This window comes from Solanum tuberosum, unplaced genomic scaffold (genome assembly GCF_000226075.1).
Source record: "Solanum tuberosum cultivar DM 1-3 516 R44 unplaced genomic scaffold, SolTub_3.0 scf00039, whole genome shotgun sequence".
NCBI lineage: Eukaryota > Viridiplantae > Streptophyta > Magnoliopsida > Solanales > Solanaceae > Solanum > Solanum tuberosum.
Genome location: NW_006238968.1, coordinates 1,066,445 through 1,138,533, shown reverse-complemented (window position 1 = coordinate 1,138,533; position 72,089 = coordinate 1,066,445). Strand labels below are relative to the sequence as shown.

The following is a 72,089-nucleotide window of genomic DNA, read 5'->3' as shown; positions in this document are numbered from 1 at the left end:
ACTTGGCGTCCTTGGGGCTCTGCAAGGCGCGGGGCGCCAGCCCTCGGAGCTCAGAAGGACTGCTGGGGCTCACTGCTAGGCGCGGCGCCCCATGGGGGAAACTTCAGAACCCCTGCTGGGGCGCCCTGGCTGGCGCGACGCCCCAGCCCCTTTTTCCCGAAATTTCGACTTTCCTTTCTTGTTTCTCCAACTCTAAACCTTCCAAACTTCAAAGGTTCCAACACCAAACACTTAGAACCATAAACCCCTCAACATACAATAGGTTACAACTCAAAAACACAACCGGAAAACATGTCCCAAATCAACAAGGGACTTCAACAACACAATCAACAACACAACCCAACAACTTCAACAACATAACCAATCTTTTCTCGAAAAAATAAAACGAGCTTGACGTGTGGGGGAAAGGATCAACCCAACACTATAAACTCACATACCTAGTAGGGATCAGCCCCGACGATATCCACGACGGAAACTTGTTTGATCTCCTCTTTCTCCTCTTCTTCTCCTCTTCTTCTCTTCTTCTTCTTCTCTTCTTCACTCAAAACCCTCACTCTCACTCTTTTAAAATGGGACAAACTGATCTAAAAATAAGTCCAACACTTTAATATAACCAAAATAATTGGTTAGGGAAAAGACCAAAATACCCTTAACTTTCCGGACGGATTCCCCTGCCAACTGCCCAACTTCCAAAGGGGATAACTCACTCATACGAACTCAGAATCGAGCAAACTCGGTGGCGTTGGAAAGATCAATCCACGAGCTTCGCAAACATAACTGGAACTACTCCTAACTCATCCTGATCTAGGAGTTATGGCTGATCAAAGTTGGCCAAAAACTCATTTTTTTCCCATAGCCAAATTCCAGATTTTTGAATTCCTTCCAAAAATGATTAATTCCAATTCTAAGCCTCTTTATAGTTATTTCAAATTGTCGGATGTTACAGTAACAATAACACATACTTAGTACCATTGGATTTAATGACTCCTGATTTTTTCGACAAGTTTTATTACGAGGATTTAATTCGAAATCAAGGACTTCTTTTCTCAGACCAAGTATTGATAGGATCTACCGCGACTAGTGATGTTGTTTGGACCTATAATAGTAACCCTGCTCTATTCTTACGCGAATTCAACGATGCCATGATAAAGATGGGGAACTTGCCCCCATCTCGTGGTGTTCAGTTGGAAATTCGCGATGTTTGTAGCAAGGTGAACCGTAATTCTATGGCGGACATGTGAAATAAGAAGAAAACATATTTTAAATTTTGAATTTCGTGTTCCAAAATAAACAAATGTATGGTTTATTGACCATGTAGCTTGTTGTTTTATGTAAGTTTTTTGGCTTTCTATATATGTAGTATAAGTGTATGTAACCTTTGTTTGTGCACACATGTAATACAAAATAATGGAATTGTATCTTTCCATAATCCCACTATAGTCGTGTGTATATATATTGGATAATATAATATCTTAAGTTGATTTGAAATTTACGAGTTTCTAGGGGAATCGTAAAAACCCCTAAAGCATTTGTATTGCTCATATGACAACCTTAGATATGACCAAATTGGTGAGTAAAAACAAACAATAATTTGGTGAATAAACATCAAACATAATGTTATCCCTTCACTAATTAAGGATCGAATGATGGGGAATTCAACTACAAGATAATGCACTCCTTGAATAGTATATATATACTGATTTAGTATCAGTTAAGCGAAATTATCAACTTTAATGATATCAATACAATGTATGATACTAATTTAGTATCAGTTAAGCGAAAATTATCAGCCTTAATGAATGGGGTATGGGATGTAAATTTTTTTTTGAGAGAATGAGTACTTCTTAAATTACTTTGGATTGGGATATGAACATGTAACTATTTTGAGTTTTGTAACATTTATGTAGTTTCCTTTATTTTTTATTGTAAATTGGGAAGTTGCGTATGGTTACTCTTATTTTTTAATTCCTATTTTATTTTTATTTTTACAAAAAAAGGCACGTCCAGTTACTTTAGGAATCAACTTTCCTCAAATAATTAAAAAACATGGTTTTTTTTTAAAAAAAATTAATCATGGTTTACATATTCTTATCTATATAAATTATTACTGACCGTATTTGAAAAATAATTTGGACCTTTTTTTTAGCTATTTTTATATACTAATTAAAGAGTCCTAAACCTAAAAGAGTTTTATTCTAAAAGAGTCCTAAACCTAAAACTAAACAAAGAAAAAACGTACTTAAAAAAAGGGACAAGTCAAAGATTGTAACCCATAAAAAAATATGTCAATTCCTCAAGATATTACCATCCAAATTTTGTCATATCTTCCTGTTAAGTCTTTAATACGTTTTAAATGTGTTTCAAAATTTTATAGTATAATTGTATCGGAATCATATTTCGTGGATCTCCATTCATCCAATTATACTAAGATTAATCGCGTGATTGGATTCGTAGACGGCGTTTTTTACTCTACACAAGAGGAGGAAGATGGAAAGGCCACCAAGTCTTATCATCAACTTGATAATTTTGATAAGTTGTGTCCTCACATTGACCATATTTCTAATTGTTGGGGTTACGATAATGGTTTGTTTTGCATGTGGAATAAGCAATATATTGCAATTTTCAATCCCGCTACAGGAGAAGTAAGATATCTTCCCTACTTGAAATGTTTTGAAGGTCCGTATTGTGTATGTTTAATAGGTTTTGAGCCTGAAGAAAACAAGTATAAAGTTCTTTTGACTATGAATAAAGAAAATCCTTTTGAATTATCACGAGCATGGGCTTTTACTTTAGGTATAGATAATTCATGGAGGGAGATGATTAAATATGACGAATTTAATTATCTAACTTCTATGTACGGATCTGGACGTTGCATAATTAGTGGGATCATCTATCAATTTAGCTATTCTCCTGAGTTTTGTATAGTTGCGTTTGATACTAAATCAGAAATTTTCACAACTATCAGGTTTGATGACAGTATAGATATTTATGATTTTGACTATATGCTAATAGATGTGAATGGAAAATTAGGAATTATGATTATTTCAGAGTTCGAGCTAACTACTCAAGACATCCATTTATGGATTTTTGAAAAAGAATGGGAACATCAAATATTTCAATTTCCATTAGAATGGAAACATGAGGTTATGGACTTGAGTACCTATCTTATTTGCAAGTATGGTGATGAAGAAATTGTATTTGCAATAAACATAATATCAAGTGATGTTTTGGCTTATATTTTTTATCATGTGAAGAATAAGAGTTGGAGATATTTTAAAGTTGAAGAATTTTCTGGTCTTCATGGCATGTTTACTTATAGTGAAAGTCTCTTTTCTTTGGAAAATAGTGTCTTACCAACCACAATTCCGGAGAAATGCGAAATGTTGGTATAGATGATGATTTTGTAAGTTAAAGGGTTGGACGGAAGATAAGTTGAAATTAGAAGTGCTATGTCAAGTCATCTCTTATTTGCAAAAGAATATGAAAGGACACTTGACAACAAATAGAGCTTATATTGTTTTTCCTTTTTAGCAATATAATTCATTAATGTAAAATTTGTTTGATTAAATTTTTCTCGTCATATACATTTTTCTTTACTTTGTGCCTTATAAATTAGGCATAATACATATATTGGACCTTAAACTTGGTTTCAAATTTTAACTTTGACCTCCAACTTTTAAAGTGCACAAATAGACACTTTAACTATCCAACCTTTTAATAAATAAACACGCGTGTCTTACCTGACAAAACGCGTGATGTGCACGCATTTTGCGCGAGTGAGAAGTAATTTTTGAGGCACACAACAGTGAAAAAAATGCTGAAATGACAACTCTACCTTAATTAATTTAATTTTTTTTTTAGTTCTAAAATGGACGTGTAAAGTGGTTTAATTAGTTGGCAGCCATTGAGTGGCTCACTAATACACGTGGCAGCGTTTGCATTTCACGCTCTTGGCTCCAAAAATCGCGTGTTTATTTATTAAAAGATTGGATAGTTAAAGTGCTTGTTTGTGCACTATGAAAGTTGGAGGTCAAAGTTAAAATTTAAAACCAAGTTTAAGGTCAAATATATGTATTATCCCTATAAATTAAGCATAATTGCCTTAATTTCTTGACTAGTTAATATATTCTCAAGAAAAGAATGATTATTAGTTGAGATACTCTAACTCCAATAATACTAAAAACCAATCAAACAAATTAATACTCTATGATTTTCTGGATTTTTCGTGTGTTTTAACTATTGTTCGATAACTTGGTGTCAGCTGGTAACTATGACTTTTAACTTTGGATGTGCACAAGTAGGCACTTAAATTTGTATAAAATTAAGCAAATGGACACATTCCTCCTACACGACATCATACGTGGTAATTTTGTATCCTACGTGGCATCCTACATGTATTATGTCATCTAGGACACATGTGTCGACTTGTTTAATTTTAGACAAATTTAAGTGTTTACTTGTGCACATTTAAAGTTGGAGGACATAGTTGTCCGTTGTAACCAAGTCAAGGGTTATCCCTAAAATAAAAGTAAGTTGAGCATATGGATAATAATTGGTTCAATTTGTTAGCAAATCAATATCTTCTTCAGATAGGTAACTCATCAACACTATCTGCAAATCATAAATATTCGAATCAAATCAACACTAAATTAATATGATATTTAAATTTTAAACAAATTTATGTTAAAACTATATTTATTTTGCTCCAAATAGTTTATTTTATTAATTATCATCTAGTTTAAGCAAAATCTATGGACTATTTACACATGAAAAATAAAAGAAGTCATATTTTTTATTCTGAACCTCGTTTGAACTCTTCAAAACCTACGTTTGTCCCTCTGAATCAATACACGCCATTAAGTATGTCGTCACGGACGCCCACATAAAATTTCAGCCAAAAAATCCACGGACGCACATATCTCACATATAACATACGAAAAATGTAAGAATTTCTATTTTTCGGTTCGGGCCTCGTTTGAAATTGAAAATACATATGTTTGTCCCTCTAAACCAGCGCGTGCTATTAAGAAGGTCGTCACGGACGCCCAACAAAAATTTTGGCCAAAGAATTATCGAGTGCATGTATCACACAAAATTCATGGACTATAACACATGAAAAATGACAACAATCATATTTTCGATCCGGACCTCGTTTTAACTTGTTTGTCGTCACGAACGCCCACAGAATTTTTTGATCAAACAATTGTCGGACGCACATATCACAAAAAATACATGGACTATAACACATGAAAAAAAATAGAAAAATCACTATTTTCCGTTCTGGACCTTGTTTGAGCTTGAAAACCCCTACATTTTCCCCTTCGAATCAACACCCGTCATTAAGTATGTCATCATGGTCTCCCACAAAAAATCACTTGGTGCACATATCACACAAAATTTATGGACTATATAACACATGATAAACAAAAAAATCGCTATTTCCTGTTTTGGGACTCATTTGAACTAGAAAAAATCTATGTTTTTTTGCCTCCAAACCAACATGCACCATAAGTATGTCGTCACGGACGCCCACGAGAAATTTCAGCCAAGAAATCATCGGGGACACATATTACACAAATTCATGGATGATAGCACAAGAAAATGTAAAAATCCATATTTTCCAATTCGGGCCTCATTTGAACTTGAAAATACCTACATTTGCCCTTTCTGAACCAACACACACCATTTAGTAGGTCATCACGAACGGCCACAAAAAATTTTGATCAAACAACCGTCGGACGCACAAATCTTGGACTGTAACACTTAAAAAATCACTATTTTTCGTTCTGGATCTTGTTTGGACTTGAAAAGGCCTACCTTTGCCTCTCCGAACCAACATGTGTCATTTAATAGCTCATCATGGAAGCCCAAAAAGTTCGGCCAAAAAACAACGAACGCACATATCACACAAAGTTCATGGACTATAACGCACGAAAATTGGAAAAATTCATATTCCTGGTTTGGGCATTGTTTGAACTTGAAAAAACCTACGCTTGACCCTCTAAACCAACACACACCATTAAGTAGGTCTTCACGGATGCTCACAAAATATTTTGGCTAAAAATTCGTCGAGCGCACATATCACACAAAATTCATGGACTATAACAAACGAAAAATGTAAAATTCACTATTTTCCGTTCCGAACCTCATTTGAACCCGAGAAAACCTATGTTTTCCCATCTGAACCAACACGCGCCACTAAGTATGTCGTCACAAATGCCCACAAAAAATTTCGATGAAAAAATCGTCAGGTGCACATATCCTATAAAATTCATGGACTATAACACACGAAAAAATTTTAAAAAATCTATTTCATGGTCCTAGCCTCGTTTGAACTTGATAAAACCTATGTTTGCCCCTCCCAACCAACACATGATATTTAATAGGTCTTCACGGACGACCACAAAAAATTTCGACCAAAAAAACCGATTGCACATATCATAAAAAATTCAGGGACTATAGCACATGAAAAATAGAAAAGTTCTTATTTCCCGTTTCGGCCTCGTTTGAACTCTAAAAACCCTACATTTGCACCTCTAAACCAAACCGCGCCATTTAGTCAGTCGTTACACTCCCACATAATTTTGGCAAAAAAATCGCCGGACGCACATATCACACAAAATTATAGACTAACACACAAAAGATGGAAAAATTCCTATTTACCAATTCGGGCATGTTTAAACTTGAAAATCCTATGTTTGTCCTCCAAACCAACGCACATGTGGAATATAATTAAAAGGAATAAAGTATATCCTAATAAAGACAAATGGCATCCGAAGAGAAGAACTGTGGCAGTTTATGACAAGAATTAGTTAGTAAATAATATTTAATTTGAATTTTTAAAAAATCAAATATCTATATTTTTTTATGGTAAATTGGGAAGTTACCTACTCCTATTCTTATTTTTTAATTCCTACTTTATTTTTAACAAAATAGGCACGTGCAATTACTTTAGGACTCAACTTCCCTCAAATGATAAAAAAAATCATGGTTTACATATTTTCATCTATATAATTATTACTGTATTAGAAAAAAAAAATTGGACTTTTTTTAAAGCTATTTTTATATACTAATTAAAGAGTCCTAAACCTAAAAGAGTTTTATTCTAAAAGAAGAGTCCTAAACCTAAAACTAAACAAAGAAAAAACGTACTTAATAAAACGGGCAAGTCAAAGATTGTAACCCATAAAATAAAAAATATGTCAATTCCTCAAGATATTACCATCCAAATTTTCTCGTGCCTTCCTGCTAAGTCTTTAATGCGTTTTAAGTGTGTTTCAAAATTTTATAATACAATTGTGTTGGAACCATATTTTGGGGATATCCGTTCATCCAATTATTCTAAGATTAATCGCGTGATTGGATGCCTAGGCGATGGTATTTACTCAATAGAAGAAGATGGAAACGCCACCAAGTCTTATCAACTTGATAATTTTGATAAGTTGTGTCATCACTTTGATCGTGTTTCTAATTGTTTTGGTTACGATAATGGTTTGTTTTGCACGTGGGATGAGAAATATATTTCAATTTTCAATCCCGCTACAGGAGAAGTAAGATATCTTCCCTACTTGAAATGTTATGATGGTTCGTACGGGATATGTTCAATAGGTTTTGAACCTGAAGAAAATGAGTATAAAGTTCTTTTGACTATTTATAAACTAAATCATCTAGAATTATCAAGAGCATGGGTTTTTACTTTAGGTATAGATAATTCATGGAGGGAGATAATTACATATGACGAACATAATTATTATATTGGATATGGAGATTGCATAATTAGTGGGATCATATATAGATTTAGCGTTTCTCGTGAATTTTGTATAGTTGCGTTTGATATTAAATCTGAAATTTTCACAACTATCATAATGTCGATTGAATTTCATAACAGTATAGATATGTATAACTTTGACGAATTTGGACATAAGGACTATATCCTAATAGATGTGAATGGAAAATTAGGAATTATGTATATTCCAGAGGTCTTTCTTACTAAAGACATCCATTTATGGATTTTAAAAGAAGAATGGGAACATCAAATATTTGAATTTCCTTTAGAATGGAAACATGAGGATGATATAGAGTTGAATCCCTCTTGTATTTGCAAGTATGGTGATGAAGAAATTGTATTTGCTTTATGGATAAAATCAAGTGATGTTTGGGCTTATTTTTTTTATCATGTGAAGAATAAGAGTTGGAGATATTTTAAAGCAGCTGAGGTTGGTAGCATTTTTAGTTATAGGGAAAGCCTCTTCCCTTTGAAAAATATTGGCTTACCAACCACAATTGTGGAGGAACGCAGAATGGAGAAAAGTTGAGGCGTGCGTATTCAAAGTTGAAGTGCTGATGTCATTATTAGTTGCAAGATGAGTAAATAGTTTTTCCAAGTTATCCATAGTTTCAACACCAATACTTCTCATATAGCCATTTTCGTAACAAATGATATTATCAACTCTAAACTGTAAAATTGAAGAGTATTTTAGGCCTTTTTTTCCCTTTTATATTTATAATAAATATAGATTACACTATGTGAATTTTTTTAACTTTACACTGCTAAAGTTACAAAAAAAATAAAATTCTGAGCTTTGACTATGTCTTAGCAAGTAATTTAAAAAACAACAAAAAGCCTAATTTCAAATCATATGGAAGTGCATGTGTCCGTGTTGTTATTGATCCAAAAACGCCCCCATTGTTATTTTTGGGTTTAAAAGGCACTTTTTCTAATAATCATATTATTCTTTTTAACTTATTTTTTTTCGTAATAAAAATATTTTAACCTATCATTATTTTTTATATGTATAAAATCACAGTAATCCATCATTAATTATCACAATAATCCATCATTATACTCCTTGTATTCATTCAATTACATGATTTTGAGCTTATGGATGATGTCTTATGCGTTGTAGATAAAAGTGTTGTTACATGTTTGCCTAATCCATAACAATGTAAATAGCCCCATATATCCTATTCATGAAATTGTTCTTTTTGTCTTTTAAATAGATTGATCATTAGTTTTTATCCTTTAAATGAGCTGGATTTTAATTTTGCCCTTGAACAATTGAACTTATGTGTAGTAATGCATAAGCAATTTAGAAAATGAAGTCATTTCTGGGTAAAACTTGTGGATATTCGATAGGAACATATAAACTTAACAGTCATAGCATGCTCCAACGGCCCAAATAAAAGAATGTCAATTTTATATATATGTAGGACTTGTACCTACATGTCAATTTTCCGTGACGAGAAAAAAATACATTATAAGCTCAATTGTCATGCAAGATCCATGTCCAAAGCCCAAGTCTTCTTTCAAAAAGAATACAATAATTTCTAAAATTTCCTACCATTTTAAAAAAGATTATAAAAATTATTTCTCAGATACATTCTTATCCTCTCTAGAATACATTTCCCTCCTCTCAGATATATCTACATCCCCTCTCACATACATCCCTCCTATTACGTAATGTATCATTCACAATTCGTGAGCTATGTATCCGCAGGTTTCCTAACAAGACCTAAACACCTCCATGAACATGCACATAAGGAAATCATGGCAACACCTAAAGCACACAATAACCTTACTAGATAGGCACACTATCCCCCACTTGGGTTTCCGGTATGTGTTTTATGCTTTAGTGCCACATAAAATGAACGAAGGGAGTACTGATCAAGATCAGATGCTAGTATTGCCTAAATGGCTAGACGAGAATCGACCATTGTTTTTCAGTTGTAGAAAGCATTTTGTGTTTCTTGCATAATCACTCATGTTATATAATTGAAGGCGGATTTAGAATGAGTATGATCTTAATATCTGTATACATTTGAACTTTTTTCGTATGTATACATTTTCAAAGTCTTGTACAATGGAAGGCATCAAGTTTGTATTGAGGAAATCTAATGCAGTTCTATCTTTCTCTATTCTCATTTAACATATATTGATTTGAAACAAATATTCATTTTGAAAATGTCACGCCCCGAGGCAATCCCCTTGACATAAACACGGGACCTGGGATCACGAGTGACCCCAAGCTAACCCTGAGTTGGCATATCATAAACATACAAACATTTTTCTAAGATAGGAGATACTATGCGGAGGCTAAAATCATAAGCTAAACTGAATTATGGGGAATACCCAATAATAGTCTGAATATATGAAATGTACTAAGAGTTCATTAACAACTGAAAGATCAAACTCAAATCTAAAGTTGAATCTAATACTATGTCTAAAATAAGCCTCTAACTGACTAGAGATGCTGGGACATGCCCCCAGCTAACTCTAGCAAAACTGAAACTAAAATGAAAGACTGAATGTAAAAGAAACATGTTTGTTGTCCTCGAAGAATGAGGACTCACCACTGATACTGTTGAATACAGATAAGGAACCGATCTACACGTGATCTAAATGTTGAGGACCTGAACCTACATCACGAAAAGATGTAGCGCAGAGTATGCGTCATTACTTGAAAGGTAATGAGCATGCAGGATAGGATAAAGCTGAACAAAGCATACTGCAAAATGATATAATATGAACATGATAAAGATACTGAAATATACTGAATATGAACTAAACTGAATGCAATGACCAAGTGCAAACATGTTGAAACTGAATACTGAAATATATCTGAAACTTGGTCAAATGCACTAGAGTATGACTATAGGAGCTACTATTACCGCATAAAACCACGTGAGCTAAACGTGGAGTCCGATGTATACGCCCCATCGAGAGGACCCAATATAACTTTTCAGGGGTATAAAGACATGACTGACGTGATCACTAAACTGGAAATGTGTACAATACAACATAACTGAAATATAATGAATAACTCACTATTTTGACATGCTAACTGAAAATGCAACATTAAAGTATTGATAATGAAACATTTGTAAACTGAGGCATGTATATCTATATAAATTGACCTAGCAAGTGTATTTCATGAACTAAATGAATCTCCACAACTAGGGTTCTAAATTTCATGCAAGGATTAAGCAACATGGTTACGAAAATATAATAATCTGATTAGGAATAGTCTAACAGCTAAATCACAACACTTTTCTAAAGTTCAAGAAACCCTAGGTCTAAACAATATATCTGAATTCTAGGGACCTAATGGGTGAAAGGAACCCACTAGTGAAATCTCACATACCTGGTGACAAATTCAATGGAGAAATCTTTCGATTTCAGGGTTGGAACTGAGGAAAACTAGTTGCATTATTCGAAGTGTTTTGGTTGACTGTTTCTTCTCCTTTTTCTCTGGTTTGATCGATTTTTGGAGAAAGAATTGACTAGGGTAAGTTCTGATTTAGTTACTAGGCTTATACTGACAAAAACGACGTAGTTTAGGTGTCTAACGCATAGGAGAAAAGACAAACGGCCCCTGACTTAAAAATTAACGGGCCTTACCGACGAACCGTCAACTGACCTACGGTCCGTCCTGATCAGTCATCGATTGGCTTCAGAGACTGGGATCTGGGGTCTTGAACCACGGACCGTGGTCCCACCTATGGTCCGTAGGTCCTGCCGTTGGTCGACCCTTAGCTGGAATTCCTGGGGAGGGAGTCGTAGGTGGCCCCCCGTTGGTGGCACCTGCAACTTCTGAAAATCTGCATTTGATCTATTTTAGAATCTGGGGTGTTACAGAAGAATTCGTCTTCTCTAGTTCGTTTGTGATTTGCTAAGTTATTAATCTTTTTTCCAAAATGTGCAAGGTTATGGAGATTCCTGAGACATTCTTATCGATTGATCATTACATGAAGTCGTTCATTACTCCACTTATTGAAGAAACACATGTTGATTTGCTCTCAAACATCACCACAGTTTCACGAGCCCCTGCACTCGAGGTTCTTGATGTCAGAGAATCAAAATATTTTAAACCTCCTAAAGGTTTATATTATGATATTTTGGTAAATAGAGCTATGGAGGGGAAGAAAGTTGAACGGAAGTATAAACCAGTGAACGGAGATTTGATTGCACTATCAGATGTGTTACCAAAAAGAATTGATGATTTGAACAGACAAAAGATATCTTATCTGATTGGCATAGTAAATGGCATAGAAGATGAAGATTCATATCGGATACACATTCAGTCTTCATATCGGTTTATTCCGGTTCCGTTCCGGTAATCCGGTTAATTATTTTTTATTAATTAATTTATATGTAGGCATATTTTTAAAAAAAATTTGAATTGGATTGATATTTTTTAAATTTATTTGTGTCATTGTTTTATCCTTATTTTTATTTAGTTTTTTTAAATTACAAACTTAAGTTATTTAAATTACAATTTATAAGTATAACTTATAACATATTAATAAGTAATAGCTTATAAACTTCAAAAGATTCAAAATTTCAAAGCTTGAAAACTTAAGCTCAAAAACTTTATTAAACTTAAACTTGCAAATTGAATAAGTAAAAATTAAAAAAATATCTTTGAAACAAACTTAAGTAAAATTACATTATAAATTTCAAAACAATTAATTTAAACTTAGAAAAATAAATAAACATTCGTATTTTCGTAATTTAAAAAACAAAATAACTAAAAAAAACTATTATTTTTTGAAATAGCTATATGTGTCGTATATTCTATATAATTTTGTATATATTTATTATATTAGTATTTGGAAATTGTCTCAAAAGACTTTATTTTTACCTAAATATTTGGTTAATTAATTTAGCTGATTATTAGTTTATAATTAAATTAATTATTTTACAATCGAATTAATTATTTTATGTCGTTAAGATTAAGAAGCTCGTTAATTAATTTATGAAAATTTATCTTGTTGCAATTTTTAGCCAATTGCTTATCCTATCCTTAACCCTTTAAAAGACCAAAAAATGGGACTGTTCCACGACCCAATTCTTCCTATTAGCAGATCCAATACAATGCAATTCTTATTTCCTTTCCTCTAGCCCATTTCTTTTGTTCAAGCTGGCCCATTTCTTAACTCCAATTCAAATCCCAGCCCACCAATTCTCTTTACAGTAGTACCAAGACCCAACCCATCAAAGAAAACCAAGTACAATACATACATCAGCATATACATACACATATCAAACTGACCCCACCCCACTTCACTTCTTCTTCTCCCCTACGCGAGAACCAAAAGTCAAGAGCTGCAAACCCAGAAATCGCGGACAGCAGCCAAAATCGCGAGCAGTACCAAACCCGTACGTCACCCATCTGCAAACCCATAACCCTAGCAACTTAATCGATCACTTCGTCGTCCCCTTTCCCCCCTTTTCACGAAATTCAGCTTTTTCCCATTCCCTTTACTGTGGCTTCGAAAATAGCAGAAGAAATTCAAATATTTGTTTGAATTCTTAATGGATTTTCCCCCCAAAACGATTTTTCCTTCTTCTATATATTCTCTCTTTCAATCACTGTTTAGGGGGGGAATTTTTGAAGTGGTAATATTAGATTGATGAATAATATCAAAAACCACAAAGTCAAGTCTAGATTTCTTGGAATTTTTCTTCGTCTCATCCGAAGCTTTTAGCGGAGTACATCAGAATTCTCGAAGTTCATCTCTTCTTTGGTGTGGAAGTTGCTTCATAGTCAAGCGTCCTAGTCTCGCTGCTCCGAAAGAGGTATACTTCCTTATTTCGTTATTAAGTCATATTCTGGATTGTAATTTCAGTTCACTGTTCAGCAACTAATTTGATTTAATGCCTTGTTGCTTTGGTTACGTATGGTTGTATTAGCTTTTATGGGATATACACTATTTTCCTCTGTTTGTTTGGATTCAAAATGACTTGTATGTGACATCTTCTCGTTCCTTATACTTTGTTTTCAGCTTCCTTCATCAACTCTTGGCAAGTTATTCTTAGTACTATTGGGTTTTCATATGTTAGAATTTAATTGTGTTGATGATATTAGCTGAGAAAGTTCTTCCCTTATGTCTACTGTTATGAAGTATTGGGACATTAACATAAATATTTTAGCAGGTATTTCTGTCCATAAATGTTGAATCAACCTTAATGCGAACTTAGTTGTTGCCTTTTCTTTTACTAATTCTGATATGCTCTTCTATAATATTTTCAGTTTAAATTTCGCACCATGGTTCAAGGTCGTACAAGCCTCGATTCATTTCCGATTTTTCCTTCCATGGTCAACTGCTTTTGGCTGCCTAGATTTTACTTTTGCATCCATGATCAGCTTGTCTTAATAAATTGTACATAATAAGGCATATTAGTTTGTAGTTTGTCACCATCACGATTATAGATCGGGTCTTGTTTAAGTGTAAATTTCTGCACCAAAGGGTGAATCTATTTAAATTGGTGTTGAGAATTTGCAGTAGCTTCCCTTTCTCTGTCTATTAGTGATGGTTAGAAGCTTGCTTGTTATTTCTTGTTGATTAAGTTTATTATGGAAACTATAGAATAAAAGACTAGAACAAGGAATAAAAATGTTGTTTGCTACGGATTAGTGGAAGGTAACTCCGTCCTAATCACTTTGATCTATGGAATCATTGATAGGTTGATATTGGCTAGTCTTAGTTGTTTTCACTATGAAATTATTTCCAAAGCTCCCATCTGTTTACCTGATATTAGTTAACATGTGTGCTAGTTGAGTATCATCATTTTAGTGCTAATGAGTTGCTAACAATCTGGAAGGCCAGATTTCTTGTTTTCATAGAAATATTCGGTTTTGATCCCTTTACATGTGACATGAATGAGTGTTAATCGTTATTATCATTTTGTTGCATGTGATACCATCTGAGTCTTCTTGGACTTCATCTTTACTCCCTTCGCATTTCGAGAGGTTCTTTTATCGAATTAGCCAACTTCGAGAAATCAAAGAACAAGTCTTTGGAGTTGACGTACAAGTCCCGAAAAGCAGAAAAATGGGTTGTATATATCCGATATACACTGATATACATCAGATATATATAAAGACGGGAATTGGGTTAAACTCCAAAAACAGCAACGAATTTGGCCCAAGAAAGGCCCAAATTCAACTTCTCACCCTTACTCTTAAATAATTTAATTGTAATTATTTATTGTTTGTTGTTTATTAACTCTAACTTTAGAATTGTTATTTAACTTAATCGAATTCCCCAAAAGACGAACTATTTCTCTGTGTTGTTTTGTTTTTAACAAATCTCATTTTATCAACTCTTGTATTTTCATTTATAATCTTTAGTCAAAACTTTTTTTTTATTAGTTTAAAATAGTTTTCATATTTTGATTAACCAAAAAATGATTCAAATAAAAACCAACTAATCTAGTTTTGTTAAAAACTTAAAATTCTAATTACTTGTCTCTAATTAAAATGTTTCAATTAAGGTTCCATTTTCTTAAAAAATAAAAATTGTTCTTTGTTTAACTATTTTCTCAAAGTTAATCGAATATTATAAATTATTATATATTTTTTATGTTAAATCATATTCCTAAAAAATAGCCAAATTATATTTTAGTAAAGTCGCAGGTCAACCGCATGTTAGCGGGCACTTCGAATGCTTAAATCCTTCTCGAAGTGTAAATTGAACCTCGAACCCTCTTTGGTATTTTCAAATGATTTTTTCTGTTTAAATCTTTGAAAATTTTAAGTTTTCTTAATTTCTTTAAAAAATTAAGTGGCGACTCTTTTCTAAGTATTTTTTTCAAATTGTTTTATACGTAGAACATTTCAAAAAAAGTAATTTTTCTAAAGATAGGAAAATTACGGCACGACAGTCGTCCCGTTTATCCCATCCCATTCCATTCTGGTTCGGTACGGTTCCATCCCGATATATAGTGGGACGGGACGGAACCTAGTATCCATCCCAGTAATTCTGGTCCGGTTCATCCCAGTACCGGTCAACCCATCCCATTCCGGTTCGATCCGGTGCCCAGCCTTAGTTGAAAGCTATGTTGCTCCGACTCTTTAAAAATTTCATTAGGTGCATATCGGATCCTCTTAAAATAGTGTATTTTTGGAGGATCCGACATGGGTACAATAACATTTTTGGAGAGTCCGAGCAACATTATAAGTTGTTAACATTTCATGTCTCATGTAGTATCATGAATTGTACTACAATTGTAGTTTTGAACTTTTGTGTCAAATTTATTGTAATTGGTTCTGTTTCGATATGATAGGTGAAAGAAATTCCGAAGACATTTGTATCCATTGATCATTATTTGAAGTCATACATTACTCCACTAGTTGAAGAAACACATGCTGATTTGCTCTCAAATGTGTCCACAGTTTCGCAAGCACCTACTCTCGAGGTTGTTGATGTTAAAGTATCAAAAGATTTTAAGCCTCCGAAAGGTTTATATTACAATATTTTTTTGAAAAGAAATAAAAAAAAAGAGGTGGGAGAGAATAGTGAATCGAAGCGTGAATCAAAGCATGAATCGAAATATGAACCAGAAGTTGGTGATCTGATTGCTCTAACAGATGTGAGACCAAGAAGAATCGAGGATTTAAATAGGCCTAAGAGATCGTTCCTAATTGCTAGAGTTCAAGGTATGAATGATGATGGTTATAGAATACATATCTTGCCTTCACAACTTATTCCGTTTAAGAAACCGGATAGGGAAACAGGTGAACAAGGGGACAAGCTTTTTGTTTTCTATCTTTCTAATTTGACAACAAACATTCGAATATGGAATGCATTGAATTTGGTAAGATTTGCAACCTACCTTTGAAATTTGTTACATTTGTCTATGTCATTAGTGACATAGGCATGGTTTTATCCTTCTATAAATAGAGCATTCTTGCTCATTTGTCTAACACACCAAGTTAGAGAGAAAAAACCATTTTGAGAGCAAACTGAGGTATTCCATAGACTATACAAGAAAAATAGTCTTTGAAGAAAAATAGAATGTGAGCGATATTTTAGTAAGGTGAAAGTCAAAAGAGTGTTATTCATTTTGAGTGTGTAGTAGTCACTTTGAGTATTGTATTCGTGACTACATAGTGTAAAACTCCTTACTATAGTGATATCAGTTGCTCCTCTTGGCCCGTGGTTTTTCCCTTATTTAAAGGGTTTCCACGTAAAATTATTGGTGTCATTATTTTCCTATGTTATTTCCATTACTTTGACCATATATATTTTTGTGTTTTTCCGTGTTTTCTCAACAAACTGGTATCAGAGCCATGGTTTTATCTGAGTATGCTCTGTGATTGCAGCACAGTCTGAACTTCCACATCATAAAAGATTTGCTTTGGTTTGCAATAACTATTTTTTTGGGGAGGGGGGGGGTGATGGAAGCCAACACAAGTAGAATGGTTACTTTGAATGGTGTCAATTATGTCATTTGGAAAGGAAAAATAGAAGATCTACTTTATGTCAAGAATTTTTATCAACCAGTCTTTACCACTGTAAAACCTGATAATAAAACAGATGAAGAGTGGAATCTGTTACATAGACAAGTTTGTGGATTCATTAGTCAATGGGTTGATGATAATGTGTTGAACCATATTTCTGGGGAAACACATGCTCGAACCCTCTGGGAGCATCTTGAAAGTTTGTATGCTCGAAAAACTGGCAACAATAAAATGTTCTTAATAAAGTAGATGTTAAGTTTAAAGTATCGTGATTGTTCTCCGATGACAGACCATTTGAATAATTTTCAGGAGATCATGAACCAATTATCTGTTATGGGCATAAAATTTGATGAAGAAATTCAAGGCTTGCTTCTACTTGGTTCCCTACAAAACTCTTGGGAAACATTTAGAACTTCATTGTCAAATTCTGCTCCGAATAGTGTGATCTCAATGAATTCCGTCAAGAGTAGTGTCTTAAATAAAGAGATGAGAAGAAAATCTCAAGGTTCTTCTTCGTTGGATGTCTTGATAACTGGCTCCAGAGGGAGAAACAAAACTCGTAGTTCTCAAAATAGAGAACAAAATAATAGCAAATCCAGAGGCAGACTTTTAAGGATATTGAGTGCTATCATTGTGGCATGAAAAGGAACACAAAGAAGTTCTGCATGAAGTTGAAGAGGGAGAAAAAAAACAAAGAGGAAACTAAAGAAGATGGCAATGAAAATTGCCTAGCCACCGTCACCACTGAAGATCTTGTTACCGTCCTTGATGCGGATATGATAAATATTGCTTGTGATGAGTCAAGCTGGGTTGTGGAAACTGGTGCCGCATCTCACGTGACATCAAGGAAGGATATTTTCTCTTTCTATGCTCCTGGTGATTTTGGAACCTTGAGTATGGGTAATGAGACTGTTTCTAAGGTGGTTGGTATTGGTACAATTTGTTTGGAAACTAGTGTTGGAACTAAACTAGTTTTGAACAATGTGAAACATGCTCCTGATGTTCGTCTGCACCTGATTTCTATTGGTATTTTGGATTATGAAAGATATGTTAGTATCAACGGTGATGGAAAATGGAAACTCATTAAGGGTTCTTTGGTTGTGGCTCGTGGTAACAAACATCGTGGTATATACTGGACTATGGCTTTTGCTTGTGTTGATATGGTCAATGCGGTTGAGAGTTATAACTCTTCAACGTTATAGTACAAGAGGCTTAGCCACATCAGTGAGAAAGGACTTAATGTTCTAGCCAAGAAGAAATTATTATCAAATTTCAAAAGTGCTAAATTAGAAAAGTGTGAGCACTGCTTGGCTGGTAAACAAAATAGAGTTTTCTTTAAGTCCTACCCCCCTTCAAGAATGACAGAGTTGCTTGAATTGGTGCACTCTAATTTATGCGGTCCAATGAAGACAAGGACATTGTGTGGTGCACTCTACTTTGTCACTTTTATTGACGACTGCTCGAGAAAATTTGGGTCTATGTCTTGAAGACTAAAGATCAAGTGTTAGGTGTCTTCAAGCAGTTTCATGCTTCAGTTGAAAGAGAAACTGGAAAGAAACTGAAATGTATTCGTACTAATAATGGTGGTGAATATTGTGGACCATTTGACGAATACTGCAAACATCAAGGTATTAGACACCAGAAGACTCCTCCTAAGACTCCTCAGCTAAATGGTTTGGCTGAGAGGATGAACATGACCTTGATGGAAAGAGTTAGATGTTTGCTTTCTGAAGCAAAGTTGCCGAACTCATTTGGGGATGAGGCTTTATTGACCGTTGCACATGTTATTAATCTATCTCTTGTTGTTGCTTTGCAAAGTGATGTACCAAATAGTGTTTGGTATGGAAAAGATGTTTCCTATGACCATTTGAGAGTATTTGGTTACAAAGCTTTTGTATATGTGCCGAAAGATGAGAGGTCAAAGTTAGATGCCAAGATAAGGCAATGCATCTTTCATTGGATATTGGCCTTTGATGAATTTGGTTACAGACTATATGATCTAATTGAGAAGAAACTCGTGAGAAGCCGTGATATTATTTTCATAGAGAATCAAACAATTGAAGATATTGACAAAGTGGAAAAGATAGAATCTTCAAGTTTTGATGGCATAGTTCATCTAGATGAAGTTCCTCACACAAGTATGCATGATGTTGTTGGGCTTGATGATCATGGTGAAGCCCACAATCATGTATCGAATGAACATGTTGATGTTAATAATACCAATGATATTGTTATTGATGATCCTCTTGCTCATGAAGTTGTGGACGAATCAAATATTCCGCTTAGGAGGTCCACAAGACTGCGGGTTCCTTCCTCTTATTATTCACCCAATGAGTATGTGTTACTCACTGACGGGGGAGAACCTGAATGTTATGAGGAGGCCATGGAAGATGAGCACAAGGATCAATAGATTGAAGCCATGCAAGATAAGATGAATTCTATGCATGAGAATACGCCTAATCTATCACTGTTAGGATAAGCGAAATCGAAGAGGTTAGTTAGAAGGTTGAAGAACACAACTTGAAGCTCAGGTACAAAGCTAGATTGGTTGTTAAGGGATTTGGTAAAAGGAATGGTATTGACTTTGATGAAATATTTTCTCCTGTTGTGAAAATGTCCTCGATTCGTACAGTTCTGGGTTTGGCTGCTAGTCTTAATTTAGAGATTGAGCAGATGGATGTGAAGACGGCTTTCCTTCACGGTGACCAAGAAGAAGAGATTTATATGGAACAACCTGAGGGCTTCAAAGTGGAAGGTAAAGAAAGTTTTGGGACTCAAAAAGTGTCTTTATGGCTTAAAGCAAGCTCCTAGACAGTGGTATAAGAAGTTTGAATTTGTTATGGGGGAGCAAGGCTATAAGAAGACCTCCTCAGATCATTGTGTATTTGTACAAAAAAATTCTGATAATGATTTTATCATCCTCTTGTTCTTGTTGTATGTGAATGATATGTTGATTGTGGGCAAGAATACTTCCAAAATTGACAACTTGAAGAAAGAGTTGCGTAAGTCTTTTGCTATGAAAGACTTGGGTCATGCCAAACAAATTTTGGGCATGAGTATTACTCGTCTTAGAGATGAAAGGAAGATTTATTTGTCACAGAAAAAGTACGTTGAACGTGTACTAGAGCGCTTCAATATGAAGAATGTTAGGCCTGTCAGCACACCTCTTGCTGGTCATATGAAGTTGAGCAAGAAGATGTGTCCTACAGATAGGGAGGAAAAAGAGAGCATGGCCAAAATTCCATATTCCTCCACCGTCTAAAGTCTAATGTATGCAATGGTATGCACTAGACCTGATATTGCTCACGCAATTGGTGTTGTCAGCAGATTTCTCGACAATCCGGGAAAAGAGCATTGGGAAGCTGTGAAGTGGATACTCAGGTATCTTAGAGGAAGCTCAGATGAATGCTTGTGTTTTGAAGCATCAGATCCAATCTTGAAGGGCTATACAGATGCTAAAGATGCTAATATAGCAGGTGACCTTGATAACAAAAAATCCACTACTGGATATTTGTTTACTTTTTCAAGGGGAGCTATATCATGGTAGTCGAAGTTGCAGAAGTGTATTGCACTATCTACAACTGAAGTTGAGTATATTGTGGCTACTGAAGCCGACAATGAGATGATATGGCTAAAGCGATTTTTTCAAGAGCTTGGTTTGCATCAGATGGAGTATATTGTCTATTGTGATAGCCAGAGTGCAATAGACTTGAGCAAGAACTCCATGTACCATTCAAGGACAAAACACATCGACGTCAGATATCATTGGATTCGTGAGGAAGTGGAGAATAAATTATTTCACGTCAAAAAGATCCACACAAGTGAAAATCCTGCAGATATGCTGACCAAGACGATACTGAAAGACAAGTTCGAGTTATGCAAAGAACTTGTGGGTATGATCTCTCTTTAAAGAAGATAGAGATACCTCATTCTAGTGCATGAGATTGGAGGGGGAGATTTGTGAGGTCCATCTCATGTTTTTACATTAGTCAATTTTTGCTACTCAATTGCTACAAGTAATTGTTAAAAAGGAATAGTGACAACAAATGTGAGTTGAAAATAAAAGATTTGGTGGTTGGCAAATTGGTAAGATTTGCAACCTACCTTTGAAATTTGTTACATTTGTCTATGTCATTAGTGACATAGGCATGGTTTTCTCCTTCTATAAATAGAGCATTCTTGCTCATTTGTAGAACACACCAAGTTAGAGAGAAAAAAACCATTTTGATAGCAAAGTGAGGTATTCCATAGACTATATAAGAAAAATAGTCTGTGAAGAAAAATAGAATGTGAGCGATATTTTAGTAAGGTGAAAATCAAAAGAGTGTTATTCTTTTTTAGTGTGTATTAGTCACTTTGAGTATTGTATTCGTGACTACACAGTGTAAAATTCCTACTATAGTGATATCAGTTGCTCATCTTGGCCCGTGGTTTTTCCCTTATTTAAAAGGGTTTTCACGTAAAATTCTTGGTATCATTATTTTCCCATTTTATTTCCATCACTTTGACCATATATATTTTTGTGTTTGTCCGCATTTTCCCAACAAACTGGTATCAGAGCCAAGGTTTTATCTGAGTATGCTCTGTGGTTACAGTACAGTCTGAACTTCCACATCAGAAATGAGGAGCATGATGACAAACATAGCTCGAGAAATAAGGCAGAAGCTTTCGTTGTAGCTGAGATAGTTGCCAACCATCATAAAGGTAATGCGCTTATCTTTCAAGGATTTAGTTTTTGCCTAGAATGAACAAACTAGTTTGCATACTTGATAAATTTTATTTTATCTACAGAATACTCTTCGAAACAAAAAGTCCGTGTTGGATGTATATCTCCTTACAAGGCTCATGTTTTTGCTATTCAACAAATTCTTGGCAAGAAATATAGCACAGATGTTAAGAGTGACTTCTCTGTGAATGTACGTTCCGTTGATGGTTTTCAAGGTGGTGAAGAGGATGTGATAATTATATCCACTGTTCGTAGTAATGGCAATGGATCGGTTGGTTTCCTCTCGAATCTTCAAAGGGCAAATGTAGCATTGTCTCGAGCAACGTACTAATTTGGTGAACAGCATTTTACATTTCAAAATGTTTGAACATAAAGGATGATTTTCGGAACTCTTAATTGTTCACTTTGATACTTATCTAGGTACTGCCTTTGGATATTGGGAAATGGCACAACTTTGGTTAACAGTGGTTCCATATGGAAGAAGTTGGTCGTTGATGCCAAGGTTCGCGGTTGTTACTTTGATGTTACTGAAGACAAGCTATTGAATCAAGCAATTTTGAACGCGACCATTGAACTTGGCCGGCTAGAAACATTACTCAAAACAGATTCTCCTATATTTCAATCAGCCAAATGGAAGGTATGTTGCTTCATTTGGCCTATAATATGAATATTTTAGTTCTGCTTGCAAACGGAGAAATAACGAGTTTTTGGCTGTTTTAACTTAACAGGTTATATTTAGTAAGGATTTCTCAAAATCCATTGCCAGAATTAAGGATGTTGAGATAAGTAAAGAAGTGATTTCCCTTTTGGGGAAGCTTTCGAGTGGTTGGCGTAAGCCAGAAAAGAACAACATGGTCAGCAACAAGGGCGGAAATTCTTCTGTACTGTTGGAGGAGTATGTTGTAAAGCACCTAAAATTGATTTGGACCATAGATATTCAGCAGCAGAGCTCTACATACCTTCAAGTACTAAAGATATGGAACATTTTACCAGGAAATCATATACCAAAATTTGCAAAGAATCTCGACATGCATTTTGGTCAATATACCGTTGATATGATGAATCGATGCAAATACAAACGTGTGGAACGGTACTAACTGTCTTATATTGTTTCTCTGGTCTACATTTCTGCTGATTCATACATGTACATTATAGGATTATCGAATTAGTACTCCACGTACACGTCTTAGTTAATTTTCGTATCAAGTCACAAGTCTTCATTTTTCTGCAGAAACTTTGTATTTCCAATGACTTGGGTAATTGATGGAAATGTTGTCTCAACAACAACCTCAGCTCACAGTAACCGAGACGACAACTTGGCACGCCAATTAGCAGCTATGAATTTGAGGGATAAACCAGGATCTTCAAGAAGTTCCAAGTGAGTAGTACTTCACGAAAAAATTGAAACAGAACTCTGATATATGTTTTTTTTTGTGTTAGATTAGTCTAGTTACTAACTTTACTCAATTGTTATACCAGTAATTTTCAAAAGTCCAAGAAGAAGAAAGGAGAACTGTTCCGCGAATCAAAACAGAACCAACTTGCTGAAGATTTCATGGAAAAATATATGCGCAACAAGTCCAAATAGAAGTCTAAACATCGCGTAATACAGGTAAAACATGAAACAGAAAAGAGTGACACTAAATACATTGTCATATCTACTACGTACTTGTTATGTTTCAATTTAACTGTCTTAGTTTGACTATCTACGAACTTTCTTAACATTAAATTCTGTTTTTTTCTTGGCAGTTTGTTGCTTGAAAAGCTTGGTTTTTTTGTGCAATTCACTGCCTTCATCATGTTAATACTGCAACTGATCTGGTGACGATCCTCTAGTTTTTGAATCTGCGCGTTTGCTGAGATGGTGTCCAAGAGTACTGTAATTAATAGTTATGATATTGTTGAAGTGAATTGGCTTGTAAAATGGACATCTTGCTCTTTAAAATGTAGCAAAGACCTTATATAAAATACAACTTGAAGGTCTTAGTATTTGATTGTGAATTCCATACCATGGTTCCTAGAATTGTAACGCGCATATTCCATCAATTAGTCCAAGTTATGTACTTGGACAATATAACGATTTTGTTGCACCATTAGTGTAATTTAACATGTTATAACAGTTACTAATGCCATTCAGTGGTGGAGTTGCAGCTTCGGCAAAACCTAGTAGTTTTGGCTTAACTACATAATATGTATAAATAATTTTCCAAATATCATACCTATAGAGACATGCATGGAAGATTAATCGTCTAATTCAAATTCTTATTTCACAATTCGAAAAAGAACCAAATAACTATTGAATTGTTGTTGTCCTAAAATTAACTACTCCCTCTGTTCAATAATAGTTGTCCACTATTGATTTGACACACTCCTTAAGAAATAATAAATGATAGGGGTAATATTATTATATGATCCTTTGATTCTATTAAATTTAATGCTTTGAAAAATGTGTTAGATGATAAATAATATTTAATAGCATGGATAAAATAGACACAAAAGGTGAATTATCTCTTGATATTCTAAATTGAATAAGTATTGTTGGACAACTATTTTTAGTATAGTGGACAACTATTGTTTGAACGGGGGAGTAGAAAACTGTTGAAATTATAGCAGGCCTAGAAATGTTTTTGTTTAATTCAGTTGATGGAAAGGTATTTTTTTTGAGTTATTAGTTGCAGGTTAATATCACTTATTTACCATTTTTCTGATAACTTGAAGACTATTTGACTCTCTCAAACGCCTATATATATATATTTCTATAGTGGTCGATCAATAGTGAAATGTATTAAGATTTTATCTGCATTAACTAAGCAAAGATAAATGGTATATTTCTATCCTCGTTAGTGAATCAACATATTAAGTGCAACATGATAGAAGGTTACTTACATTATATAAATTTTGAAAGATTGCAAAAATAAATATATAAAAGAGACGTGCTGAATATTTCTTGTGTTTATTCCTCTTACATGTATATATAGCAAAAAAATCAAATGAAAAACTACCCAACTATCCTATATATTAGCTACCTCAACACAACATATTAGTATTTGTACGGAAGTAAAAGTCAAGACACCTTAATTAACCAACTACTATTTACATGAAAGTAAAATTGGAAAAGGAAAACTGTAATTTACAGATGGAAAAAAAACAAAACTAAAACCAAAAATAAAGGCTCGTGTGATTCTGATTCTGTTTATGTCTGAAAAACATAATATTTTTAACCTTCTTCATTCTTCTTTCGCACAAAATCATACTCGAGCTTTTTCATTGACGAGTCTCCAATAAATTCAACAAATTTAGGGTGTGTTTAGTATGGAGGAAAATGTTTTCCAATTTTCTCATATTTGGTTGGGTAAAATCTTTTGGAAAATGTTTTTCAAATCAACCCATGTTCATCAAATTTAAGGAAAATGACTTCACTTCAAAAATTAAGGAAAACATTTTCCAAAACTCTCCTCCAACTTCAAATTACAATTTTTTAACTTATTTTTTTAAAAATATTTTCAACTTCAATTTTTTATTTTTTTTATCCCACCCTCACCCCTACCAACCCCCCCCCCCCAAAAAAAATTTAAGTTTGTTTTTAAACAATATTTTCAATTTCAATTTTTTATTTTTTCACCCCACCCCACCCCCTACCCGTTCACAATTCTATATATTCCATTGACTATAGAAGTTCCTAAGAAAAAAATATTTTCAATTTCAAATTTCTATTTTTTTACCCCATCTCACCCCTACCCCCTCCGCCCCTGCACGCCAGCCCCATCCCCACCACCACACTCCACCCCAAAAAAAATTTAAGTTATTTTTTTAAAAATATTTTCAATTTCAATTCAAAAATTATTTTCTACTCTCTAGTAAAAATAAAAGTTATTTTCTCAAAAATACTTTTCATTCATAAATCAAACGCTAAAAAATCTTTCCGAAAAAATATTTTCTACTCACCAATCAAACATGAGAAAATAAGTCTAAAATCTAATTGTAAACAGGAAAACATTTTCTTCGTACCAAACACACCCTTAAACTCATTATTTTATATTAGTATACTAGTGTACTACCAAGTAAAGTTACCTATTCTTTTAACTATATTCTTACCAACTTAACAAGTCTTAATATACGGTAACCTTAGTTAATTTGTCGTAACATGTTAAGTATTTCATCTCGACCACTTTTATTTGTTCAATATATTGAAAATTATAGGATATACGGTAACCTTAGTTTATTTGTCGTCTTTTTTTTTCATGTGTATATATTAAATTTTGAATATCCTTAACGAATTTCTGACTTTGCTACTGATTATATTCATTGCTCTTTAAAGTGCGTGATAAATTAATATTGAACAAATAAAAATGAACGGAGGATGACTTACTATTTGCCCTTTTATATATAGTTCAAGACTTCAATTCTAAGTCTTCCTTATAACTTCTCATCATCTTCCTCTTTCTTCCTTTTAGCCTTTGGAATCTTTGTCACTTTTGGTACAGTATAAAACACTGATATTGACACCAACATGTAATATTAACAACTTTAATTTCCTTTATGTTTTGGCAAACAAAAAAATGAAAAAAAAAACTATATATTATAAGTTTTCCTTGTAATTTCTCTGTTTTATTCATCTATTTTAGTTGTTGACTATTAGTCCACCTTGTTGAAGGTCTTTATAATCTTTATTCCACACTTTTTCTCCTTTTTTATCATATGATTGTACGAAATAAATTATTTTTCTACATTAAAGTTACTTGTCATTTTCCACATATATTTTTACTAAACTTTCATTATTTTTGTTGAATGCAGCAGTAGAGAATATTTTGTTGCTTCAATATAATATAAAGTTATTAGTAACTAAAAGATCATAATCTTAGAAGAAGAAGAAATACAAAGGTAAAGTTTTTATTTTTTTTTATTTTGTATCTATTTGTTCTTGCATGTTGATCATCATCATCATGATGTACATGTTGTTGTTTTTTTTAATTTTTTTTTTTTGTATAATTTTGATTACTATTAGGGGAAAATGGCAACTACTACAAAGAAGAAACCAGAGAAAACAATTCCTGGCTTAGTGGATTTGGTGTTTTCTTGGTCTTTAAAGGATGTATTGAACAAAGATCTTTACAATTCATTTGTCGTCTATTCTATTTTAAAAATATATGTAAGTTTTTACTTGTCCAGTTTAAAAAATCAAGAGATAATTTCTCACTTAGGTCCTAATTTATCCTTATTATTTATTATGTAGTTATTTTTCAATACATTTTCGAAACATTAAATTTATTATATTAAAAATGTTAATATAGTGAAATTGCCATTCAATTTTTAAAAAAAAGTATGCCAAATCAATTGGTAAAAAATGAAATACTAAATGCTTTTTAATGTGTCATTGTATCAAGTATTCTATTCGTATTCCGTTCAAGCCATGGAAAAATGAGAAAAGAAAATGAAACAAAGGAAATTAAAGACGAACCTTAATTATTTTTTTTAAATCTCTTTAATTTCCAATGAAGAAAAGGAAACGACTTTTTTTTAAAAAAAAAATATCACTTCACGTTATTGTTTCATGTACAACATTTCCTATACATAATGAATTAATTTACTTTGGAAATTAAATTTACTCAGCTAGTAATCATATACTCCTTAACTCCTCAACCCAACACAAAGCAAAAAAAAAAAACTCATAATCTCAGAAGAAGAAAAAGGTAATTAATTAATTACAGTAATATTTCCCTTCTATTTGTTCTTGCATATGTTAAAATTAAAAATAATGTTTTGTTTTGATGACTACTAGGGAAGATGTATGTATATTGACTAGAAAAAAAAAGTAGACAGTAAATCAGTCTCGCTATTTGTGTGAAGATTCTTAAGAAAATTGTTCTTTTGTTTGTTTTGATGACTATCAGGGAAAATGGTAATATATGTATAATTCATGTATAATATGTGTATGATATCTATGTATACCTGCTAGAAAAAGTAAACAGTAAATCTATCTAACGATTTGTGTGAAGATCCATAAGAAAATTGTTCTTTTGTTTGTTTTAATGACTATAAGGGAAGATGTATAATATATGTATAGTTCATTTATTCCCTTTATAGTATGTGTATGATGGTGTATAATCTATATATACCAGATATGAAAAGTAAATAGTAAATCTGTCCGACTATTTGTGTGAAGATCCTAAAAAAAATTGATGTTTTGTTTGTTTTGATGACTACTAGGGAAAATGGCATTGACAACTACTACAAGAAAGAAAACAGAGAAAAAAAGCCCCCCAGGATTGATAGATTTTGTGTTTTCTTGGTCTTTAGGGGATGTGTTGAACAAAGATCTTTACAAAGACAAGGTTTGAATATTTCTTCTTCTTGGAAGTATTTATGAATAGTGTTTTAATGGGAGAGGGAGGAGAGAGGCGAGCGAGAGAGGGCAGGGAGTGGGAGAGAGGTGAATTGTATATGTATATCGATTAGATATTTGTATATTATACATATGTATTTGTATATTCTGGCGAATTATACATATACAAATGTGGTCAGCCCATGTAATTAATGTATAATGTTAGTCGCGAGTGGTAATTACAGCAAACTATAGCTATGATGAGTAATTAAGTAGTATAACTTTGCTTAACCGCGTAATTTTCCCTTTCTATTTCAACCCATGAATTAATTTACTTTGGAAATTTACTTAGCTAGTAGTCATATACTACTCTTTAACTCCTCAATCCAACACAAAGAGAAAAAAACTCATAATCCCAGAAGAAGAAAAAGGTAATTAATTATTTACAGTAATTTTTCCCTTCTATTTGTTCTTGCATGTTTAAAAAAATAATGTTTTGTTTTGATGACTACTAGAAGATGTATAATCCAGTATAATCTGTGTATGATAGTGTATAATCTATGTATATCGACTAGAAAAAAAGTAGATAGTAAATCAGTCCGGCTATTTGTGCGAAGATTCCTAAGAAAAAATTGTTCTTTTGTTTGTTTTGATGACTATTAGGGAAAATGATCATACTTGTATAATCCAGTATAATATGTGTATGATAGTGTATAATTTATGTATATCGACTATAAAAAAATTAGACATCAAATCAGTCCGACTATTTGTGTGAAGATTTCTAAGAAAATTGATCATTTGTTAGTTTTGATGGCTACTAGGGAAAATGGTCATACTTGTATAATCTAGTATAATATGTGTATAATAGTGTATAATTTATGTATATCAACTAGAAAAAAAGTAGACACTAAATCAGTCCGACTATTTGTGTGAAGATTTCTAAGAAAATTGATCATTTGTTAGTTTTGATGGCTACTAGGGAAAATGGTCATACTTGTATAATCTAGTATAATATGTGTATAATAGTGTATAATTTATGTATATCAACTAGAAAAAAAGTAGACACTAAATCAGTCCGACTATTTGTGTGAAGATTTCTAAGAAAATTGATCATTTGTTAGTTTTGATGGCTACTAGGGAAAATGGTCATACTTGTATAATCTAGTATAATATGTGTATAATAGTGTATAATTTATGTATATCAACTAGAAAAAAAGTAGACACTAAATCAGTCCGACTATTTGTGTGAAGATTTCTAAGAAAATTGATCATTTGTTAGTTTTGATGGCTACTAGGGAAAATGGTCATACTTGTATAATCTAGTATAATATGTGTATAATAGTGTATAATTTATGTATATCAACTAGAAAAAAAGTAGACACTAAATCAGTCCGACTATTTGTGTGAAGATTCCTAAGAAAATTGATCTTTTGTTTGTTTTGATGACTTCTAGGGAAAATGGTCATACATGTATAATTCATGTATAATATGTGTATGTAAACAGTAAATCTATCTGGCTATTTGTGTGAAGATCCATAAGAAAATTGTTCTTTTGTTTGTTTTAATGACTACAAGGGAAGATGTATAATATATGTGTAGTTCATTTATTACCTTTATAGTATGTGTATGACAGTGTATAGTCTATGTATACCAGATAGAAAAAGTAAATAGTAAATCTGTCCGACTATTTGTGTGAAGATCCTAAAAAAAATTGATGTTTTGTTTGTTTTGATGACTACTAGGAAAATGGCATTGACAACTACTACAAGAAAGAAAACAGAGAAAAAAAGCCCCCCAGGGTTGATAGATTTTGTGTTTTCTTGGTCTTTAGGGGATGTGTTGAACAAAGATCTTTACAAAGACAAGGTTTGAATATTTCTTCTTCTTGGAAGTATTTATGAATAGTGTTTTAAGTTATGTTTAATGATTGTTGAAAAATATCTATACAATCAGATCACTTATATAACTACACTGACTAAGAGCCAAGTATGCATAAAGTTTTGTACAATGGAAGGCATCAAGTCTTGTTCTATCTTTCTCTATTCTCATTTAACATATATTGATTTGAAACAAATATTCATTTTGAAACATTCGTCTTCTCTAGTTCGTTTGTGATTTGTCATCTTTTGTTCCCAAAATGTGTAAGGTTATGGAGATTCCTGAGACGTTCTTATCGATTGATCATTACATGAAGTCATTCATCACTCCACTTATTGAAGAAACACATGCTGATTTGCTCTCAAACATCACCACAGTTTCACGAGCCCCTGCACTCGAGGTTCTTGATGTCAGAGAATCAAAATATTTTAAACCTCCAAAAAGTTTATATTATGATATTTTGGTAAATAGAGCTATGGAGGGGAAGAAATTTGAACGAAAGTATAAACCAATGAACGGAGATTTGATTGCACTATCAGATGTGTTACCAAGAAGAATTGATGATTTGAACAGACCAAAGATATCTTATTTGATTGGCATAATCAATGACATAAAAGATGAAGATTCATATCGGATACACATTCAGTCTTCGAAGCCTATTTCATTTCAGAAACAAGACATGAATGCAAAGGGTGAAAAAAGGGACAAACTTTTTGTTGTCTATCTTTCCAATTTAACAACAAATCTTCGAATATGGGCTGCTTTGAATCCGAACATGGAAAATGCAAACTTGAATATCATTAACACTGTGCTGAAAAGTAATCCAATTACTGTAAGTAAACATCTTGTTTCCCCTCTTCTTCTTAACTACATATTTACAATTTGGCTTGTAAGTTATATCGAATATGTGATTGTGGTAGTTTTCATGAGGCTCTACTTTCTATACTTCGTTTCATTTTTAAGTAGTGTTAGTCTGTTGTTGATATATATATCGTTTCTAAAACGTATATGTAAAGAGGTGTTTGTGTCATTGCTTAGTCTTGTTCCTTTCTTTTATAGCCATTTTGAAGGTATATTATAAGATCTTTTGAGAGGTTTGTTGTTTTAATCATCTGCAGGATGAAGTAGACTGCTCCCTTTGCTCCTCCTCAGAATCTAAAACTAATGTTTTATCGAATTCAAGTGCCATTATTCAGTCCTTTGGTCTAGATGGTGCTCAACAAGAGGCTGTTCTAAGCTGTATTGCAACAAAAGAATGTGTTCACCGGAATATGGTTAAGCTAATTTGGGGTCCTCCAGGAACGGGGAAGACTAAAACAGTTGCCTCCTTACTATATGTCTTGTTAAAGATGAAATGTAGAACTTTGACTTGTGCTCCTACGAACATTGCTGTGTTGGGAGTTACAAAGAGGCTGATGCAACATGTACGAGATGGTCTGGAATTTGACACATATGGTTTAGGAGACATCATTTTATTTGGTAATGCAAAAAGAATGAACATTGATGATCATGAAGATCTGTTTGATGTATTTCTTAATACTCGTGTTCGTATTCTTGCTTGCTGTTTGTCTCCTATTCATGGGTGGAGAAGTGCTATCGAGTCCATGATATATTTTCTTAAGGCTCCTATGAAGCAATACCGAGAATACTTGAGAGAAGAAGAAAGGAATAGTACCAAGCAGTTGCGGAAAAAAGTTGTCATAAAAAACTTACAAAAGAACAAGAAGAAGGCATCAAAGGATAAAAGATGTTTCAAAAGGAAGAATAACTTCACATCAAATGGTGAAGTGAACAAGGCCAATTTTGTCGAGGCAAGTGAAGAAGAAGCCATTGTTTGGACATTTGAGGAGTTTGTTATCAAGAGATTCAAATGGATCCAGAATCACTTGACGTATTGTCTGACGAGCTTGTACACACATCTGCCTACTTCTTTCCTTCCACTAGAAGTAGCTAAGGAAATGATAAGGCTTCTTAAGATGCTTCAAACTCTTGAAACATTGTTTGGTTCTGTGGTTACATGCAAAGATTTCAAAGAAGTTTTGCTTGGTATTTTGGCAAGTAATAAGGCGAGGCGTTTTGCTTATCTGTATGCAATTAAAAAAGGATGCCTTAAAGTATTGGAGTTTCTCAATGAGAGTATCTCTCTTCCCAAACTCATTTACGACTATCAAATTCGAAGATTTTGTCTAAAAGGTGCTTGCTTGATTTTCTGCACTGCTTTTAGCTCATCAAAATTGCATAGGAGGGGAATGGAACCACTAAAGATGGTGGTAATTGATGAAGCTGCTCAGCTGAAAGAATGTGAATCCACTATTCCGTTACAACTCCCTGGTCTCCGCCATGCTATACTCATCGGAGATGAGAAACAATTGCCTGCTATGGTTCAGAGCAAGGTTTTCAAATAATCTTAGTACTGAATGTTCTTTCATTACCTTGGTGCTCTTTCATAATTTACAATTAGTGTCTGTTGTTGACAGATTTGTGAGAAGGCTGAGTTCGGGAGGAGCTTATTCGAGAGGCTGGTACTATTAGGACACAAGAAGCACCTTCTTAATGTTCAATATAGGATGCATCCAAAAATAAGTTTGTTCCCGAACAACGAGTTCTATGAGAAGAAAATTATGGATGGTCCTAATGTGACAGCAGCTATATATGAGAAGAGATTTCTTAAAGGAGATATTTTTGGCTCGTATTCATTCATCAATGTGAGTAGCGGAAAAGAGGTGCTTGATGAGGAGCACAGCACGTGAAATATGGCAGAAGTTCTCGTTGTAGCTGAGATAGTTACAAACCTTCAGAGAGGTAATACTCTTTTATCTTTCAAGAATTTAATATTCTCAACAGGTTTGTGTTCCAAGCCTCTTATTATAATTTGAAATACAGAATCTGTCTCTTCAAATCACAAAGTCCGTGTTGGCTGTATATCTCCTTACAAAGCTCAAGTTTTTGCTATTGAACAAATTCTTGGCAAGAGATATAGCACAGATGTTAAGAGTGATTTCTCAGTGAATGTACGTTCTGTTGATGGTTTTCAAGGTGGTGAAGAGGATGTGATAATTATATCCACTGTTCGTTGTAATGGGAGTGGATCGGTTGGTTTTCTTTCTAATATTCAGAGAGCAAATGTAGCACTGACTCGAGCAAGGTACTGATTTCAGGACAACATTACTACATTTCAGAATCATTCAAATTGATGGACACATTGTTTTGCAGATACTGTCTTTGGATATTGGGAAATGCTGCAACTTTGGTTAACAGTGATTCTATTTGGAAGAATATAGTCATTGACGCCAAGGCTCGTGATTGTTACTTTGATGCTATTGATGACATAAGATTGGCTCAAGCAGTTTTGAATGCTACCGTTGAGCTTGGACAGATAGATACATTACTCAGAACAGACTCCCCTCTATTCAAAACAGCCAAGTGGAAGGTATGTTACTTCAATTTGTTTGTCTCGACTCTTTAACTCTAACTTTCCACTTTCCACATGACATGTTTAAAACCTAACAGGTTTTGTTCTGTGAGAATTTCTCGATATCCATAGCCAGAATTAAGGATGTCGAGATCAGTAAAGAAGTGGTTTCCCTATTGATGAAGCTATCAAGTGGTTGGCGTAAGTCAGAAAAGAAGAGAATGATCAACAACAAGGGTGGGAGTTCTTCTGCACTGTTGGAGGTCTACAATGTGAAGTACCTAAAATTGATTTGGACCATAGATATTCTGCAGCAGGACTCGATACACGTTCAAGTACTAAAGATCTGGGACATTTTACCAGCATATCACTACAATGTGAAGTACCTAAAATTGATTTGGACCATAGATATTCTGCAGCAGGACTCGATACACGTTCAAGTACTAAAGATCTGGGACATTTTACCAGCATATCACTACAATGTGAAGTACCTAAAATTGATTTGGACCATAGATATTCTGCAGCAGGACTCGATACACGTTCAAGTACTAAAGATCTGGGACATTTTACCAGCATATCACTACAATGTGAAGTACCTAAAATTGATTTGGACCATAGATATTCTGCAGCAGGACTCGATACACGTTCAAGTACTAAAGATCTGGGACATTTTACCAGCATATCACTACAATGTGAAGTACCTAAAATTGATTTGGACCATAGATATTCTGCAGCAGGACTCGATACACGTTCAAGTACTAAAGATCTGGGACATTTTACCAGCATATCATATACCGAACTTGTCAAAGGACCTTGACATCCTTTTTGGTCAATATACAGTGGATATGATGAATCGTTGCATATCCAAACGAGTGGAACGGTACATACATGTCCTTGTTTTTTCCTCTGTTCTAAATTGCTGTCTTATCATCTGTTCTTATAAGTCATATTCATTTGCTGTCTTCACAAATCATCCTTGTTCTGTAGAAACTTGGTTCTTCCAATGACTTGGCCAAACAACGTCTCAGGAACCGGATCAGCTCACAGTGAACGAGATCAGAACTTGGCACGTCAACTGTCAGCTATGAGTTTGAATGATAAACCAGGATCTTCAAGAAGTTCCAAGTGAGTGTACATACGTTGAAACTTATAGAGTTTCTATATAACAACATCGTTTGTCTGGAAAATTTGGGATGCTATAGCGAATTGTTGTTATAGAAAACATATAATACAACATAACGTGAGGAATCAGTTCCAAAGAAAACTTGGCCGTCATAGTGAAATATAATAGATAAGTCTGACGAAAAGTTTTTTAAAAACGAAAGTTTGTTATACATTTTTGTTATTTGGACAGATGATTTGCTTGTAAACCATGGACAGATCAATCTAGTTACTAACTATACTCATTTTACCAGTAATTTTCACAAGTCCAAGACGAAGAAAAGAGGAACGATCAAAGCAGTGTGGCAACCGGTATCAAATCAATCTAGATACTAACATCCCAAAGATTATATGTAATGTTTTGCATCATTTAGGTAAATACGTTTAAATTTTTCTGCAATTTTTAGATGATCCATCTAAGTTCATTTACAGGTCTTCAAATTTCACAGTTTGTAGAGTCCATTGCTCAGAAAAGATAGGCATATCATGGAAATGTGATGGATAGATTGAAGGCTAATCAGTTGAACATCCTTCTTCATCGGAAAATTATATTGCAGTATGTAAAAAATTATATTGTGTATGTATGTTAAGTTTAGTTATTATATATATTAAGTCTTGAACCCTCTTATCGAAATTTCTGACTCATGCATTTATCATGTTATTATTGCAACATGGGTGGCTGTTGCTTTTACTTGTTATTGAAGTGCTATTATAGCCTTTACTTTGTCCTTGGATTCTTGAATCAGCTCATTTTGTTGATCCTTAAATGTTCAGCTACAGCATGTATGATCAGGGGCAGAGGTAGAGTACTAGTTACGAGTTCAGACGAACTTGGTAGCTTTTTCTTATTAGGAATTCGATTAAGTAGGTATAAATATCAAATTTTGAACCTAGTAACTAAGACCAACTACATTTTTGGTGAAAGTTCAAAACCTATAAACTTCAAATCCTAGATTTGCTTCTGTATACACTAAAGTTATATTCTTGAATTTTCAGGTGAAAAAAAACAACAATATGGATTGGTGCCGGTTGAGTCATTAAAGGATATATTGACATTAAACCTTACCTTACTGACGAAGTTTTAATGTATAGTTTATCTTAATTTTCTCTCACAATTTATCAAAGTGAAATGCATGTTCCGACATAAACTCAAATTTTATTGATGTCAGAACGCCTACTAAGAATTTCACCATAACTTGTGGGATATTATAATACGAATATGAAGTTGAGGTGTATTTTAATTTATATAAGGTGATCACTCAAGTAGGAAAATGAAACTATAATTGGGATGTAAAATTCATGAAAAAAATGATACTTTAAGTATGTTTGTGACCATTATCTCTTCAAGCATTGGAGAAAAAACCTATTAAAGTGTAATTACTCACAAATACATTTCTCATGTGACTTCTCAACACAGGCTAAATAATAGAGTTAATGATCAAAACACAGTCAAACTATCATTTTTTCGTAAATTTCGCACCTCTACTATCAATTGTTTCTTTTTCTTATCTGAACTATCATCATGTATGTATTAAGACACACTAAAATCAAGTAACATCAATATAGTATTAAAGACATTAACATAAAACAAGTACTATCACTACACTCAAAATTTAGGTTAGACACATTTACTCAAATCATTAAATCACAAACAACAATATTATCATTAATCTCAAAAACTATCAATCACATCTGCTTCAAATCTCTAACTATTAATCATAGAGGATCTGCTTCATTCGTTCAATCAACTACCGTACTTAATTATCTAATACAATTGCGCGGAACTTCATTGATTGTCAATAGCATTACTGTCACCCGATGATCTTACGTCCATGGGTGAAATGGATCCACTTGCTGCATCGTTTTCTAAAACTCTCTACATTTTGGCCAAAAAAATAGAGATCTATAAGTTCAATGAAACATGTAGGAGGAATAAAATTCATGTAATATCAGAAGTTATGAGACATAAGAGGAGGTATAAACAGAACTCATTTTATACATACAGTCATACTTGGACCAATCAATCACACATTCAAAATTAAAAAAGGAATATATGAAAGTTTCTTTACCATTGAAGGTGTCGTAGAAACGAAGATCTCAGCAAGCTGTTCAGGTATTGTTCCTTCTTTCATTATTATATATGTCTTGAAAGCATTCATCATTTGAGCGTGAGCATTCATCATGACGTTGTAGTTGTCCAGGTTTTGATTTTGAGCTTGCAACATTTGATCGTACTTCTCTTGGCATTGGGAAGAACAAGAACCATTATTATAACTTGAAGCATTCAAATTACTGTAACGGGGTCTTGTTTGTTTAAAAGTTTTGCTTGGGACAGCTCCTAATCCCAAGCACCTTACCCGTCCAGAATGCTCTTTTCCTAGCACCTTACCAACAGCATCATTTGCCGAAATTTCAGACTCATTTGTGGTGCTTTGATTCATGGCTAGCTCAATTTTTTCCTAAACACAGCACGCACCAAAAAATAGATACGATAACTTCAATTAGCGGTTGACAGGACAAAAATAAAAACAAGAGAAGAATAACTTAAGAGCCTGATAAATAATCAGATTATATCATTACAGCACCAACAATTACTACATAAATCTAGCAAGACAAGTTGCTTCACTCTCCTGGACTTTTAAATACATACAAAATAGATGCATAAAGCTAAGACTAATAGCATTAAAACTTACGCATATCTCTTTTGCTGCCTCATTAACATATGATCCATCTTCATTCCTATGAGTAGCGAGATAAAGTTCCCCTCGTCCAGGCTTTTGTCCAGTCTTAGCCATCTATAAATGAAAAAAACCATTGTCGTAATAATTAACAAACTAGGAATAGTTGTTAGTGATTAAAGCAATCCAAAATGAAGTCAAAGATCTTTCACCATTTCAGCCCTTCTTCGGGAGTTGGGTTTGGAGCCACCAATATGTGAAATGGTTTGTTTCTTCCGATTTTCAGCATTTTTTTTACACATTTCCTAACAAAAAGATACTTAAAAGTTGAGATATACAAACAAATAGCCATATAATTACACATACCAATTGAAGCATTTAAATAAGGGAAAAAGGAGAAATAAACCCCTGAACTATCGTAAATGGAATGCAAATACCCTCCGTCATACTTTTGGGACATTGGTGCTCCTGCTGTCCAAAAACTAGAGCATATATACCTTTTATACTAACGGACATACACGTGTCATAATCTCATCCATCGATCCGACATTTTATCGACGGATAAGATTGCGCCACGTGTCCCTATTTAGTCTTCCATTAGAGTGAAGGGCATATATGCTCTAGGTTTTGGACAGAAGGGGCACCAATGTCCCAAAAATATGACGGAGGGTAACATACCATTTACGATAGTTCGGGGGTATATTTGTCTTTTTTCCCTTTAAATAAATACCATTGTTTGCTCTTTAAAGCGGTATTCAACATAAGAAACCCATTGGTCCCGTGGAATCTCAGCTGGAACTTTATCCATTATCTCAGCTCTGCTCTTAAATTGGTCGTACACTTTATCATACAACTTTAGCCTTCTTGCGCCCCACTTCTTACACATCGAATTATAAACATATCGTCTTGCATTTGACTCGGTAGTCCTAAAACAAAATCGCGACTTCAAAAATAAAAAAAATGGTTAGCAACATATACAGTCCAATGAAAGAGTTGTCCGTTATAAGCCAGCAGGCATTACTTCTTGATGGATCACCAACAGAAAAAAGAGACGTAAACATTTAGCACTTAAACATATGCAGCAACATACCACGGGATGTCACCAAGAAGAAACCAGCTAAGAAACTGTTTACTGAACCTCAACACTATTGACTAGGAAGTTCACTAGAAGCCTTTGGGTTAGAGTATACGAGCTTTCAACAAAATCTTAGTTCAGGAGTACCTTTTTTCCTTTCCTTTTCTTTTTGATCGGATGCAAAAAGGTGGTCTAATTCGAGAACTCCAATTTTAACTAGTGATGATATCCATACTGGATTTAGTGCTATACCTGTATAAATTGATCAAAGCAACGGTTGAAGTACGCCGCAGGTAAATCCGACCATTTTTTAAAGTGAATTGGAAATATGGAGCTATCTTTTGCTAAAATTCCACAAAAGCCAGCAAGAACGCCTTGTCCTTCACCAATAGGAGAATCTAAGTCGTCAAAATCAACCACGATACGTTCTCCATCAGACAAATTTAACACGTCTTGTTTCTTCACTTTGAATTTCTTGATAGCTCCTTGTGAATCTGAAAAGATTAAAACCCCAATTCAGAATCACAAATTAAGTAACACATCAGCTGAATATGTTGATACAATTTAAAAAACACATCTCTTTCTTGATTACTGTAACTCATGAGAACCTCAAAATTGTCAGAAGAAGAAAGAAGCAAAAAATTACCTATTACATCTACCGTCCAATGCTGCATAGACTCGCGTCCACTATGCATTTTAGATGGTTTCAGCTGTGACACAGCCTGAATTGATGGAATCGGCTGTGCTGCAGCCTGAACTAAAGGTGTCGGTTGAAGACATGATGTCAGCTGTTGTTGACAAAGATTCTGATTAAGTTGTCAACTACGAAATGGTGTATCATCAAAATGTGAAGGGTCTGATTCAGTTGCTGATGAAGATTGTGCTACACCTTGTGAAGTAGATGCTGAGTTCTGTAAATTCTCGTAACGTTTGGGCTTCGGCATATCTACAAGCAATAAAAATAGATGAAACACAATTAGGACACGAGTTCAAGAGTGTTTCCATACCATAGTATCACACTAAGTATTTCTCTCATTTCGAACAAGTCCAAACAAGAAAAAATAGAACTAATTGTTTTCCATAAATCGAACAATTAAACAGTAACAGATATCATAGAAAAATTATACTAACTCAAATTCAAATAGGGTAAAGCTGAAAAAGTAAAAGAAAATCTTGTACTCCCCTGTCCCAATTAATGTGACAGCCTTTCCTTTTTAATCCGTCTCTAAAAGAATAATATCACATTTCCTTATTTGATAACTATTCAATTCGCGTGAGATACACTCGTCCTAAATTATAGATGAACTGATGCTCCAACATGAGAAACACATTTCACCATAAAATTCTGGAATTCAACTTCATTTGGAAAACACAAAAGATTATTTTCTTTTTAACTCCAAATTACTCGTAAAAGTTCAAAAACAACTCCAATTTGCTTTCGGGATATGATTTTTCACTTTGAAAACAAAAACAATTTTTTTTTCCAAATACGCACAATTTTCATGGTCAAAACTCAAAAGCCCCCTTTCATGTTAATTTCAGCAGCTAAAGGGCTAGGGCTAAAGGGGGAAAAAACACAAATAAGCATAGAAAGACAAATTTTAAAAATCCACATAGAAGATGAAAATAAGCATAAATTATACTGATTAGAAAAAAGCAAAATCATATAATAAGGAAGAAGAAGACCTTAGATTAGTAGATTCATAAATTAAAAATTGAAGTAATCAAAAAATCCTGCCATTATCATACAATTTGTATGCCAAAACTTGAAGAAATCAGCAATTTTTTCTCTAAATAATATCTACGGCAAATGATCCGGACGGAGTTTGAGGAAAATATGGGGAAGTTTTAGAAAATGGGAGAGAGTACAGTGAGGGAAACTGCCGTTAAAAATTTGGCTATTTTATTTTGGTTTGAGAAAAAATTCTCAAATATTTCATCGAACTCATTTACTATATCATTTGTTAAAAGGGAAAGTTTATTTTATATCCTCCGTTAAAAGTTTGATTCATGTGCATCGTTTATTTAATTAATCACCTTATTTCTAAGTAATTTCAATAATCGATAACAATCAATAACTGATAAATCAATAACCGATTAGTCGATATTTTAATGATTCTATAACAATTTTGCATCTCTACAAAGCGATAACCAATAAATCAAATCGATAAACTTTAAAATCGAACCAATGCAAATTAAAGTTTTTTTTTAAAAAAAAGATTTTCTACATAGTTAAAAATGTTGTCGTTCAGTACTTGTGGTAGTGTAAGGTTATGGAGATTCCTGAGACGTTCTTATCGATTGATCATTACATGAAGTCATTCATCACTCCACTTATTGAAGAAACACATGCTGATTTGCTCTCAAACATCACCACAGTTTCACGAGCCCCTGCACTCGAGGTTCTTGATGTCAGAGAATCAAAATATTTTAAACCTCCAAAAAGTTTATATTATGATATTTTGGTAAATAGAGCTATGGAGGGGAAGAAATTTGAACGAAAGTATAAACCAATGAACGGAGATTTGATTGCACTATCAGATGTGTTACCAAGAAGAATTGATGATTTGAACAGACCAAAGATATCTTATCTGATTGGTTAAAAAGTTTATTTCATTTTATTTTATGTTATTTGTTAAAAAGTTTGGTTCATGTGCATGATTCATTTAATTTGTCACCTTATTTCTAAATGATTTCAATAACTGATAACAATCTATAGCTTAATAATTCTATAACGGTTTAGCATGTTTACAAATCGATAACCAATAAGCTAAATCGATAAACTTCAAAACCGAACTGATATGAATCGGTGCAAATTAAAGTTTTTTTTTTTTTTAGAGATTTTCTACATAGTTAAAATGTTGTCCTTCAATACTTGTGATATTTCAAGACGGCTAGTTTGTCCTTCACTTTTAATTGAGATGTGAATTATGTGGTAATATCAAAATTCTAATAGTTTTAGATTTGACATCAAATACAATTATATTAAAACATAATAGTAACTCAATTTATTTAGATATTAAACACCGAATGAAAACTAAAAAAACTCAACTACCACAACATTAGTTTATTTTGGGATTTGTTGTGATAGAAAGCAAACTAAACTAAATTAATTTATGTTCATTTATAGAAAACTTGACTTCAAGAGATCACTAAATAGGGATACAATGATAAATTTATCTAATTTCGTAAGGGATGTAAAATCTAAAATGGTGACACATAAATAAAAATGAAGGGGAGTAATACTTTATTATTAATAAATACAGATTTAAATTAAGTTGTTCAATGTGTACAGGATAAGTTTTTGGATTCTTGTCATCTCTTTTATTATTTTAATTAGTTGAAGATGACCTTGTGCAAATCTATGATTTGTCAAAGTTTTGTACATTTTTGTGTATTAATCTAACGGCTTGAGTAAAAATATACGTAAAAGTAAGGTATTCCAAATATTCAAATTAATCACGTAGGTATGGGATAAACATGTCTTTTTGTTAAATAAAAGTACATTCAAACTTTTTTTATAATGATCATTCTCTCTAATTTTGTTCGTGAATTTGGACATAAAAATTTAAAGTTACTTTTTAAAAAATAAAAAAATACTATAAATTACAAAGTTAACAAGTTAAAATATCTAAAAGATATGAAAAAAAAATTATCAAAGAAAAACTTGATTTATTCTTGAAATTTCAATTGTGCGATATAAATTGAGACAAAGTAACATTTTACTCTAACAATTAAGTTTTTTTTATAATAGATTTCTCATATATATATATATATATATATATATAACTAAATATCTGAATAAATGACATCGTTACTGAGAGATTGATTTAATACCAAAAATTCAAACAGTCAGGTCATGCAATCCAATGTGAAGGCTGCATTGAGTTAGCTTTGATTGATTCACAATTGGTCCACTTTGACAACTGTGTAAGTTAATCCAAATTTGGTGTACTTATGAGAAAAGTTATATATCAATTCCTAGTTGTATTTTAGTATCTTTTATTTTGCTCTATAAATAGCTTATATTAAGAGAGGATATTATCCTCAAATTAAGCAGCAATTTTTTAAAAAAAACACATACAATGGCCTTTTACGAAGTTGGTATCCTTTCTCTCCTTCTATTGTCTGGTAAGGCTTCTTTGATATATATTTTGCTTTATAACCAGCTTTAAGCCAAAAATGTAATATTGTATATCTAGGTATTAAATGGTCAGGTTAAATTGAATTTGAAGAGTTATAAAAGTGGAACGAATTGATAAGTGGACGGGTTAATGATCGAGTAAAAAGTTACGTAAGCTTATATGGGTTAAATAATGGGTCAATGACCAATCCAAACTCTGATCAAGTTTCAATTTCTTTTTATATATTTTAATAATTTATTTAGCACCTAATAGTTTTTTATTATTATTATGGTGATATATAACACATCAATTTTTTTATTTGAAAAAACTTTTAAGAATATTTTGATGAAATTTTTCATAGTACAATTTGAGTTATGTTTAGTCAAATCAGCAAAACTTTTTTATGAACAAATTTGTTGGATCAAAATGAGTTGAGTTAATAAATGAGCAGATCAATATATAGGTTGTGTTGACCTTTGGAGAGTCAAATGGGCTTAGTTATTAAATAGACCCTTACTTGAGCTGAGATAGACTAAGTCAAAATGAGCTTAAACAAATGGATAATTGTTAATTCGTCCAAGTAAATAAGTTTTTTAAAGATATTTCAATAGGATTTCTCTCGAGTCAATTTAATCTACATGTTTAGTCAAAATGGGATAAGCTAGTGAATCACGCTGGTCATTTATATTTTCATGAGCTAATCTTGACGTCCCTAATTTTGATGTGCCGCACATATCAAGCTTCCAAACTAAATGTGTATCTTATATCCTTTTTTATAGGTATATTTTTGTTGGGAATCCAAGTGGAATATACAAATGCCAAGTCATGTCTCCAATATTGTGATGATAAAGTGGCCTACATGACTTGTCCTTCTTCAGGAGATGAACAAATTAGTCAAGTTTGTGTCAATTGTTGCACAGCAGATGAAGGTTGTAAATTGTTTAAAACTAATGGATCATTAATTTGTACTGGAACTAAAGATTAGTATAATTAATCCATCCTTAATTATCAAAATGTATTGTGATAAAAAAAATATCTTTAAGTATTTGTATAATTGTACAACGTGTGTAATAAGGCTTTAGTTATTTACTCTGGCGACGAATGATGTGTAATTCTACTATTTTTCGTCCTAACAGTTCAACATTAGACTTCTCATTTAATATTTAATGTGATGATTTATAGACAGTATTTGTATAATTGTACACGTGTGTAATAAGGCTTGAGTTATTTAGTCTGGTGATAAATGATGTGTAATTTTACTATTTTTCGTCTTAGCAGTATAACTTTAGACTTGTCATTTAATATTTTATGTGATAATTTATAAATGCACAAATATATATAAGGTTTAGATGGAGAGTGTAAAATAGACACTTCACTTCAACGTATATGACTAAGATTGTCAAGTCAAACTTTAAATTTATATATGATTGAAGTTGAGATATTATGTAAAAAGTTTTAACTTTAGATAAACAGAACTAAAGTCAAACTGCTCAGACCATATTTGAAATAGAGTTAAACTTTAGACATATATAACTAATGTTAGGAAACTATAATGATTTCTAAAACACAGGGGTGTCAAATGAATCAATTGGGCTGAAAAAACATGTTTAAATGAGTCGAGTTAGTAAATGGATGAGTTAAATCGTCTAAAAGTCATTGAGAAACTACTCATTTGGGGCTTACTTATTCAGATTTAGATATTTAGATCTTAATACACATCTTAATATTTAAATGTGCATTCAGATTAAAATGTCTTAATCTTAACGAAAACAAATCATTTGTTCGGAAAAAGGGAATTAAAAAAAACGTGGACGGCAGGATTCGAACCTGCGCGGGCAAAGCCCACATGATTTCTAGTCATGCCCGATAACCACTCCGGCACGTCCACTTGGTGAAAGCTAATTCCATGTGCTATTTATTTCTTCTTAGCTTCAAATTTTTTTTGTCTTAATTATCGAATTATTCATAGTAATTTCTCAAAATATTTATCTCAAATTAATTAATATTTTTATTTTATCCTTTATACTAAATACTACTTGTTCTCACAAATTACAAGGTAAATATTTTATAAAGAGAAATCATATTTTTAAGATATAAATGATAGAGAAGTGGCAAAAAAAAAAATCCCTCATAGTTAATTTTTTATTATTAAAGGACATGTAAAAGAGAAATATATAACAAATAAATTGAGACGGAGACACGGAGGAAGTAGTTGGACAATCAAAATACATACTTTTTATTATAATTTTTTCAAATACTTTCTAAATATTCTGAATTGTTAACTATTGTGCCTTGTAGCACTTTTTATATAATTTCTAAATTTTATTTAAAATAAACTAAAAATTATCTGTTCAAATTTATATCAAACATTAGTTACTTTCACTGTCGTTATATTTTAAATCAATGCAAACTAATTGAAATGGGGAGTATTTCAATTGATAGTTGAAGATTGAGTAAATTAACATTGTATGGTCCTTGGATTAGGGTAACAACATGGTACGATTTTCAAATTTAAAATATAACTTTAAGTTGAATTTGTCAAATATCATATTTTAAATTTTAAAAAATATATATGAATAAACATGCCCCCTCCCTTACGTGGATGGATAACTATTGGAAGAAGAAGTGGTGAATGATAAAGACTTAGGTACAAGTTTAATTAATGAATTAAGTAAGGTAGTGATTACCTCCCAATTTTGCAATTAGTTACTGTTTTAATTTATTTGTCTTACTTTTTTTATAAAAAAATCTTATTATAGCTTTATAATTTTAATTTTCCTTTTGAAATATTTAAAATTATGAAATTAAAAATATTTTAATATATTTAACATATTTTTAATTTACTATTATAAATTTAAATTATATTTAAAAAAATACTTCGTATCAAATTAAAATAGAACGAACAAACTAAAACGAAAAGGTTATGATTTACCAAATTCCAACTGTCCCCCAACTCCATGGCCAAACGGATTTTAGGTCCACCATAATTAAAGTTTTGTGCCGCACATTAATAATTAATTAATGTAATTTGTTTGATCAAGTTTTTGATTAATTAAAAGTAATTATTGTTTTAAAAAATGATTATTCAAAAAAGTATGATATTTGATAAAGTTTTGAAGGAAAAATAAGTAGTATTTTCTTTGAGTAGCATTAGTTGTTTTTTCAAAAGTTATTTTTTTTTCGTAAACGCATTTTAAGAAAAATACAATCTAAAAATTTAATCAAATATTAACTGTTGCTCAAGATATTTTTAAAATTTATTAGTGAACCAATAATCTTTTTTTTTGACAAATAAATTTAGAAAAATTAGTTAAATATTATGATTTCTCTTAATATACTTTTAAACAGGTTATGAGAACTTTAAATTTTGTATTTGAGTAGAAACAATAATGGATAATATTATTGGACAGAAATTGATCTGTAAATAATATTGCAATGTCCTCAAATAATACATGTATAAATCCATTCAAAACAATAAGAAAAATAAATCCACGTCAAAAGTTATAAGTAAATCTCTCTTTTGGAAAAAGCAAAAAGAGCAGAGAAATTATTTTTTATTTTTTTATTTTAGGGACGGTGGAAATTAATAATGAATAATAATATGAAAAAAAAAAAAAACAAGGAGCGCCGTAGGAAAACAAAAAGGAAAAAGAGAAAAAACAAGTAGCGGTAAAGTAATAAGTTGGAGCGGAGAGCCTTATCCATTATTTCACATCTTCAAACACTCACTCGCCCACTTCTAAGGTGCATAACACACACAAATATAGTAATAGTTTTGGGGTCGATATCAAAGCTCGATTAATCTGAATTTGAGAAATTTAAATGTATGTGGACCCCATTTCATATATTGAATGCCAGATGTATTTATCGAAAAAAATCATTATTCTAATTAATAATAAATTTTGTGAAAGAGAAATTAGAAATAAGTGAATTTACATCGATCGAGAAATAACTTATACTAAAACAACATTAATATAGTGGTTCTATACTAAAATATAATCTTCTCGAAGTAGGGGTGGGCGGGGGATGCTTCATAGAAAATGCTAAAGGTAGAGAATAAGAGAATATCATAAAGGTTCTTGAGATTTTCTAATGTCTTCTATTCTATGCAGAACCTCTTTCATTCAAGGCTCTTAGTAATACACAGAAGGATATCTCTTTCATTCTCCTCAAATTGCTATAAAATTTCTTCATAATCAATTTTGCCACGTAGTTTACTTTCTTTCATTAGTCGATTTAGCCCTGCTAAGGATAGAAGATGAAATAATTAAAGGCAAAATGATCTGGTAGATCCTTATACTTGTACCCATTTGTATTGTGAACCCTTCTACTTATCCATTTGTCATCTGAACCCCCGAACTCATTTAAACTCAACTTGTTGAACCCTTTCAACTCATCGTGACTCTCAATCGCGCTGATGTCACATTCCATGTCAGATAAAATTTGCCACATCATTTTTTATTTTTAAAATAATTTCTTTTTGGACAAAAAATCATAAAGTTTTAATGCAAATTTTATAAAATAAAATTTTAATTTAGGCTTTCCACTAGAAGGGATTTTCTTCAGTTTGCAGCTAGCTCCATAAACGAAAATGGTGAAGGGACGCCAAGGAGAGCGTGTGAGACTCTATACCAGAGGAAAAGTTCTCGAATACAAGAGATCGAAATCCAATCAGTATCCAAACACTTCATTGGTTCAGATCGAGGGAGTGAACATTAAGGAGGAAGTAGATTGGTACTTGGGGAAATGTATGGCTTATGTATACAAGGCGAAAACAAAGAAGAATAACTCACATTATCGTTGTATTTGGGGAAAAGTTTGTAGGCCTCATGGAAACAGTGGTGTTATTAGATCTAACTTCAAGTCCAATTTGCCACCAAAGTCCATGGGAGCTAAGGTTAGAGTTTTCATGTACCCAAGCAACATATAAGCAAGGTACCAAGTCAATGCATATGCTTGGACAAAAATGGAAATGGCTGAAAAAAGTAGGTCAATGTGTGAAGAAGAAGGGTTTCTTTTTTCCTTTTTTAGTTTATTATTTTACTCTTTTAATTTAAATATTTTTAAATTTTAAATATGATGTTCACTTGCCTTAATAGGCGTGTGGTCTCACTCTCTTGCCACCTCAATCATATTAATGCCACATAAGCATAGTCAATGGTCAGAGGGATTTGATATATTGTGTTTTACTAAGTATAAAGGTTTAGTTGATAAAGTGTTAAATAAAAGGATTCATAATACAAACTGATACAAGTACAGGGATCCATCAGACCATTTTGCCAATAATTAAATAACGCTAGTGGTGTCCATGCGCCAAAGGATAAATGGAGTTTGGTCCAAACACTTTATCTTTCCATTTATCGTACTGATTGGGACAAGTGGGGTCAATTAGGTTGGGTTGGCACTAAGATAGAAAACTGGATAACGCCGAATCTTTTTTTTTTTTTTAATATTTTGATATCACATAACATTAATATTAAAATTTAAAACTATAGTATATATTTATATTTTATATTTATATACTCCTTTTTCCCCTTATCTTGTTTCACCTATTCATTCACATAGAAAGTACCAAAAGAGGAAAATTGCATTATTTTTTTTCAAGAACTGTATGGTGGATTTTGTTTGTTTAGATTATGAATGTGAAAATGAGATTAGTTTCTTTGGACCAACAAAACAACCATGGGATCATGGATGAGGAAAATCATGATTCTGATTCTTCTGATATTTTGAGTAATTTCTCTTCATCTGATTCGGAGTTGCTTGGCGAAGAAGAAGAAGAAGGAGAAGGGGATTCTTCAGATCCGACTTCTCCGAATTCTTCTTCTTCTGGTGATTCAATAAGTCATGATGAACACACAAAAGGAGCTTTGCAAAATATGTCCACTCTTCTTCAAGAACTTCCCTTCAAGTAACAACTACTTTTCCTCTGTTTTTATTTTTATTTTTATGTTATGTATTTATATTGGAGTCTGATTAAATTTGTATTTATTTACTTTCGTACGTAATATCATACGTTAGATGAAATTATCACGCCCCCTTCAAGATAGAGGCTTTAGTTATCTTTCGAATCACGAGGCAGGGCAAATTATTACTCTCTCTGTTTCAAAAAGAATGGCTTAGTTTGATTTAGAGCGGAGTTTAAGAAAAGAACTTATGATTCTAAATTAAAGTTATGTCAAATGTATCAAAATGTCCTAAAATCTTATGTCTTAAACATGTCAGGTGGAAAGTTGAAGTTCAAGTCTTACCAAAAAAGAAAAAGGGTCATTCTTATTGAAACAGACTAAAAAAGAAAATAAATCATTTTTTTTTTAAAAACAGAGCGAGTATATGAAAGGATGAGACTTATTTTAAGGTGGGAGTTGATTTCTAGTATACTCACTTAACTAGTAGTTAAATATTATTTTAGAAAGTCATTTTTTATTGAATTAATTGAAATCAAGAAGAAATGGGATATGGTGAGTATTAACTGACGATTTGAGAAATCAATTTTTCAAAGTGTTTTAGGTAGCTTAGCTAGACTAAAAATCCTTATAGGTGGTTCAAAAGAGAAGGGGTAGAAATGTGGTAAAGGAATTGATTAACTCATCAAGTCTCTCATGACCTAAGAGGCTTCTATCCGATTCTAATTAAGGATGTGTGAATACTCGTTACTTATGATCACTTAATTTGAAAATACCTAAAATAGGGCAGGTAAATTGATACAATTTTGGGCACCTAAGATGTCATGGCCAAAAATGATGACAATAGCAATGTGTTTCTTCATCCGTTGTCGAACCTTGGCCTTGATACCAATTGTTACAAGGGCGCCTAAAGAATACTAGATTAGTTTACTTCCACATATTCAAGCTTTGTTGAATAAGAGCTATTTGATACCTGTATTGTACTTGAAATTAGTTGAGTTGTGTTTAAGCACCATACTTTTCAATTGTATTAAAAATAACTAATTGCTCGTTTGGATAAAACTATTAAAACGGAAAACAAGCAAAGTTGAGTGGTGTTGAACTTATTGCTTTTGATTTATTTTTAGCTTAAAAACACTACTTTAAACCATACTTTTGATTTTTATCAAATACTAGATTCATTTCTTAACATGCTATCAAAACATAATACATCCCAATTCTTGTTTCATGATGTTGGGCTTCCATATCAAATTGCCTACACTTCAGAGATGTCCAGCCCTGGACGTAAGGTACGGTATTGAAGAGTTCCACATCGAATGTAAAAGGAATGGATGATCTCTTTACATGTTCTTCGATAATCCTCCTCTCTTAAGCTAACTTTTGAGATTGAATTAGATTCCAGATCCTTCTTTTTAACAAATACCACAATTAATCTAAAGATGCTTAACTTTGATTTGCATTTTAACATTATCTAAACACCACCCTCTATATCCTTCTTTAACATTTTTCACATTAATATTTCATTATGATGCTAATTAATTGTCCTCCTTTTTTTTGGGTTAATAGGAGAGGCTTGTCAAAACACTACAATGGGAAATCACAATCATTCACCTCTCTATCAAATGTGAGAAGCTTAGAGGACATGGCTAAGCCAGAAAATCCATACAACAAGAAGCTCAAATCATGCAAGAGTTATGGAGTTTTCTTAGAAGGTTTCAAATCAAATAACCTGCATCCTCCTATTAGAAGCAATAGTTCTTCAAGACTAAGCTCAAAGAGAGGCTCATGTTCATCATTAAGAGCAAAGAGAAATGGAAGCTTTCTTGGGAATAATAGTAGACCTCCTGCTCCTCCACATAGATCAACTAGTTTTACAAATCAAACCCCTTTGTTTGCTTGATGGTTCTTATCAAAAAATATTTAAAAGGATTTACTAAATGTATTTACTTTGTTGTTGTTACTGTTTCTTTTTTCAGCTGGATGCTATGTGATGCTTTCTGTAGTACTTGTTATATTTATTTTTTATGTTCTTTGATATGTGTTACCTGAGTCGGATAGAGGCATACTTCTGTCCTTACTTGATTCCATCATGTGGACTTCATTGAGTATGTTTATGTTGTTGTATTTTGTGTTCGAAGTTCCATACTTAAATTGGATCTTGCTTGTTTTATTTAAACGGTAGGTAGGTGGCGAATGTATGAGTTGTGACATTTGAAATTGTTTTGGTTATCAAAAGATGATTTAATCTATTATTATTATTATTATTTTCTATTTTATTTGATTTGGTATAAAGTTTAAGAAAAAAAAAGATAAAAGACGTGAAATTTGAGAGCTGGAAATAAGTGTATGAGTATGAACTTTGGATAGAAATGGTTGAAGTCATTCAAAAATGACTGATGTTAAGTCGAATTCTTAAATTTCTAAATCAAATCAAAAGAAAACCAATAAAAGTCGGATTTTGCAATTTCAATATTTTATTTTCTTGAGAGAATTAATTTTTTTATCATACAAATATATAATTAACTTGTGTTTCAAATATTTCTTTTAATCTTAATTTAGGAAAATAAAATATGATATGAGCCACGATGCTAGCCAAATACTAGAATTTCAAAATAGTGCTAAACACACCTTTTCTTCTTTTCCTTTTGAGTCCAACTTCTCCTTTAAGCTACTTTTCACTTTCTCTTAAAAAAATAATAAATAATTTTGCATCTCGAAATCCATTGATAATAATAAATTAAGCATAAACATATACTAATTAAACTATAAATACGTAAGTAAATAATAAAATCACCACTTATCAATTAAACAAATTAAAACCGATTTTTTTGTCATAATAATAAAAGAAATTCGAAAATTCAAAATACTCCAACTCACACGCACACTCAAAGTGCATTTAGTGGACATTTTGAGGTTGTTAGGTTAGGATATCATCAATACTTTGTCCACACATATGCACAAGTTGCGCCATGACTCAAAAAAGGGCATGAATTGTTGTATCTTTGAATATTAATTGATGCTACTCTCTTTAGGTGAACCAACTTATATGACAATTAGTTGTAAGCATTATGACTTTTTTGTGAATTTTTATATATAAATTTATGATCGGCATAAAAAATAGTGTATTCATATGAACTCATTATCAATAATCTGCATCATAGAATATTTATCTGCTAATCAATTTATTTATCAACTCAACTCATTTTATTTGCCTAGCTATCTAATCAGTTGGAGCTATAAATGGACTTTAATTTGTTTGGACTTTAACAATTTAAAGATTAGATAAAAAACAAATGTAAAGTTACTATAAAAATATACGATAAAGAATAAAATATGATTATTAAATAATAAATAAAGGAATATAAAAAAGATAGCGACACGATCACCAAATCGATCGTTGCATAAATGAGATTTTTTGTCATTACCTAACGATGAATTTAACGATATGATACGATACAATAAAATTTAAGTAACAACGTATTTATAATAACAATACAATGGAAAACAACCATCCAAACAAAGTGTGAAGAGTGTGTGAAAGAGAAAGCATAATATATAAATATGCTCTTTAACTTGACCACAATTAACATCTATGTCATTGGATTTCGAGTCTACAAAAGTATAGTATAAAATTGAAGACATGTTCTCCTTGACATAATACTCGTAAAATGTCATGTATGACGTGAATTACCATGTAGGACGCTACGTAGGATTATGTTTCTACTTACTCAACTTTATATAAGTTAAAGCATCTACTTGTACACGCCCAAAGTTGAACGACATAAATGTAAGCTAAGACCAAGTTAAAGACAAGTTTATATATTCTACCTAAAAAAAATGAACAACTAATATGAAACGGAGAATATAAATTATGACATGGCACCACCTAAAAAAATGAAGATAAAATGACAAAAATAACCCTCACCAAACACAATATCATTAAAAGCGGTTGGCTTTAGCTTCTTGTTAAACTGTTGTTCTTCATTCATTAATTATATATAAAACACTCATTTGCCGTTGCCTAACAACTGTTCGACGAATTGCCTCAAAGAAAAGAAAAACGAAATTTGTGATCTATGCAAACCAAACGATTTGTTTATTTGAGGATTTTGTGATTATGAGTGGATTTGATCAGTTACAGTGTTGTTACAATTTAAGCCGCATCATTGCCGGCCTTCTTCTCTTCATGCTTTACCATTCTTTCCAATTAATTTCCAATTTCTTGCTTCCTATACACCCTTAACAACATTCCCCACACACCCTTTTCTTTTCTTTTCTTGATTTCTTCGAATTCAAGTAACCATTGTTGAATCATGGAGCTCAAAGGGAATGATTCTGGTTAGTTTGTTAATTGTATTGAATTCTTGTTCATTAGGGAAATACAATGTATCAACCTTGTGTAAAGTGTATAGAGGGTGTTTATAATTTATATACAAATATGGGTTGAATTGTGTGTTTATATCTTAAGAAGAATCGTCTAGTGTATGTGTTGGATTTGGTCATTACCTGAGATTGAATTTGGGATGGTATATCATTTTTGGTTTTTAAGTTGACAATTAAAAGAATGTGTATGGAATGTAGGTGGTGGGTTTCAAACAGTCAACCTAATGAATGCAAAGTGGTGTTGAAACAAATGGTCGACACTGCGAGCTTCATTCAATTTATATTTAGACGTTAGAATATCAAACGAGATGGTGTTGTGTGCATTTGCCTTTGGTGGTGATCTTGTTGTATTCGAATCTTGGGTCTGCATCTGTTCATGAAAAGAATTGCAACTTATTAGTCCAATTTAGCTTCAAAGATTAGTCAAACTTGTTAAGTGCCACATAAATTGGGATGGATGGAGTAATGTCTTCGTGTTTTAGGAAATTACCGGATCCGTTAAACTGTGACTGATTACTGTGATTGCTATGATTTTACTGAAATAATAGATGAAAAGCAGTGAAGTTATAGCAGAACTATTCTATATTTGTCAAGAAATTGAATTTAAATTAATGTTGTTAGCTTGCATTATGTGTGTGGGCTTATATTTGTTTAACTCAGAGCGTTGATTCTTATGATTGGAAAAAATGTGGATTGAATAAGCAAAGGGTCCTTTCATAGTTCATGTGTGTGCCCATATCATTTGATAATATGAACAATTGAGGGGACTCAAGTGATTTGTCTTTTTAGGAACAATACCCTCTTATATTATAAGTTTTCAATACCCCTAGATCTTTGGTTCAATGGTAAAAGAAGAACGTAGGTAATGTGGAAGGCAATCATTAGTAGAGTGAGCCCTGACGATGACAAAATCTTGGTGTTTAAGGGGAGGAGAGTAGAATGGTGTGCTTATAATCTGAGTTTCAACTTATACCCAACTAAGGTTGGGCCAGCTAACCAAACAGGGGATTTTGTACGATATCAAAAAAATGTTATAAGCTTTGCACCTGTTCTACAAATTATTTGTTTACAAGTTTTGCAGTTGGGTTTGACATGCTTTATTGGAAACATATTGCATCTATGAATTCTTGAAATTAAAAGAAATATGTTATTCACTTCTTCTGCTGCAGTTTTGTATAGTAGTGAAGCTGCCTTTACTCCATTCTGATATTTGTTACCCTTATATATATATTATGGCCATGAAACTATTGGTTAACTGGGCACTTTACCACCTTGCTTAGGGAGGCGACATGGTTCATCTCCGTCGGTCATTGTAATTGGTGGAGGTATCTCAGGGGTAGCTGCTGCACGTTTCCTTCAGAATGCTTATTTCAAGGTGAGGTTACTCATGACTTTAAACCCCTTTCACATGTAGTGACTTTTATGTTCTAATTTTTTTCTTGCTAATGAAGCTGGTCTATTTTTATCCAGGTGCTCTTGCTGGAGTCACGAGATAGACTTGGTGGTCGCATACACACTGACAACTCATTTGGTTGTCCAGTTGATCTGGGAGCTTCATGGTGAGTAACACTAATCTTTTACCCTCAAATTCTTTATCCAGAACTAGATGCTTCTTCATGTTCTTCAAATTGCATCTCAGGCTCCATGGAGTGTGCAATGAAAATCCTTTAGCTCCTTTGATACGGCGGCTGGGGCTCACTCTGTATCGAACTAGTGGTGACGACTCAGTGCTTTATGACCATGATTTGGAAAGGTAAATTGGATTTTTCACATTTAGTTTCAAAATGATTTTATCATGTTTAGTGGACATGTTTCCCTTTTGTTTAAACACCCTCTCTCTCTCTCTGTCTAAATGGAGGGGCTGGCTTATCTCTTAGTTACACCTTAGATTTTTGGCTTCAGATTCTTAAAGTCATGTTCTCTGTTTCCATTCTGATGTAGCCACTCAAAAATCGGGGCAAAAATCTGTTAGCTTGTTCTTGAATTGTCGCAGTAGCTTTTTCTGCAAGCAAGTATCTTGCAGTTTATTGTAATCTGATTCATAATGAAAAAGTAAATCACACTTATAGTTTGTCTGTGTGGAAGATTTGTTGCTTGCCTTCACATCTCTCAGTGCACTCATATTGAAAGCATGCTGTATCTGCTAGATTTTAGCCTATATTCTTTTTGCTTTTGTGTACATTAACTAGAGATGTTATTTCATCATTCAGGAGCTTGATTATGTTTTCTTTCTTTTTAAAGCTGCATGCTGTTTGACATGGATGGTCATCAAGTTCCTCATAATACAGTTGCTGAAGTAGGAGATGTATTCAAGAAAATCCTCGATGAGGTTGTCTTTGCTCTGCTTTTATTTCACCCAGTGGTATTCCTTTTGAGGTTTTATAAAGTCGCAAATAAATGATTATGTGTATCGGCAAATGCAGACTGAGAAAGTGAGAAATGAGAATAGTAATGACATATCGGTACTTCAAGCAATATCTATTGTATTGGACAGGCATCCTGAGCTGAGGTATGGGAAAAAGTTCTTCTCCTTATAACCAACTTATGTTTGTTTCTTTTAAATCTCTAATCTAGCTACCTTCACTGATCTTATATGCTGCCGCAGGCAAGAAGGAGTCTCTCATGAAGTACTGCAGTGGTACATATGCAGAATGGAGGCATGGTTTTCTGCCGATGCAGACACAATCTCTTTGAAAACTTGGGATCAGGCAAGTTTTTTTTCTTGTTATTCTTAGTTTCTTCTAAAAGAGTAATTTTATGTGCATCTCTTTGAATAGACTGTGCATCTAAAAGATTTTATTACTATTCCCAATCACCAAAGACAATATTCCTCATCCAAATGGCAAGGCTTTAACTGCCTGGTTCAGTAATGCGATAAGTAAGAAAACTGTCAAGTATGTCAGAAGTTTAAGGCACAACTCGTGTTATTATAGCTATCATTTTCAGATATCTACATACTTCCAGATAGGAAATTTTGGCGTTCCATTTTACATTAGATGCTTTAAATTGTCGCCATTAGGATATGTTTGATGAATAATTTCCTAAATATGTAATATTAATGTTGTTTACATTGTGTGCAGGAGCAAGTTCTTACGGGTGGCCATGGACTAATGGTGCAGGGTTATCACCCGGTGATTGAGGCATTGTCAAAAGATATTGATATTCGTTTGAATCACAGGTATGTTTGGGGTTTTCTGTGAAATGTGAAGTTTGACATCTTGCTTGTTGTTTCTTTAGCTTGTCACGCTGTTGGCTTTTCACTTTAGAATCTGAAAACTAATGCAGCACTTGTGACTGTTAAACCCATAGACGGACCAACTTGTGGACTTACGATTGAATCTTCTTGTTACAAGATTTTCTATAGGAAAGTTAAGAAACAAAATGTAATTCATTTCCTCCACAATGATGCCATTTTCTTTTTAAGTCACACCAAAGCCTGGCCCAGGACCCAGGCTGCCTGGGTCCTGGGATAGACATTTCTCCTCTCTCCCAATCCCCATCCCTAAAAAATGGCAGGCCACTGAAATAATGGGAGAAAATTCCCCAGAAGGATTTCATCTGCTGGAAATGTTGCTTTCTTATTTGTATTTTACCTTTTTTTTCAATCACTTCATAATCTATGATGGATTACCTGTCTGCATCAGAGTTGATTTTTTGCCTTGGTAAAATTTGTCTGTTTTTCTTGGACATCCTGAGAATGTTAGCTGTGATGCAACTTTTTTTTTTTATAATCGAGAATTTCTGAGGAATAGTGTGGCACAATTCGAAACTCGGAGTTGATGGGCCTATTCCTATCTACCTTTCTCCAATCAAATAGTAGGCTTTTGTCTGCGGCCAGATTTAAACTCGTGACGTGTGCCTAACCTATATGGTGGGCTACACATCATGCGAGCTTTATTCTTAGCACTAAACCGAAGCTCAACACATAATGCAACTTTTCTGCTGCACACTGTTTAAGAATTTCTCAACACCACATCCAAATCCTAACCCAAGCCTCAGTGTTTACAAGTATTGGATGTGGAGAATTAATGAAGCAAATAAATTTTTATTTTTTGCCAAGTAATTTCTTATCTTGATTTACCTATACTTTAGCCTCCATGCTTGTCTGCAATTCTAATTTTCCATCGATCTGAATTACTAGGGTAAAGGCGATTACGGATGGGTATAACAAAGTGATGGTTACAGTTGAGGATGGGAGGAATTTTGTTGCGGATGCTGCTATAATAACTGTGCCTATTGGGGTCCTCAAAGCCAACTTAATTGAGTTCAAACCAAAATTGCCAGATTGGAAGCTTTCTGCAATAGCAGATCTTGGTGTGGGCAACGAAAACAAGATTGCATTACGATTTGATACTGTATTTTGGCCAAATGTTGAATTGTTAGGCATTGTTGCACCTACCTCTTATGCTTGTGGGTATTTTCTTAACCTCCACAAGGCAACAGGGCATCAAGTCCTTGTCTATATGGCTGCCGGAAGACTTGCTTATGATGTAGAGAAATTATCAGACAGAGAGGCGGCTGATTTTGTTATGCGTCAGCTGAAAAAAATGTTTCCTGATGCACCTGAACCTGTGAGTAATACCTGGTCCTGCATAATTCTATTTCAGTTATTACAGCTGCATGCATTATTTAACTATGGTTGCCTTGGACTCTCCAAATGTGTTGCAACACCCATGTCGGATTCTCCAAAAATGCACTACGACATCTTTGAAGAGTCCGAACAACATATATTGTTAGTAACTAAAAGATTGTTTGGAAGTAAAATAAGGAAAGCATGTCTAATAAGTAATAACCATTGAGCTGATAGCTATATATGTTGCAGGTTCAGTATCTTGTATCACGCTGGGGAACAGATCCAGACTCCCTAGGATGCTATTCGTATGATCTGGTTGGAAAGCCAACAGATATATATGATAAGCTTCGAGCACCTTTAGGTAATCTGTTCTTTGGAGGCGAAGCTGTCTGTATGGATGACCATCAAGGGTCCGTGCACGGTGCCTATTCAGCTGGAATCATAGCTGCTGAAGATTGCTGCCAGCATCTCATTAAGAGACTTGGAAGTGTTCAACTTGTTTCCTCCAGGGAAGAAATTCTCAAATCCATTGTTCCCCTCAAGATTTCCAGGATGTGATCATCTTCCAACAAAATCATAACTAGGTTCGAACGTTGATTAGTTTCCCTTTTTTTCCCTCTGCTTAACTAGTAGTGTGCTCCGATTCATCGTCATTTGATTAAATTTCTGAAATGATGAATGTGGTTCTATCAATTGTATTTTCCAACGTTCGCAATATAAAGTTGTTTTGCATATTATATCCTTCTGGTTCGATCTTTTTTCAAATCCCACACAGCGAAACCTTAGTACATCGACTGAGCTGCCTCTTTTTTATATGTTTGTTGCCAATTTTCAAGATGTTTGATTAGTAGATAGAATAGCAGCTCTCCCATATCGACAACAAAGTTACAATGTAAGATGTTTATTTAATTCAAAGCTGAATGGCTGTGTGGTTGGTTCAGTTTTAAAACACTCACAATATTATTATTTTTGAAAATTTGAATAGAGTGTCAGAACACTTTATTAGGAATTTAGGTGATCGATTAAAACATGGTTTAGTTGGACATAGTTGAGGTGTTCGATTGAGACATGACGCAGTTCAAATGTCATTTATTAAAATTTGAGGTGTTCGATTGAGAAATGATTTAGTTGGACATGGTTGAAGTGTTTGATTGAGACATGACTTAATTTGAATTTGCGACAAATTTAAAGTTATGCATTTTCCCTATTATTAAGTCATTAATCTATGACAAGTCAACTAAAATAGATCTGTAATCCCCCAAAAAAACTCTTAGAACATGTATAAGAAAATAAAGCTACTTTACTTAGGATAATGGGTTTATTTCAATATTATACGTAAAAAATAATGTTCATATGTTTTGTAGAGAAGAATTAGTTGGCTCCAATTATATAGGAAATGTTAGAAGTTTTTAATGATTAGTATTTGGGAAAATGTATAAGTACCCCCAATCTATGTCTGAAATTTTAGAGACACACTTATACTATACTAAGGTCCTATTATCCCGAACTTATTTTATAAATAATTTTCTACCCTCTTTCGATCTACGTGGCACTATCTTCTAGGCTCAGCATGTGTTGACAATTTTTTCAAGTTATCTGGTTGATAATTATTCAAGGTTTGAATTAATTCCTTTCAGGATAGAGCAAAACACTATTATGCAATATTAACAATTTGAAAAATGTAGAAGTTCAGCAAACTTAATAAACGAAGTAAGGCCTGTTTGGATGAACTTATAAAAAGTAATATATAAGTCAAAAGTTAAAAGTCATAAATAGATGATACTCTATCTTTGACTTATTTTAAAACTTTTTTGACCTAAAAGTGAGTGCTTAAAAACAAGTACTCCCTCTGTTTAAAAAAGAATGATCTCTTTTCTTTTTTAGTCCATTTAAAAAAGAATGACCTCTTTCTTTTTTTGGTAAAATTTTAACTTCAGTTTTTCACGTGGCATGTTTAAGGCCACAAGATCAAAGGACAATTTTGTACATTTGACATAACTTTAATTTAGGACCACATGATTCAAAAGTCTTCTTTATTTTCTTAAATTCCGTGTCAAGTCAAACTAGACCATTTTTTGTGAAATGGAGGGAGTAAAACTTTTTCAAACACCTCCACAATAAAAAAAAAGGTTTAAAAATCAATACCTATAAAAAATAAAAGTTAATCCAAACAAGCACTAAATCATACGACAATTAGTTTCTATCTTTTTTTTGTTTTGTTTTGTTTTTTTTTAGTGTGTAAAAATGAGGCGAAGCCTCTAAAATTTAAAATCACTAACAGGTGCAAAAGGAATAATTTCACGAAAATTATTAGTGAAAAAATAAAATAAAATTTTATCTAAAAATTTAATCATTTGTTAAAATTTGAATCGAATTTTTTGTTTGTTTGCTTTTTTTCTTGGAGTTGGAGGTATGGTTTTATGTCTTCTTTCTTTTGTTTGTAATTATTTCTTGTTGAGTAATGTCAACATCCTGCCTATGGTAAGGCCCATGAGGAGTTAGGTGGCCTGGGTCAGAGTCATAATCGAACATGACGCTTGCTTGGTGGACTTAGTTAAGAAATAAAGTTGCGTCTTTGCTATAAGCTATAACTTTTGGCATGATGGTAAGCGTTTGATCCTAACAAGTAGTGGTATCAGAGTCAAGGTTGTGCGTTCGATTCCCAAGAGCAACATTCTGCATGTAGCAGGTGTTGGGAGGGGAATTGTTGAGTAATGTCAACATCCTGCCTATGGCAAGGCCCACGAGGGGTTGTGTGGCCCAGGTCGGAGTCATGATCGAACATGGCGCTTGCTTGGTGGACTTAGTTAAAAAATAAAGTTGCGCCTTTGCTTTAAGCAATAGCTTTTGACATGATGGTAAGCGTTTGATCCTAACATTTCTTTTACGTAAACAATGTTAACATGTGTTATGTATAATTATAGCTTAAAAGAATTGCAATTTGTAGCTATATATAGTTGTTATTTTATAATAAATTTATCTCTCCTTTCTTCCTCTCTCTTTCTCTACACTCTCGCTTATCTCTCTCCTCTCTCTCACTTGTCTCTAACTTTCTCTACAAAATAAATACAAACGATAACAATCAATAATATAAATATGATGTGAGGTCAAAAATATATAATTTAATCATTATTTGTTTCACATTTATTAGTTATATTTGTCCTTTTTTAGCATGAATTTTATGAATTGTGCTAAATAGTGTATTTTATTTATAGAAGTAAATTGGTGTAAAGTTGAAGAAGTTTGAAGTTAAAACGAATTAAAGATAGAAGGTTGAAGAAGAAAATTAAGCAGACAGCTTAATGAAATAAATTCAATATAATAATATATAATATATAAAGTGCAAAGATCGCAAATTGCAAATTGCTAATCAGCAAATAGAAAGATTGCCACGTGTCACAATATGAAACAAGGAGCTGCGCACAAATCTTGAAGGCGGCGGACAGTGCGCGAGTCAAACGGAATTCAATTCAGTTTGGGTTTTGATTTTCCCATTAATTTTGGACTCAATTATTTTATTTAGAATTTTCTACATCTATAAATAGTCCATAGAAATAATTATTGGAGGAGATTAATCACAGGGTATCAAAGTAGAAAGTCATCAATATTTTTTAGGGTTCTTTTCTTAGAGATTAGTGGCTAAACACCCTTGTTCTGGGGCTGTAGCTACGGATTGATTGTTGATTGTTCTTGAATATAGAGAGCTCGATCAATCCATTAAGTTGAGGTGATTTGTGTTTAGGAGTGACGCCCGGACGAACAACTTGCTTGGTTACGAAACATGATGAAATATAAATGCTCGCCAGTTAGGCCTGCTTATCCCCGGTCAACGATGTAATTAGACAGCTAACTAGAGTAGGTGACTAGAGGTCTAGAGACCCCGACTCATACAATTAACCCTGTAAACCAGTACCTTGACAACTAAAATTAGTTCTAAGCCAAGAATATGATACATGAGATTCATTGTATGTTGCAGCCCCTGAATTTTCCAAATTACTGTAAGTAATTTTATTATTTTATTCCTGAATTCTTTTCTTTTGGCACTCTTAAATAAATAATTAGATCAGTAGAATTTAGTAAAAATAGTTAATTGACAAGTCTTTTGGGTTCGATAATCTGATTCTTTTAAGAGCCAATATATTACTTGCGTGACCACATACACTTGCGTGTGCAATTGAGAGTAACAAAATACAAATGGTAACTGTCAACTATACAAATCATATATTTTCAATAATAAATAAATATGAATGATAACTTTTTCAAGACAACAAATACAATTATAAGTACCATCTACTCAACATCTATGTGTTTTAATGCATAGATACTGATAGTTGCAACTAGTGAAATAGGGATAGTTCATATATATGTATTTTTTTTTTACTATTAACGCTAAAGTATTGGGTTCACGTGACCCATTAATTTTTGCTCAAACATTATGTATTTTTACTAAGATATTTACTAAATATTTATAAGTATTTAATTATGAATTCAGTTATTATTATATATTAATTCAAATAATCTATAATAAAACATAAACTTTAAATTCTGAATCAGCTAAAAAATGCAAAAAAAAATAGTGGATCTTGCCTTTGGGAAATGTGCTTGATGCAACTCCAAGTTGGGTAAGATCCCATGGAGTCACTAATAATATAGAATTTTGATCCTAATTGTAAGTGATCAGCCAATTCTTCAATATCACATGCTTCACTCCTTTGGGATCTTTTTGGGTTTGGGTCACTTTCCCCATATCCAGCTCTATCATATTGAACTACATTTCCTGTTCACAATTTCAAGAAACAAATTAAAACATTCTTAAAATCCATGTAATAAAAGGAGGAAAATGATTTTTCTCGTAAAAGTAGGAAACACAAGTTCCACAAATAATATTCTAAACGGATTGTCTCTTCCTCATCCCACACCCAAATCCAGAATTTAAGCTCTACGGATTAACCTTTAACGTTTTTAATATTAAACTCATTTATTTTTAACGTTATAAGTTTATATTTTACTATCTATTGTGATTTTATCAAATTCTATCACACTATTTATGCACCACTTCAAAAGTTATTGAGTTCAAATGCACCAAATAAAATAAAATCATATCAAAGGATTCAAATGAACCTGATGCTATAAGGCTTAATCCACTTTTGCCACACCCCTAATCTCCACTATATTTGCCTAAATTATACATAAGCTTATTAAACATAATTTTTTTTTTACTTATTTTCAAGAAAATATTTTTCGCTCGTACCGTATCACACCATAAAGTATATTATGGAGGAGATATACCAACCTGGGGTGCAAGAAATTCACTTTCTTTAGAGCTATTAAAGCCATGAACAATGATTATTCTATAATTGGATTTCTCCTTAGCAACACCTCTCTCTTTGTAAGCTAAGTTTCTTCCATCACTTAATCTCAATTTTTTTGAACACATTTTGATAGAAAATTTTTTGAAATAGAAAAAAGAGGCTGAAATTAGTTGTGTATATGTTCTTCTATCTTGGAACCTTTAGTATATATTTATACACACATTTTTTATAGAAAAAAAAAACAGAATAAAATATAATAAAATACTTTTTGGTCAACCATTTATGTGAGATTTAATTATCGTGCAACTCAATCAAAATCAGAATTCTTGGCTGGCATCAAAATTAATTTTCTTATAAAACATAGTACTAATTATATGGGTATAGCCATACCAGAACGGCTCTAGTGGCCCCTACCTCGTTATATAGCATAAAAGAAGGGAGGAACTATCAAAAATAATTATAGTTGGATCGTAATTAGAGATCTATAATTATAGTTTGCCTAATTTCAATTCGTAGCTATATGTTAGACGGAGAAGAAAGGGAAGAGATATCTAGGAGAGATAGGCAAGAGACGAGAGAGATACAATTAGTTTGTGTATTTGTATCACAGATACAATTGATTTGTATCAATAAATATAATTGTATAAAAAATTAGCTACATGTTAGAAGGAGGAGGGAGGCGAGTGAAATTGAGAGAGGGAGGGGAGAAGCGATATATATATATATATATATAATTGATTTGTATATTTGATCGATAATTGTATCACGAATACACTTGATATAATTGATTTGTATCAATGAATACAATTGTATCAGAAACTATTATATTTGTTGATACAAATCAATTGTATTAACGAATATAATTGTATCAAGTTGTATTAGGTTCAAGTATATTAATGAAATACAATTTATATCAACAAATAATACAATTTGCATCAATGAATACAACATAATTGTATCAATGTTGTATTTTGTAATAAATTATATTTGTATTAAGAAAAGATAACAATTGATAGTTGACCTAGTTAGTTTTGAGGTGTCTTAATACATAGATGGTGATAGTTCAGATATGAAAAGAGAACAACTACTAGTTGAGCTATGAAACTTGCGAAAAGGTGATAGTTCAGATGTGTGCTTGACCATTAATTTTTGCCCGAATCGTGCATTTGGCTTAAATCTTGTAATTATATTTAGAGGTCCACTTAATATGTATATAGAAGGGAGCCTTAGCGTCACTGGTAAAGCTGTTATCATATGCTCAGGAGGTCAGGGTATCAAGCCGTGGAAACAACCTTTTGCATAAATGCATAGTAAGGCTGTGTATATTAGACCTTTGTGATCCGTTCCATTTCCACAACCCGCACATAGCAAGAGCTTAGTACACCAAAATGTTTTTTTTCTTTTTTCTTTTTTACTTGATATGTATATATAATTTATCAAAATCCTATATCTACCTTTGTTTACGGTCAAATTTAAAGGGTTTGTCAATGTATTCCGCCCTTTTGTTTATTGTGATTTTGATCTTGTAGTGTTTTAATAGGTTAGCAGGTGTGGCATTTGTTGTCCCCATTGTAAATTACCAATGGCCATCTCTTCCTCTCAATCTTATTGAGGATGATAAAAGGAAAAAAAATTATTGGTGGATGATGTTTCTTGCTAGATATGTTCCTAGATCATTACTACATTGGTTGGTAATTGCAAAATCATCCACATCTTCTTCAACCAAGAATGTACCTGAATTTGAAATGGTAAAGTTAATTAATTCTATTTCATAGCTATCTCAATGTTTGTATATACTTATTCCTATATGCTTCAAATTGTTGTTTAGTTTGTGACTTAAATTCATGACTAATATATGTATAATCAGTGTATAATCTTGTATCCGCTTAAAAATATCTCAATACCTCATGCATTTCTATATATTTTATGGATCATTATAGAAAACTTTGGCCGGATTAATTGTTTAATTTTCCTAGTCAATATACGTATTATACAAAAATCATATACCTCAAACAACTATTTTTAGTTTAAGCAGTTGAGTGGATGGCTATTTATGTTATATCTTCTATATTATGTTAATGAATATGCCAGTTATATACAATTATACACATATTATATATAAATTATACATATTATACCTCAACCGGCTACTTTTCATTTAAGCAGTTGAGTGGATTATTATTTAAATTATTTCTTTTATATGATGTTAATGATCAATGTTTGACTTTAAAAAAAGGGTAAAAAGTGGACAATAATTTGAGGGCAATACAAGTATAGTGAATTAGTTTGTTAAAATACTATAGTTTTTGAGTCTTTATTTTTCTATTTGCCATCTACAGGAAAAACTAAGGAGTAGAAGTGATTTTGACAACCTTTGCAATGATTTCCTTGTGGCTTTTAGTAAGTGGGATTTTGATCCATTGGAGCTAATTAGTTGTCCTATTCTTGAAAATGGTCAAAGTAATGTTCACATTTGGCAAGGTTGTGAGGACAAATTTATTAATTTGAAATTACAAAGGTATGTAGCAAAAATGTTACCTTGGATTCAATATCATGAAGTTCATGATGGTGGACATGTATTGATCTATGATAGTGTAGTTTGTGAAGATATTTTAAAGTCCCTTTTGATTGGAGAAGTGTCGCGTCTCAATTAAATGATGACAAGTAATCAGTATTCGATGTCTTTAATTTACATCGAGCGAACCACATTAATAGTGTAATTATCAATACCAAGGGCATGGGCATGTAATTTATACATATTTTAAATAAGAATTCACATAATTATAGATCATGAATGTAATTACTTATTGGTTTTTGAAAGTCAGTAAAATATTTTTATTTTCTCAGACATGATATTAACCAATAAGGAAAAACCATAATTTGATTGGATTTATTTGAATTTTTTTAGTGAAAATTAATTAGATTACATAAATAAGAGAGAGAATTAGACATCCTAGCAAGGATCAATATTAGATAATGTTTTTTGTTTTTAGCTCTTAAAAAGTTTGTTGATATAAATATAAAGTCAGGAATTAATAAAATTATTCTAATTAATTCCCACATCGTTTGAAGAAAAGAAATAAATGCAATTTATAAAGTTGAGAGTTTAATGATTGTATGCCGAGTTCAGTAATGTGAACTTATAACCTGAGTGGGGGCTTTAAAGTGATGGAATATTGGATTAGTCCAAATCGTAGGGTTTAGGCTAGTAGTATACTGGACTGCCCTCTCCAAGCGAGGAGTTGGTCCATGTGACCTAGGCGAAGGCCTAGATTTCATGGATCCTAGAGTGGAGGGTACTGCGTCAGGTTGGCTTCACAGAGCAACGATTGCCTCCTACTCTTCGCAGTGGAAGGATTACGGATCGGTGCTGCCCAAGCCCATCAAATGTCAGGTGGACTTGTCTAAAATTTCATGGATCCTAGAGTGGAGGGTACTGCGTCAGGTTGGCTTCACAGAGCAACGATTGCCTCCTACTCTTCGCAGTGGAAGGATTACGGATCGGTGCTGCCCAAGCCCATCAAATGTCAGGTGGACTTGTCTAAAATTTCATGGATCCTAGAGTGGAGGGTACTGCGTCAGGTTGGCTTCACAGAGCAACGATTGCCTCCTACTCTTCGCAGTGGAAGGATTACGGATCGGTGCTGCCCAAGCCCATCAAATGTCAGGTGGACTTGTCTAAAATTTCATGGATCCTAGAGTGGAGGGTACTGCGTCAGGTTGGCTTCACAGAGCAACGATTGCCTCCTACTCTTCGCAGTGGAAGGATTACGGATCGGTGCTGCCCAAGCCCATCAAATGTCAGGTGGACTTGTCTAAATTGGACCATCACTTTTTCTTCATATTTTGTTAAAAATTATCCCACTTTTAAAGAAAGATTAGTATTTTTTGTAGTACATAAATAATTTTTTTAATACAATAAAATAATACTCTTTTTATCTTAATTTATGTTGCACAATTAGAATTTGGAGAGTCAAACAATTTAAGTTTGATCGTGTATCTAGGCATGAAATGAAAACTACGTAAAAAGAACTATAAGGTTCAATAATTGACAATTCAATTAAAAAGATATATGAAAATAGTACAATTAAACATAAACTGATTTGAATCTTAAGAACCGAAAAATATAAATTGGCACATAAATTTAAACAGAGGGAGTAGTTGAAATATAGAGGTGATAACGTAAGCAAGACAATCGTCACTAGTAACTCCAAATTAGTGATGTCACCAAAAGTTACATAATTAATTAATTACTTTATGGTAAAACACACAACAACAACAAAAAAAAACTCCACAGCAGCCAAAAAAGTATAATAATACTATTTAAACACTTAAGTTTTTATAATAATAATTCCTTACACATCGAAAATATCTCGTCTATCTTTAAGGTAAAGATCTGTTATGCATATATCATATCCTCTTCGGTCTTCACTTTGTGAAATGACGTTAGTATGTTGTTGCTATTATAGACGAGACAAGGCAAGAATTTGCTCATAATATCTTGGCTTTTCTCTGTTGACTTGACTTGTATTTTTGCTTTTTTGATGATTTGACTTTTCTGTGACAACAACAAATGTTTTAGCAATTGTTCTCAAATGATTTTTTTGCACTTTTCCTGTTCCAGTCTTGGGTAATTCTTCAACAAATTTCACCTTTTTTGGTACCATAAATCCTGGCAAATTTGATCTACAATGTCCAATAATATCCACTTCTTTAATTTGTGAATTTTTTGTCAAAATCACAAATGCACATGGACTTTCACCCCATTTTGGATGTGGCATAGCCACAACAGATGCCTCTACAACATTTTTATGTTTCATTATAACATTTTCAACTTCAATACTACTAATATTTTCTCCACCAGAAATTATAACATCTTTACTCCTATCTTTAATTTCCAAATATCCATCTTGGTGAATTACACCAACATCACCAGTAAAAAACCAACCATTTTTAAAAACCTCGTAATTCGCCTTATCGTTCTTGTAATACCCTTTCATAATACTGCTCCCGCGCAAGCACACTTCTCCGATTGATTTTCCGTCACGTGGCACGCTAAGCATGTTGTCGATATTTTTCACATCGACATCGGCTAGGGTTAGTATACTAACCCCTTGTCTCGATTTCAACTTAGCTTGATTTTCACTAGGTAATTTGTTCCATTTCTCTTGCCATTCGCACAAGAGGGCCGGCCCGGTTGCCTCTGTGAGCCCGTAAGCATGGACCACGTGGAATCCCAGCTTCTCGATTTTCTCGAGAAGAGGTGCGGGTGGCGGTGCGCCGCCCGTGAGGATTTGGACACGTGTGGTTATGGGTTTGGAGTACTCATCATGTGGCTTGGCTTCAAGTAAGATGTTGAAAACAATAGGTGCACAACACATGTGTGTAACATTATGTAACACAATGTTTGTGTACATTTCTTTGGCAGTTGTGTTTCTAATACAAATATTTGTCCCACCACGTGCTGCTACACCCCATGTGAATGTCCATCCATTGCAATGGAACATTGGTAAAGACCATAAGTACACTGGCTCAGTACCCATTTCCCAACCTAATAGTAGGCTCAAAGTGCTCAAAAATGCCCCTCTATGACTATACACAACCCCCTTAGGCTCCGAAGTCGTACCTGTTGAAGACATAATTAAGTAAATAAATACATATATTCTTTTCATCTCAACTCATGTGATGGTATTCCCCTTGAATTTAAGGATAAAAGAACCACTTTTGAAACTTATGTTAGTTATATTTGTGGTCATAAATCATTAAGGATAAAATAGGATGTTTTAAGCTAAATTGTTATCAAATATAAAAAGTTGTCATTCTTTTTACGATAGACTAATAAATTGAGATAGAGGGGGGTTTACCAATTTTATAAATAAATTAAAATTCTTAGATGAAATGATCAGATGTTTTCAACCGTACCTGATGTATAATTCAAGGTGATTGGATCCCATTCATCGGTGATTTCTTCGGGGACGTAACTCGGATTTCCTTGGTGCACGAGTTGCTCGTACTCGAGCTCACCTAGCCGGATTCCGGTAGGGGAGTCGATGTCATCGATAACAACGACGAGGGGTATTCTTGTCATTTTGGATGTTGCTAGTAGTTCAAGGGCCTTTTTAGCAATTTCAAGGTACTCAAAATCAACAAAAAATACTTTGGCTTCAGAGTGTTTGAGAATAATTGCAATATTCTTAGCATCTAGCCTTGTATTTATTGTATTCAATACAGCCCCTGCCATTGGCACAGCAAAATGCATCTCATATATTGCTGGAACATTTGGTGCCAACACTGAAACCTACAAAAAGAAAAAAAGGGGTTAGTTGTGAAATTCGTCGTTAATCTATCGCCAAATACCTCGTAGCTAACATATGATTTTTTTTAATAATCTATCGTTAACTTATTTAAAAATGAATTAGAAAAAGATTTTTATTATTTAGCGACAAAAATTGTCTTGTCACTAATTTTTTTTTTCTTTTATAGTGAAATAGGTATATATAGAATCATGTCACTTGATGTAATTTCATGTAAATCTCTATAATAAGTATTAATAACAAACATGAGATAACTTATTGTGTTAGGTTTTTACACATTCAACATATACATAATGTAAATTCATCGCGTTTAAACAATAATTGATTAATTTTTTGTACTTACCACGTCGTTCTTGACAATGTTAAGAGATCGAAGAGAGGAAGCAACGCGACAACAACGCTCGTAGGTTTGCCTCCATGTGAAACGGGCATTGCCATAGATGATAGAGGTTCTATTGGCATAACATTTTGAGGCCCTTGTTAAGAAGGTAAGAGGAGTTAGGGACACATAATTTGCTCCACATTTTGGTAAATTATCCATAGGATTAAAGTAAAAGTTGTGTTTTTTTTCAAGAAAAATAGGGTATTAAAATTTGTTGGAGTGGAAAATATAGTGAGGTTAGAATTTGTATGCAAAAGATGCAACTAAGATGGAGAATTTATAGAAGAAAAACTAAGTGTGGAGTCAAGACTAATGTGGCCCATTATGGGCCCCTAAATGGTTGTTTAGGTGGAATAATAGTGAAGTTGCAATGACTTTGTACAGTTACTACTTTCTCGATCGCAATTTATGTGGTATAACTAAATTTCAAGATATACCCTTTTAAATTTTGATTGTAAATTATAAGTTAACAACTTAAAATAGGTAAAAGATATATATAAAGAAACGATCAAAGAAAAACTTGATTGATTCTTGTAATTTCAATTGTGTCATATAAAATAGAACGGAGGATGTAATAATAGTAAATTCCACCATGTTTCACAGTTCAATTCCAACTAATAAGACCACTGACCCTTGAAAATGCCAGTAATAATTAATATTTTTTTGGCTGCTTTGACCTCACCACTTCATCCTGGGCTGCCCTAACCAAACTCTCCCTCACTGAACTAGTTTAATTTTAGCGGTAATTGAGTTAATATAATTAAATTTTATTTTAAAAATTTAGTATTATTTATATAAAGTGTTGGTTATAAATATTCATGTTTATTATTGGCGTTAAATATAATATAGCGACGTTGCTAAATAATTTATCGTAAAATCCTTTATTTGTTATAGTATACATAAATATTCAAACATAGGGTGTGCATAGATCGTTTCGGTTCTGTTTTATGTATTATCAATTTGGTTTATCGATTTTTGATTTTTAAATATGCTAAACAATAATCACATCAATAAGACATTTTTATCGGTTTTCGATTTATTGATTTTGGTCCTTAACAATTCGTTTTTGGTTTAACCAATAAGAAATTTTTTATAATACAAATATATGACTTCTCCAATAATTTGACGCGACAAGACAATAATGTAACATTACAGAATGCTCATAAAATAGAAACAATAACAACTAACATGAAAAAAAAAACTATAAAAGTACAAGACAAAGAAAAATTAAGAGGAATAAGGTTCTTAGTTCTTACTTTTGATTTTGACGTTTTGTATAATATGAAGTTGTGAATTCAAAATCATTATAAAGTGTGAATTGAACCGTAAAGAGAAAAGGCAGTAAATGGTAAGGTACTGAAGTTAATATCTAATATCTATGTAGGGGTAAAGCAGTAAATTACTACCAACTTAATGGGTTATCGATTTACCCAATAACCCAATATTAAATATCAAAACCGAACCGATAATCGGGTAATTCTTTTTTACAATACCATTAAAAACTTTTTAACTCAATAAACCAATAATATTTGTTCCAATTCAATTTATCGATTGATTCGATTTTTACACATCCCTAACCAAACATATCTAGAGTCAAATACTTTTCTTAATTCTTATACGTCTATGTTATCAACATCCAAACATTTTCTTGAAGAACATAATCTTTTTTTTCTTCATTTGGTAGTTAAGCCATATATATCTATTGACCATATATCATGAGTAAATGAAAAACACGATAACTATTTTACGACGTTGGAAGTTAATTTACTATAAAAATCTCAAGCCAATAAACTTTCATATTTCACGTTTTTCTTTTTGACCAATTAGAAAGCCCCAAAAAACTGATATTTCCTTTCAACGGTCTTTCTTTTATATAAATTGAGAAAAGCATGTTCAAGTAACGTAAAACACGTTGAAATAATATTTATCACAATTTTTCAGCTAATTTATTTTTGATTAAAATGCATTAACAAAACTTTTCCAAGAAGGGACAAAAAATTGTTGAAAATTTTTCAGCTTAAACCAAATTAAATTAGAACAAATCGATGACCATATATACGTAATACGTGTATAATGTGACAAGTGTGCTTGTGCGATGTCAAAATTTTCACTAAGAAAATTTAAAATATAAAAAAATGAATACATGAAAAAAGTTAAAAGAATTCAATATATACTATAATATATATACATTTAAAATAGTTTTAACGTTGAATGTAAAGTATAAATTTTCACTAAATTCCCTTGCTCCTATCTGACTTCACTCGTAAATGTAAACATTTCATCTATTATTATTTACACTTTGATGCGATACAAAATTCAAGAAAGAAAGAAGTTTTGAAAGTTGTACTTTCTCTTTTTCAGTTATGTGATACTATATGTAAACTTTAATTAAATTCTTCGCTATTCACTTTTACTTATTATTATTTTAAATATAGATTTTCAGTTTTATTTGTCATTTTTAACATATCAAAAAAAGATAATTAGTATTATACAATATTTTTTATATTTACTATTGTCATAAATTGCTTTTTCTCCAAATCATTTTCAAAATCTAATATAAATATTAGACATCATTTAATAAGACTACTATGGTATAA

At 32.7% G+C, this 72,089-nt stretch overlaps 6 protein-coding genes, 1 long non-coding RNA gene, 1 other non-coding gene and 1 pseudogene across 10 annotated transcripts; 6 read left to right on the top strand and 3 right to left on the bottom strand.

Annotated features, from left to right (window-relative positions):
* The first annotated feature begins 26,577 nt into the window (after positions 1–26,577).
* LOC107059868 (uncharacterized) lies at positions 26,578–28,333 on the top strand. 2 transcript variants are annotated; one of them, XR_001473001.1, is made up of 4 exons: positions 26,578–26,626; positions 26,767–26,853; positions 26,978–27,121; positions 28,180–28,333. It is a non-coding gene; the product is annotated as an uncharacterized lncRNA (long non-coding RNA). The 2 variants fall into 2 exon arrangements; XR_001473000.1 differs by lacking the exon at positions 26,578–26,626 and having other exon boundaries at positions 26,697–26,853.
* Positions 28,334–30,041: 1,708 nt separating this feature from the next.
* On the top strand, positions 30,042–35,443 carry LOC102578282 (uncharacterized; annotated as a pseudogene).
* A 903-nt stretch (positions 35,444–36,346) lies between these two features.
* Positions 36,347–40,410, bottom strand: LOC102606274 (uncharacterized). 2 transcript variants are annotated; one of them, XM_006343356.2, is made up of 9 exons: positions 40,185–40,410; positions 39,237–39,444; positions 39,145–39,206; positions 38,751–38,992; positions 38,154–38,366; positions 37,636–37,728; positions 37,439–37,540; positions 36,815–37,204; positions 36,347–36,621 (listed from the first exon to the last, which is right to left on the bottom strand). In XM_006343356.2, the coding sequence occupies exons 3-9, from the start codon at positions 39,191–39,193 to the stop codon at positions 36,532–36,534; spliced, it is 1,179 nt and encodes a 392-aa protein (XP_006343418.1). In that variant the 5' UTR covers positions 39,194–39,206; positions 39,237–39,444; positions 40,185–40,410; the 3' UTR covers positions 36,347–36,531. The 2 variants fall into 2 exon arrangements, with proteins under 2 accessions (XP_006343418.1, XP_015162429.1); XM_015306943.1 differs by lacking the exon at positions 38,154–38,366 and having other exon boundaries at positions 39,145–39,444.
* A 4,018-nt stretch (positions 40,411–44,428) lies between these two features.
* Positions 44,429–44,510, bottom strand: TRNAS-AGA (transfer RNA serine (anticodon AGA)). The gene has a single exon. It is a non-coding gene; the product is annotated as a tRNA-Ser (tRNA).
* A 2,703-nt stretch (positions 44,511–47,213) lies between these two features.
* On the top strand, positions 47,214–47,575 carry LOC102595077 (60S ribosomal protein L35a-4-like). Its single transcript, XM_006343244.2, has one exon. It carries the CDS (start codon positions 47,214–47,216, stop codon positions 47,550–47,552), a length of 339 nt encoding a protein of 112 aa, XP_006343306.1. The 3' UTR covers positions 47,553–47,575.
* Positions 47,576–48,148: 573 nt separating this feature from the next.
* On the top strand, positions 48,149–50,704 carry LOC102594742 (uncharacterized). Its single transcript, XM_015306942.1, has 2 exons — positions 48,149–48,533; positions 50,095–50,704. Exons 1-2 carry the CDS (start codon positions 48,259–48,261, stop codon positions 50,426–50,428), a joined length of 609 nt encoding a protein of 202 aa, XP_015162428.1. The 5' UTR covers positions 48,149–48,258; the 3' UTR covers positions 50,429–50,704.
* Positions 50,705–52,516: 1,812 nt separating this feature from the next.
* Positions 52,517–58,228, top strand: LOC102594410 (probable polyamine oxidase 4). Its single transcript, XM_006343242.2, has 10 exons — positions 52,517–52,866; positions 54,192–54,286; positions 54,382–54,470; positions 54,551–54,664; positions 55,153–55,240; positions 55,335–55,420; positions 55,517–55,619; positions 55,992–56,089; positions 57,053–57,482; positions 57,734–58,228. Exons 1-10 carry the CDS (start codon positions 52,842–52,844, stop codon positions 58,040–58,042), a joined length of 1,437 nt encoding a protein of 478 aa, XP_006343304.1. The 5' UTR covers positions 52,517–52,841; the 3' UTR covers positions 58,043–58,228.
* Positions 58,229–64,003: 5,775 nt separating this feature from the next.
* LOC102605933 (uncharacterized) lies at positions 64,004–65,527 on the top strand. The gene is made up of 3 exons (XM_006343355.2): positions 64,004–64,077; positions 64,337–64,544; positions 65,136–65,527. Exons 1-3 carry the CDS (start codon positions 64,004–64,006, stop codon positions 65,448–65,450), a joined length of 597 nt encoding a protein of 198 aa, XP_006343417.1. The 3' UTR covers positions 65,451–65,527.
* Positions 65,528–67,189: 1,662 nt separating this feature from the next.
* LOC102594072 (butyrate--CoA ligase AAE11, peroxisomal-like) lies at positions 67,190–69,651 on the bottom strand. Its single transcript, XM_006343241.2, has 3 exons — positions 69,454–69,651; positions 68,719–69,094; positions 67,190–68,422 (listed from the first exon to the last, which is right to left on the bottom strand). Exons 1-3 carry the CDS (start codon positions 69,649–69,651, stop codon positions 67,260–67,262), a joined length of 1,737 nt encoding a protein of 578 aa, XP_006343303.1. The 3' UTR covers positions 67,190–67,259.
* Between the last annotated feature and the right edge of the window lie 2,438 nt (positions 69,652–72,089).

Coding starts and splice junctions, on each gene's coding strand:
- LOC102606274 (XM_006343356.2), bottom strand. CDS start 39,193: ATGCATAGTGGACGCGAGTCTATGCAGCATTGGACGGTAGATGTAATA. Junction 37,205..37,438: donor AGGCAGCAAAAGAGATATGC/GTAAGTTTTAAT, acceptor TGCTGTGTTTAG/GAAAAAATTGAGCTAGCCAT. Junction 36,622..36,814: donor TTTCTACGACACCTTCAATG/GTAAAGAAACTT, acceptor GCCAAAATGTAG/AGAGTTTTAGAAAACGATGC.
- LOC102595077 (XM_006343244.2), top strand. CDS start 47,214: ATGGTGAAGGGACGCCAAGGAGAGCGTGTGAGACTCTATACCAGAGGA.
- LOC102594742 (XM_015306942.1), top strand. CDS start 48,259: ATGAATGTGAAAATGAGATTAGTTTCTTTGGACCAACAAAACAACCAT. Junction 48,534..50,094: donor CTTCAAGAACTTCCCTTCAA/GTAACAACTACT, acceptor TTGGGTTAATAG/GAGAGGCTTGTCAAAACACT.
- LOC102594410 (XM_006343242.2), top strand. CDS start 52,842: ATGGAGCTCAAAGGGAATGATTCTG. Junction 52,867..54,191: donor GCTCAAAGGGAATGATTCTG/GTTAGTTTGTTA, acceptor CACCTTGCTTAG/GGAGGCGACATGGTTCATCT. Junction 55,421..55,516: donor GACAGGCATCCTGAGCTGAG/GTATGGGAAAAA, acceptor ATGCTGCCGCAG/GCAAGAAGGAGTCTCTCATG.
- LOC102605933 (XM_006343355.2), top strand. CDS start 64,004: ATGTATATAGAAGGGAGCCTTAGCGTCACTGGTAAAGCTGTTATCATA. Junction 64,078..64,336: donor GGAGGTCAGGGTATCAAGCC/GTGGAAACAACC, acceptor GTGTTTTAATAG/GTTAGCAGGTGTGGCATTTG. Junction 64,545..65,135: donor ATGTACCTGAATTTGAAATG/GTAAAGTTAATT, acceptor TGCCATCTACAG/GAAAAACTAAGGAGTAGAAG.
- LOC102594072 (XM_006343241.2), bottom strand. CDS start 69,651: ATGGATAATTTACCAAAATGTGGAGCAAATTATGTGTCCCTAACTCCT. Junction 69,095..69,453: donor ACATTGTCAAGAACGACGTG/GTAAGTACAAAA, acceptor TTCTTTTTGTAG/GTTTCAGTGTTGGCACCAAA. Junction 68,423..68,718: donor CACCTTGAATTATACATCAG/GTACGGTTGAAA, acceptor TGTCTTCAACAG/GTACGACTTCGGAGCCTAAG.